Raw genomic sequence first — 61,056 nt, forward strand, 5'->3', positions numbered from 1 at the left:
TATACACAGCACAGGTACAGCGCGGGCAGCGACAGTGCCAGCCTCCCCCTCACACACACTACTACACCATGCCATGTATACACAGCACAGGTACAGCGCGGGCAGCGACAGTGCCAGCCTCCCCCTCACACACACTACTACACCATGCCATGTATACACAGCACAGGTACAGCGCGGGCAGCGGCAGTGCCAGCCTCCCCCTCACACACACTTCTACACCATGCCATGTATACACAGCACAGGTACAGCGCGGGCAGCGGCGGTGCCAGCCTCCCCCTCACACACACTACTACACCATGCCATGTATACACAGCACAGGTACAGCGTGGGCAGCGGCAGTGCCAGCCTCCCCCTCACACACACTACTACACCATGCCATGTATACACAGCACAGGTACAGCGCGGGCAGCGGCAGTGCCAGCCTCTCCCCTCACACACACACTACTACACCATGCCATATATACACAGCGCGGGCAGTGGCAGTGCCAGCCTCCCCCTCACACACACACTACTACACCATGCCATGTATACACAGCACAGGTACAGCGCGGGCAGCGGCAGTGCCACCTCCCCCTCACACACACTACTACACCATGCCATGTATACACAGCACAGGTACAGCGCGGGCAGCGGCAGTGCCACCTCCCCCTCACACACACTACTACACCATGACATGTATACACAGCACAGGTACAGCGCGGGCAGCGGCAGTGCCAGCCTCCCCTCTCTCACACACTACTACACCATGTCATGTATACACAGCACAGGTACAGCGCGTGCAGCGGCAGTGCCAGCCTCTCCCTCACACACACTACTACACCATGCCATGTATACACAGCACAGGTACAGCGCGGGCAGCGGCAGTGCCAGCCTCTCCCTCACACACACTACTACACCATGCCATGTATACACAGCGCGGGCAGCGGCAGTGCCAGCCTCTCCCTCACACACACTACTACACCATGTCATGTATACACAGCACAGGTACAGCACGGGCAGCGGCAGTGCCAGCCTCCCCCTCACACACACTAAAACACCATGCCATGTATACACAGCACAGGTACAGCGCGGGCAGCAGCAGTGCCAGCCTCCTCCTCACACACACACACTACTACACCATGCCATGTATACACAGCACAGGTACAGCGCGGGCAGCGGCAGTGCCAGCCTCCCCCTCACACACTACTACACCATGACATGTACACACAGCACAGGTACAGCGCGGGCAGCGGCAGTGCCAGCCTCCCCCTCACACACTACTACACCATGCCATGTATACACAGCACAGGTACAGCGCGGGCAGCGGCAGTGCCAGCCTCCCCCCTCACACACTACTACACCATGCCATGTATACACAGCACAGGTACAGCGCGGGCAGCGGCAGTGCCAGCCTCCCCCCTCACACACACACACACTGCTACACCATGCCATGTATACACAGCACAGGTACAGTGCGGGCAGCAGCAGTGCCAGCCTCCCTCACACACACTACTACACCATGCCATGTATACACAGCACAGGTACAGCGCGGGCAGCGGCAGTGCCAGCCTCCCCCTCACACACACTACTACACCATGCCATGTATACACAGCACAGGTACAGTGCGGGCAGCAGCAGTGCCAGCCTCCCTCACACACACACTACTACACCATGCCATGTATACACAGCACAGGTACAGCGCGGGCAGCGGCAGTGCCAGCCTCCCCCTAATACACACTACTACACTATGCCATGTATACACAGCACAGGTACAGCGCGGGCAGCGGCAGTGCCAGCCTCCCCCTCACACACACTACTACACCATGCCATGTATACACAGCACAGGTACAGCGCGGGCAGCGGCAGTGCCAGCCTCCCCCTCACATACACACACTACTACACCATGCCATGTATACACAGCACAGGTACAGCGCGGGCAGCGGCAGTGCCAGCCTCCCCCTCACACACTACTACACCATGCCATGTATACACAGCACAGGTACAGCGCGGGCAGCGGCAGTGCCAGCCTCCCTCACACACACTACTACACCATGCCATGTATACACAGCACAGGTACAGCGCGGGCAGCGGCAGTGCCAGCCTCCCCCTCACACACTACTACACCATGCCATGTATACACAGCACAGGTACAGCGCGGGCAGCGGCAGTGCCAGCCTCCCTCACACACACTACTACACCATGACATCAGGTACAGCGCGGGCAGCGGCAGTGCCAGCCTCCCCCTCACACACACTACTACACCATGCCATGTATACATAGCACAGGTACAGCGCGGGCAGCGGCAGTGCCAGCCTCCCCCTCACACACTACTACACCATGCCATGTATACACAGCACAGGTACAGCGCGGGCAGCAGCAGTGCCAGCCTCCCCCTCACACACACTACTACACCATGCCATGTATACACAGCACAGGTACAGCGCGGGCAGCGGCAGTGCCAGCGTCCCCCTCTCACACACTACTACACCATGCCATGTATACACAGCACAGGTACAGTGCGGGCAGCGGCAGTGCCAGCCTCCCCCTCACCACACACTACTACACCATGCCATGTATACACAGCACAGGTACAGCGCGGGCAGCGGCAGTGCCAGCCTCCCCCTCACACACACTACTACACCATGCCATGTATACACAGCACAGGTACAGCGCGGGCAGCGGCAGTGCCAGCCTCCCCCTCACACAGTGGGTATTACAGATGTACGTTACCCTGGTGCTGCGGGTGAAGGGGTCCCGCCTGGTGAAGCCCTCCCTGTGCCTCGCGCTCCTGGGCCCCTCCTGGCTCCTCTCCGTGCTGCGCGTGGCTGAGTATCGCAACCACTGGTCGGACGTCCTCGCGGGGACGGTCACCGGGGCGGCCATCGCTGTGTTCCTGGTGAGAGGGGGGGTGGGGGGGGGTTGGAGAGGAGGAGGGGGGGATTGGAGAGGAGGAGGGGGGGGATTGGAGAGGAGGAGGGGGGGATTGGAGAGGAGGAGGGGGGATTGGAGAGGAAGAGGGGGGATTGGAGAGGAGGAGGAGGGGAGGATTGGAGAGGAGGAGGAGGAGGGGGGGATTGGAGAGGATGAGGAGGGGGGGATTGGAGAGGAGGAGAAGGGGAGGATTGGAGAGGAGGAGGAGGAGGAGGGGGGGGATTGGAGAGGAGGGGAGGATTGGAGAGGAGGAGGAGGGGAGGATTGGAGAGGAGGAGGAGGGGAGGATTGGAGAGGAGGAGGAGGGGAGGATTGGAGAGGAGGAGGAGGGGGGATTGGAGAGGAGGAGGAGGGGAGGATTGGAGAGGAGGAGGAGGGGGGGATTGGAGAGGATGAGGAAGGGGGATTGGAGAGGATGAGGAAGGGGGATTGGAGAGGAGGAGGGGGTAGAGGAGGAGGAGTAGGGGGGGTTGGAGAGGAGGAGCAGTGGGGTTGGAGAGGAGGAGCAGGGGGGTTGGAGAGGTGGAGGAGTAGGGGGGTTGGAGAGGAGGAGGAGGAGTAGGGGGGTTGGAGAGGAGGAGGAGCAGGGGGGTTGGAGAGGAGGAGGGGGAATTGGAGAGGAGGAGGGGGAATTGGAGAGGAGGAGGAGGGGAGATTGGAGAGGAGGAGGGGGGATTGGAGATGAGGAGGAGGGGAGATTGGAGAGTAGGAGGAGGGGGGGATTGGTGAGGAGGACAGGGGGGATTGGAGAGGAGGACAGGGGGGGATTGGAGAGGAGGACAGGGGGGGATTGGAGAGGAGGGGGAGTGGGGGATTGGAGAGGAGGAGGGGAGTTGGAGAGGAGGAGGGGGGGTTGGAGAGGAGGAGGGGGGGGGTTGGGGAGGAGGAGGGGGGTTGAGGAAGAGGGGGGTTACAGAGGAGGAGGGGTTTACAGAGGAGGAGGAGGGGTGTAAAGGGGAGGAGGAGGGGGATTACAGAGGAGGAGGGAGTAGAGAGGAGGAGGGGGGGTAGAGAGAGGAGGAGGGGGGATTACAGAGGAGGGGGTAGGGCGGAGAAGGGAGGATTACAGAGGAGGAGGAGGGGGATTACAGAGGAGTAGGAGGGAGAGATGAGGGGGGATTACAGAGGAGGAGGGGGGAGAGATGAGGGGGGATTACAGAGGAGGAGGGGGGAGAGATGAGGGGGGATTACAGAGGAGGAGGGGGGAGAGATGAGGGGGGATTACAGAGGAGGAGGAGGGGGGATTACAGAGGAGTAGGAGGGAGAGATGAGGGGGATTACAGAGGAGGAGTAGGGGGGATTACAGAGGAGTAGGAGGGAGAGATGAGGGGGGATTACAGAGGAGGAGGAGGGGATTATAGAGGAGGAGGGGGGAGAGATGAGGGGGATTACAGAGGAGGAGGAGGGGGGATTACAGAGGAGGGGAGAAGGGAGGATTACAGAGGAGAGGGGGTAGAGAGGAGGGTGGGGATTACAGAGAAGGGGGGATTACAGAGGAGGAGGGGGATTACAGAGGAGGAGGAGGGGGGATTACAGAGGAGGAGGGGGATTACAGAGGAGGAGGAGGGGGGATTACAGAGGAGGAGGGGGATTACAGAGGAGGAGGAGGGGGGATTACAGAGGAGGAGGGGGATTACAGAGGAGGAGGAGGGGGGATTACAGAGGAGGAGGGGGATTACAGAGGAGGAGGAGGGGGGGATTACAGAGGAGGGGGGGGGAGAGATGAGGGGGGATTACAGAGGAGGAGGAGGGGGGATTACAGAGGAGGGGGGGGGAGAGATGAGTGGGGATTACAGAGGAGGAGGAGGGGGGATTACAGAGGAGGAGGAGGGGGGATTACAGAGGAGGAGGAGGGGATTACAGAGGAGGAGGAGGGGGGATTACAGAGGAGGAGGAGGGGGGATTACAGAGGAGGAGGAGGGGGGATTACAGAGGAGGAGGAGGGGGGAGGATTACAGAGGAGGAGGAGGGGGGATTACAGAGGAGGAGGAGGGGGGAGGATTACAGAGGAGGAGGAGGGGGGATTACAGAGGAGGAGGAGGGGGGATTACAGAGGAGGAGGAGGGGGATTACAGAGGAGGAGGAGGGGGGATTACAGAGGAGGAGGAGGGGGGATTACAGAGGAGGAGGAGGGGGATTACAGAGGAGGAGGAGGGGGGAGGATTACAGAGGAGGAGGAGGGGGATTACAGAGGAGGAGGAGGGGGGATTACAGAGGAGGAGGAGGGGGGATTACAGAGGAGGAGGGGGGTAGAGAGGAGGGAAGGAGAGGTTTAAAGAGAACATGGAGAGTGTGTTAGGACGGCAGTCTCTGATTGGCTGCTCCTGTGTCAGGTGACCTGCGTGCTGAATAATTTCGGGAGCTCAGGCGCACAACTGAGACGCCCCTTGAGGAGCCGGAGGGAGACCCCGTCACAGCACGGCCCGCACCCCATACACGTGAAAAGTCAGTGTGGTAACGAGGGGAAAACGGGAGTTAATGGGTTAAAGGGTCAGTCCCACGTATGGGGCAAAAGTGACCTAATGACAGGGACGTGTGTAATGGGTTAAAGGGTCAGTCCCACGTAGGGGCAAAGTGACCTAATGACAGGGACGTGTTTAATGGGTTAAAGGGACAGCCCAACGTAGGGGCAAAGTGACCTGATGACAGGGGCGTGTGTAATGGGTTAAAGGGTCAGTCCCACATAGGGGCAAAGTGACCTAATGACGGGGGGCGTGTGTAATGGGTTAAAGGGACAGTCCCACGTAGGGGAAAAGTGACCTAATGACGGGGGCGTGTGTAATGGGTTAAAGGGTCAGTCCCACGTAGGGGCAAAGTGACCTAATGACAGGGACTTGATTAATGGGTTAAAGTGTCAGTCCCACGTAGGGGCAAAGTGACCTAATGACAGGGACGTGGTTAATAGGTTAAAGGGTCAGTCCCACGTAGGGGCAAAGTGACCTAATGACAGGGGCGTGTGTAATGGGTTAAAGGGTCAGTCCCACGTAGGTTTAGGGACAGGATGATCTCTGTCTTGCTCTCTCTCCTTTTCACAGAGTTTCGGAGCTACTCCCCCATATGTACCGTGACCCCCCTCCCTGCCTCGTCCCCGTGACCCCAGATGTCCTGATTCCTTCCAACTGTCTGACCAGTCAAGTGTGATTGGCCCCATTACCCAGCAGAGAGTGGACAGAGTGCGGCACGTTGAGATTTCTCCACTTGCTGCCCAGACCCAACACGGAGACAGCCCTCAAACCCAACACAGAGACAGTCCTCAAACCCAACACGGAGACAGCCCTCAAACCCAACACAGAGACAGTCCTCAAACCCAACACGGAGACAGCCCTCAAACCCAACACAGAGACAGCCCTCAAACCCAACGCGGAGACAGCCCTCAAAGCCAACACGGAGACAGCCCTCAAACCCAACACGGAGACAGCTCTCAAACCCAACACAGAGACAGTCCTCAAACCCAACACGGAGACAGCCCTCAAACCCAACACAGAGACAGCCCTCAAACCCAACACGGAGACAGCCCTCAAACCCAACACAGAGACAGTCCTCAAACCCAACACGGAGACAGCCCTCAAAGCCAACACGGAGACAGCCCTCAAACCCAACACGGAGACAGCCCTCAAACCCAACACGGAGACAGCCCTCAAACCCAACACAGAGACAGCCCTCAAACCCAACACGGAGACAGCCCTCAAACCCAACACCGAGACAGCCCTCAAACCCAACACAGAGACAGTCCTCAAACCCAACACGGAGACAGCCCTCAAACCCAACACAGAGACAGTCCTCAAACCCAACACGGAGACAGCCCTCAAAGCCAACACGGAGACAGCCCTCAAACCCAACACGGAGACAGCCCCTCAAACCCAACACAGAGACAGCTCTCAAACCAACGCGGAGACAGCCCTCAAACCCAACGCGGAGACAGCCCTCAAACCCAACACGGAAACAGCCCTCAAACCCAACACGGAGACAGCCCTCAAACCCAACACGGAGACAGCCCTCAAACCCAACACGGAGACAGCCCTCAAACCCAACACGGAGACAGCCCTCAAACCCAACACGGAGACAGCCCTCAAACCCAACACGGAGACAGCCCTCAAACCCAACACAGAGCAAGCTCTCAAACCCACCACGGAGACAGCTCTCAAACCCAACACGGAGACAGCCCTCAAACCCAACATGGAGAAAGTGCTCAACCATATGACTCCTTTCCCGCCATCCGTAATGTCATTCCCATTGTATAGGGTGTTAAAAAGGGTTGCGAACCTGGCCCCATAATGCTGACCTCCACAACATTGGACTATACAGTACCACTCTCGTTAAGGGCTCAACCTGCAGAGGTTTCCAAAGCTGAGCAGAGTTGTAAGGTTTTTTTGTAATGGGATTCCTGATGGCGGCCATCTCTAAGAGGCCCGGCGCAACATGCTTCTCAATACATATTTCTCTGGCGTTGGAAACTGCAGCAGGTTTCGGATTTGGGAGGGGGGTAATATGGTAAGCTAAATGAATTTCTTATAGGGGAATATAGTTTGAGCCATTTGAGATGTGTATATATATCATCCCATCCTCTCCAGCCCGTGTCTCCCCACTGCTGGATGAAGCCTCCCCAGTGATCTCCCAGGTCCTGCGGTTACAGCCTCTCTTCTCCACGTCGCTCCCACACATTCCCTCATCCCATCCTCTCCAGCCCGTGTCTCCCCACTGCTGGATGAAGCCTCCCCTGTGATCTCCCAGGTCCTACGGTTACAGCCTCTTCTCCACGTCACTCCCACACATTCCCCCATCCTCTCCAGCCCGTGTCTCCCTGCTGCTGGATGAAGCCTCCCCAGTGATCTCCCAGGTACTGCGGTTACAGCCGCTTTTCTCCACGTTGCTCCCACACATTCCCTCATCCCATCCTCTCCAGCCAGTGTCTCCCCACTGCTGGATGAAGCCTCCCCAATGATCTCCCACGTCCTGCGGTTACAGCCTCTCTTCTCCACGTCGCTCCCACACATTCCCATCCCATCCTCTCCAGCCCGTGTCTCCCCACTGCTGGATGAAGCCTCCCCAGTGATCCCCCAGCCCCTGCGATTACAGCCTCTTCTCCACGTCGCTCCCACACACATTCCCTCATCCCATCCTCTCCAGCCTGTGTCTCCCCACTGCTGGATGAAGCCTCCCCAGTGATCTCCCAGGTCCTGCGGTTACAGCCTCTTCTCCACGTCGCCCCCACACATTCCCTCATCCCATCCTCTCCAGCCCGTGTCTCCCCACTGCTGGATGAAGCCTCCCCTGTGATCTCCCTGGTCCTGCGGTTACAGCCTCTCTTCCCCACGTCGCTCCCACACATTCCCATCCTCTCCAGCCCGGGTCTCCCCACTGCTGGATGAAGCCTCCCCAGTGATCCCCCAGCCCCTGCGATTACAGCCTCTCTTCTCCACGTTGCTCCCACACATTCCCTCATCCCATCCTCTCCAGCCCGTGTCTCCCCACTGCTGGATGAAGCCTCCCCAGTGATCTCCCAGGTCCTGTGGTTACAGCCTCTTCTCCACGTCGCTCCCACACACATTCCCATCTCCTCCTCCCATCTTACTTTGGGTCATCTTGGCCTTTTTATCTGTCTTGGAATCCAGTCGAGTTACATCTTTGCTCAACGATGGTCATTTCTTCTTGCGATATGTCCGGCCCATCGCCATTTTAATTCCTTCCCCCGCGTGATGATGTCACAGACTTGTGTTTGGTTTCGAACCCGTTTTATTCTTTTTCCCGTCTCTCCGGGTAATACCCAGCATGCATCTCTCTGTACTTCTTTACGTTGTCTGAAGATTCAGAATTATCTTCTCATTTAGGGTCCAAGTGTCACACCCATACGTGAGCGCGGGCAGGATACACGGGTCACACCCATACGTGAGCGTGGGCAGGATACATGGGTCACACCCATACGTGAACGCGGGCAGGATACACGGGTCACATCCATACGTGAGCGTGGGCAGGATACATGGGTCACACCCATACGTGAACGCGGGCAGGATACACGGGTCACATCCATACGTGTGCGCGGGCAGAATACACGGGTCACACCCATACATGAGCGCGGGCAGGATACACGGGTCACACCCATACGTGAACGCGGGCAGGATACACGGGTCACATCCATACGTGAGCGCGGGCAGGATACACGGGTCACATCCATACGTGAGCGCGGGCAGAATACATGGGTCACACCCATACGTGAGCGTGGGCAGGATACACGGGTCACACCCATACGTGAGCGCGGGCAGGATACACGGGTCACACCCATACGTGAGCGCGGGCAGGATACACGGGTCACATCCATACGTGAGCGCGGGCAGAATACACGGGTCACACACATACGTGAGCGCTGGCAGGATACACGGGTCACACCCATACGTGAGCATGGGCAGGATACACGGGTCACACCCATACGTGAGCACGGGCAGGATACAAGGGTGACATCCATCCATACGTGAACGCGGGCAGGATACACAAGTCATGCCCATAAGTGAGTGCGGGCAGGATACACAAGTCATGCCCATACGTGAGCGCGGGCAGGGTACACGGGTCACACACTTTCCTCTTGAGGCGCAGTGGGAGGTTCCCTTGTAAGATTGTCTGGTTTCTTCCTTCTCCTGGTGATTTAATTTGTAAGGTTCCCATCTTTTGTTACTCGCCGGCCGAGAGAGACACAGTCTTCAACTTCTCCTGGTCCTACCTCCAGGTCTTCGTACAGTTGACACCCTGGTTGAACAGCACTTTTATATGTCCGGCTCGCTGATACACTAAGCTACTCGCTGGCAACGTGCACACAGGGTGTTATATGATGAGTGACTGACGTTTTCTTACTTTAATGTGAAGCCGATATTTGTTTAAATGGGATTGGTGAGTGAACCACGGTTGCTGCAATACACACAAATACCACAGGGTGTCACCGTTGCCTTGTGTTACCCATCTGTGTTACCTTCTGTCTGTGTCACTGTCCCATAGCTCCCTCCTGTCTGTGTCACCCTGCGGGGGGAGGGACAGACTCCATGTCCCATAGCTCCCTCCTGTCTGTGTCACCCTGCGGGGGGAGGGACAGACTCCATGTCCCATAGCTCCCTCCTGTCTGTGTCACCCTGCGGGGGGAGGGACAGACTCCATGTCCCATAGCTCCCTCCTGTCTGTGTCACCCTGCGGGGGGAGGGACAGACTCCATGTCCCATAGCTCCCTCCTGTCTGTGTCACCCTGCGGGGGGAGGGACAGACTCCATGTCCCATAGCTCCCTCCTGTCTGTGTCACCCTGCGGGGGGAGGGACAGACTCCATGTCCCATAGCTCCCTCCTGTCTGTGTCACCCTGCGGGGGGAGGGACAGACTCCATGTCCCATAGCTCCCTCCTGTCTGTGTCACCCTGCGGGGGGAGGGACAGACTCCATGTCCCATAGCTCCCTCCTGTCTGTGTCACCCTGCGGGGGGAGGGACAGACTCCATGTCCCATAGCTCCCTCCTGTCTGTGTCACCCTGCGGGGGGAGGGACAGACTCCATGTCCCATAGCTCCCTCCTGTCTGTCACCCTGCGGGGGGAGGGACAGACTCCATGTCCCATAGCTCCCTCCTGTCTGTGTCACTGTGTCACCCTGCGGGGGGAGGGACAGACTCCATGTCCCATAGCTCCCTCCTGTCTGTGTCACTCTGCGGGGGGAAGGGACAGACTCCATGTCCCATAGCTCCCTCCTGTCTGTGTCACTGTGTCACCCTGCGGGGGGGAGGGACAGACTCCATGTCCCATAGCTCCCTCCTGTCTGTGTCACTGTGTCACCCTGCGGGGGGAGGGACAGACTTCATGTCCCATAGCTCCCTCCTGTCTGTGTCACTGTGTCACCCTGCGGGGGGAGGGACAGACTCCATGTCCCATAGCTCCCTCCTGTCGGTGTCACCCTGCGGGGGGAGGGACAGACTCCATGTCCCATAGCTCCCTCCTGTCTGTGTCACCCTGCGGGGGGAGGGACAGACTCCATGTCCCATAACTCCCTCCTGTCTGTGTCACTGTGTCACCCTGCGGGGGGAGGGACAGACTCCATGTCCCATAGCTCCCTCCTGTCTGTGTCACTCTGCGGGGGGAAGGGACAGACTCCATGTCCCATAGCTCCCTCCTGTCTGTGTCACTCTGCGGGGGGAAGGGACAGACTCCATGTCCCATAACTCCCTCCTGTCTGTGTCACTGTGTCACCCTGCGGGGGGAGGGACAGACTCCATGTCCCATAGCTCCCTCCTGTCTGTGTCACTGTGTCACCCTGCGGGGGGAGGGACAGACTCCATGTCCCATAGCTCCCTCCTGTCTGTGTCACTGTGTCACCCTGCGGGGGGAGGGACAGACTCCATGTCCCATAGCTCCCTCCTGTCGGTGTCACCCTGCGGGGGGAGGGACAGACTCCGTGTCCCATAGCTCCCTCCTGTCGGTGTCACCCTGCGGGGGGAGGGACAGACTCCATGTCCCATAGCTCCCTCATGTCTGTGTCACTGTGTCACCCTGCGGGGGGAGGGACAGACTCCATGTCCCATAGGTCCCTCCTGTCTGTGTCACTGTGTCACCCTGTGGGGGGAGGGACAAACCCCATGTCCCATAGCTCCCTTCTGTCTGTGTCACTGTGTCACCCTGCGGGGGAGGGACAGACTCCATGTCCCATAGCTCCCTCCTGTCTGTGTCACTGTGTCACCCTGCGGGGGAGGGACAGACTCCATGTCCCATAGCTCCCTTCTGTCTGTACACAATGAATCCAGGTAATTTAATGCATTGTTTTATATGGAGTCCTCTGGTCTGACTTTTACACATTGGAACAACTGTAATATTTGCTGAGTCGTATCACAAACTAATGTATTTAATTAAAATTGATATTATAAGAGAATCTCTTTTTTAATTTTTTATATTTTATTGTTTGGTGTTAGTGTGTGTCAGGGTATTAATGAGTTTGTATTAGTGTGTCTCGGTGTGTGTATATGTACGTATGGCTGTATCTCTGTGTGTATATGTGCATACGACTATCTCTGTGTGTGTATATCTGCGTTTGGCTGTATTTTTTATGCATGTCTTTATTTATATAGCGCCATTAGTGTACATAGTGCGTCACAGCAGTAATACACGTGGTAATCATATAAATAATAATACAAATAACACATAAAGGGGAGAAGTGCTTCAGACATAAAACATTTAGGTAAAGGAGACCCTGCTCCGAAGAGCTTACAATCTAATTGGTAGGTAGGTGAACGTACAGAGACAGTAGGAGGGCGTTCAGGTAAGTGCGTCTGCAGGGGCCAAGGTTAATGTATGAGGTTAATTATCAGCCACGGAGCTACTGTACTCATGTGCTTCTTTAAGCAGGTGTGTTTTGAGGTGGGTCTTAAAGGTGGAGAGAGGGTGTTAGTCGGATATTGAGGGGAAGGGCATTCCAGAGGTGCGGGGCTGTCAGTCTTTGTGTGTATGTGCTTATGGCTGTATCTCTCTGTATATGTGCTTATGGCTGTATCTGTGTATATGTGTGCATGGCTGTATCTGTGTGTATGTGTGCATGGCTGTATCTGTGTGTGTATATGTGTTTATATGAATGTACAGCTGTTTCTCTGTGTGTATATGTGTATGGCTGTGTCTGTGTCTGTGTGTACGTATGGCTGTATCTGTGTGTGTGTGTGTGTGTGTGTGTGTGTATGTGTTTATGAGTGTACAGCTGTTTGTGTGTATGTGTATGGCTGTATCTGTGTGTGTGTGTGTGTGTATGTGTGTGTGTATGTGCGTACGGCTGTATGTCTGTCTGTGTATATGTGCATATGACTGTATCTCTATGTGTGTGTATATGTGCGTACAGCTGTATCTCTATGTGCATATGGCTGTATCTCTGTGTGTGTGTGTGTGTGTGTATGTGCGTGTGACTTCTCCGTGTGTGTATATGTGCATAGAGCTGTATCTGTATGTATATGAACGTGTGGCTGTAGCTGTATATGTGAAAATGGCTGTATCCCCATGTATATATGGGTATGGTTGTATCTCTGTGTGTGTATATGAGCGTATGGCTGGATCTTCATATATGTGCTGTATCTGTGTGTATATGTGCTTTCTTTCAGGGGAGAGAGAGATGGGGGGGAGAGAGAGAGATGGGGGGGAGAGAGAGATTGGGGGGAGAGAGAGAGATGGGGGGGAGAGAGAGATGGGGGGGAGAGAGAGATGGGGGGAGAGAGTGATGGGGGGGAGAGAGTGATGGGGGGGAGAGAGAGATGGGGGGGGAGAGAGATATGGGGGGGGAGAGCGATGGGGGGGAGAGAAAGAGATGGGGAGGGGAGAGAGATGGGGAAGGGAGAGAGATGGGGAGAGAAAGGACGATGGGGAGACAGAGAGAATTAGAGAGGAAGAGCAGAGACATGCAGTGGAAGGGGTTGAATGGTAGAGAGAGACAGATGGCTACAGAGAGATAGGAGAAGGAGGAAGAAGAGAGGAAATGGGTGGAGGGAGAGAGGTGGGGAGGGAGAGAAATGATAGAGAAGGAGCGGCTCAGTGAGTAAAGACACTGACTGCCACTCAGTTTGGAGCAGGGGAACCTGGGAGAAGGAGCGGCTCAGCGAGTAAAGACACTGACTGACACTGAGTGTGAAGCAGGGGAACCTGGGAGAAGGAGCGGCTCAGTGAGTAAAGGCACTGACTGGCACTGAGTGTGAAGCAGGGGAGCCTGGGAGAAGGAGCGGCTCAGTGAGTAAAGACACTGACTGGCACTGAGTGTGAAGCAGGGGCACCTGGGAGAAGGAGCGGCTCAGTGAGTAAAGACACTGACTGGCACCGAGTGTGAAGCAGGGGATCCTGGGAGAAGGAGCGGCTCAGTGAGTAAAGACACTGACTGGCACCAAGTGTGAAGCAGGGGAACCTGGGAGAAGGAGCGGCTCAGTGAGTAAAGACACTGACTGGCACCGAGTGTGAAGCAGGGGAACCTGGGAGAAGGAGCGGCTCAGTGAGTAAAGACACTGACTGGCACCGAGTGTGAAGCAGGGGAACCTGGGAGAAGGAGCGGCTCAGTGAGTAAAGACACTGACTGGCACCGAGTGTGAAGCAGGGGAACCTGGGAGAAGGAGCGGCTCAGTGAGTAAAGACACTGACTGGCACTGAGTGTGAAGCAGGGGAACCTGGGAGAAGGAGCGGCTCAGTGAGTAAAGACACTGACTGGCACTGAGAGTGAAGCAGGGGAGCCTGGGAGAAGGAGCGGCTCAGTGAGTAAAGACACTGACTGGCACTGAGTGTGAAGCAGGGGATCCTGGGAGAAGGAGCGGCTCAGTGAGTAAAGACACTGACTGGCACTGAGTGTGAAGCAGGGGATCCTGGGAGAAGGAGCGGCTCAGTGAGTAAAGACACTGACTGGCACTGAGTGTGAAGCAGGGGAACCTGGGAGAAGGAGCGGCTCAGTGAGTAAAGACACTGACTGGCACTGAGTGTGAAGCAGGGGAACCTGGGAGAAGGAGCGGCTCAGTGAGTAAAGACACTGACTGGCACTGAGAGTGAAGCAGGGGAACCTGGGAGAAGGAGCGGCTCAGTGAGTAAAGACACTGACTGGCACTGAGTGTGAAGCAGGGGAACCTGGGAGAAGGAGCGGCTCAGTGAGTAAAGACACTGACTGGCACTGAGTGTGAAGCAGGGGATCCTGGGAGAAGGAGCGGCTCAGTGAGTAAAGACACTGACTGGCACTGAGTGTGAAACAGGGGAACCTGGGAGAAGGAGCGGCTCAGTGAGTAAAGACACTGACTGGCACTGAGTGTGAAGCAGGGGATCCTGGGAGAAGGAGCGGCTCAGTGAGTAAAGACACTGACTGGCACTGAGTGTGAAGCAGGGGCACCTGGGAGAAGGAGCGGCTCAGTGAGTAAAGACACTGACTGGCACCGAGTGTGAAGCAGGGGATCCTGGGAGAAGGAGCGGCTCAGTGAGTAAAGACACTGACTGGCACCGAGTGTGAAGCAGGGGAACCTGGGAGAAGGAGCGGCTCAGTGAGTAAAGACACTGACTGGCACTGAGTGTGAAGCAGGGGAACCTGGGAGAAGGAGCGGCTCAGTGAGTAAAGACACTGACTGGCACTGAGTGTGAAGCAGGGGAGCCTGGGAGAAGGAGCGGCTCAGCGAGTAAAGACACTGACTAGCACCGAGTGTGAAGCAGGGGAACCTGGGAGAAGGAGCGGCTCAGTGAGTAAAGACACTGACTGGCACCGAGTGTGAAGCAGTAGACCCTGGTTCAATTCCCGGTGTCGGCTCCTTGTGACCTTGGGTAAGTCACTTTATCTCCCTGTGCCTCAGGCACTAAAAACATAGATTGTAAGCTCCACGGGGCAGGGACCTGTGTCTGCAAAATGTCTCTGTAAAGCGCTACGTATAACTAGCTATACAAGAACCTGCAAAAGAAGTATCTGGGCGCTCTCTCACTGGATCTTATGAATATATAAAAGGATGGATACTACCTTCTCAAAGGGTAAATAAACCCCTTGAGTTGACGTCTCTCTTTGGTGCTCAAACCCCTTTGAGGACCTATCCGGGATCCTTAGTAGAGAGAAAACAAGAAAAGAATGGGGGAGCACAGGGTGAGAGGAAGACTATGACACTCTTCAATAGGTGCAAATAAATAGTCATGCAATGATGTCTGTGGAATAATAACACGCTTTCTAATGGGTGTGCAGGACTACGCACAGGATAGGGAATGGAAAATATATACAAATAAACACTCACACGGGCCTGTGTTAGCCCCCAAATTGTACTGGTGCCTTTATCCTCGTTGTAGTGATATCACTATCTCTTACTCCCTCTCCCTTACTCTCACTCTCTCCTGTTCTCTTCTCTCCATCTGCCCCTCCCTTTCATCCACTCGGCTTCTCTTCACTCTGCTGTTCCCCCATCCCTCTGCTGTCCCTCACTTACTCTCATTCTGTCTCCCTATTATTCACTCTGTTATTCACTCTCTGTATCTGTTCCTCCCTCTTTCTGTCCCTTACTCTCTCACACACTTTCTCTCTCACTCTCCCTTACTCATGCTCTCCCTTACTCTCTCTCCCTTACTCTCTGTCTCTCTCTCCCTTACTCATGCTTTCCCTTACTCTCTCTCGCTCACACTCTCCCTTACTCTCTCTCGCTCACACTCACCCTTACTCTAACACACTCTCTCCCTTACCCTCTCTCTCCCTTTCTCTCTCTCTCTTACACTCTCTCCCTTACCCTCCATTTCCCTTACTCACTCTCTCACACACTCTCTCTCTTACTCACTCTCTCCCTTACTCACTCTCTTACTCTCTCACACACTCTCCCTTACCCTCTCTCCCTTACTCACTCTCTCTTACTCTCTCTCACACTCTCTCCCTTACCCACTCTTTCACACACTCTCTCTCTTACTCACTCTCCCTTACTCTCTCTCTCTTATACTCTCTTCCTTACCCTCTCTCTCCCTTACTCACTCTTTCACACACTCTCTTACTCACTCTCCCTTACTCACTCTTACACTCTCTCACACACTCTCCCTTACTCTCTCTCTCTTACTCTCTCACACATACTCTCCTTTACCCTCTATCTCGCTTACTCACTCTCTCCCTTACTCTCTCTCCCTTACTCTCTCTCTCCCTTACACACTCTCTCTTACATTCTCTCTCGTGCTCACTCACTCTTAGTCCATGGCCGGCGAGACCGCACGGAGGAATGCGCGCGCGATCACAATGCCTTAAGGCAATTATCGTGGCCATAGACCGCGCGTGCGCGAGCACGAAGAATCCGTGTCATTTGATTCTGCGGCGAGATGGCCAGATCACATGACCGGTTCACCCAATGAGGGCGAACCAACTCCGTGACGTCACGGTCACGACCCTGACACGCCTCCCCGTCGCGTCTACGCCACAAATCACTGCAGCTAAAACGCGGGTGACATCACGAGCACGGTCGCGAGTGAGTGGACGCGGCCTTACACTCTATCTTAGACACTCTCTATCTTACACACTCTCTCTCTTAAACTCTATCTTACACTCTATCTTAGACACTCTCTATCTTACACACACTCTCTCTCTTAAACTCTCTCTTACACTCTATCTTAGACACTCTCTATCTTACACACACTCTCTCTCTTAAACTCTCTCTTACACTCTATCTTAGACACTCTCTATCTTACACATACTCTCTCTTAAACTCTCTCTTACACGCTCTCTCTCTTACACACTCTCTCTCTTACACTCTCTCTTAAACTCTATCTTACACACTCTCTCTCTCTCTTACACTCTCTCTCTTACACGCTCTCTCCTTACTCTCATCTTCCCTCCCTCCCATCTCTGCACAGCCCTCTCCCTCTTTCTCTCCTTCCCCTCTCTCTCCCATCCTCTTCCCTCACTTACTTACCCTATCACTGTCCCACCTCTCTCTGTTCCCCCCACTCCCATCCTTTCCCCTCCCTCTATCCCCCACTTCCCTCTCTCCATTCCTGGATAGGTTTATACTCGCTGTCCATGGTGCTGAATCTCCTGTGACTCAGCACAAGTGACCTCAGCGTGAATTAACTGCTCACACACGGATCAATTCCCTTCCCAGGGCATTGTGGGACATGCAGCTATATGCCTTAGCTGCAAAAGAGAGGACTGTAGTGCAACCAAGGGGTTAAACACAATGTGAAAGCAGCACAGGCAAACTCCCATAGCTCCCTCCTGTCTGTGTCACTGTGTCACTGTGTCACCCTGCGGTGGGAGGGACAGACTCCATGTCCCATAGCTCCCTCCTGTCTGTGTCACTCTGCGGGGGGGAGGGACAGACTCCATGTCCCATAGCTCCCTCCTGTCTATGTCACTGTGTCACCCTGCGGGGGGAGGGACTGACTCCATGTCCCATAGCTCCCTCCTGTCTGTGCCACTGTGTCACCCTGCGGTGGGAGGGACAGACTCCATGTCCCATAGCTTCCTCATGCCTGTGTTTACCCTGCGCTAGTAGGGACAGACTCCATGTCCCATAGCTCCCTCCTGTCTTTGTCACTGTGTCACCCTGCGGGGGGAGGGACAGACTCCATGTCCCATAGCTCCCTCCTGTCTGTGTCACTGTGTCACCCTGCAGTGGGAGGGACAGACTCCATGTCCCATAGCTCCCTCCTGTCTGTGTCACTGTGTCACCCTGCGGGGGGAGGGACAGACTCCATGTCCCATAGCTCCCTCCTGTCTGAGTCACTGTGTCACCCTGCGGGGGAGGGAAAGAATCCATGTCCCATAGCTCCCTCCTGTCTGAGTCACTGTGTCACCTTGCGGGAGAGGGAAAGACTCCATGTCCCATAGCTCCCTCCTGTCTGTGTCACCCTGTGGGGGGAGGGGCAGTCTCCATGTCCCATAGCTTCCTCCTGTCTGTGTCACTGGGTCACCCTGCGGGGGGAGAGACAGACTCTGTGTCCCATAGCTCCCTCCTGTCTGTGTCATGGGTAATCCTGCGGTGGGAGGGACAGACTCCATGTCCCATAGCTTTCCTGTATGTGTCACTGTGTCACCCTGTGGGGGGAGGGACAGACTCCATGTCCCATAGCTCCCTCCTGTCTGTGTCACTGTGTCACCCTGCGGGGGGAGGGACAGACTCCATATCCCATAGCTCCCTCCTGTCTGTGTCACTGTGTCACCCTGCGGTGGGAGGGACAGACTCCATGTCCCATAGCTCCCTCCTGTCTGTGTCACTGTGTCACCCTGCAGGGGGAGGGACAGACTCCATGTCCCATAGCTCCCTCCTGTCTGTGTCACTGGGTCACCCTGCGGTGGGAGGGACAGACTCCATGTCCCATAGCTCCCTCCTGCCTGTGTCACTGTGTCACCCTGCGGGGGGAGGGACAGACTCCATGTCCCATAGCTCCCTCCTGTCTGTGTCACCCTGCGGGGGGAGGGACAGACTCCATGTCCCATAGTTCCCTCCAGTCTGTGTCACTGTGTCACCCTGCAGGGGGGGGGGGACAGACTCCATGTCCCATAGCTCCCTCCTGCCTGTGTCACTGTGTCACCCTGCGGGGGGAGGGACAGACTCCATGTCCCATAGCTCCCTTTTGTCTGTGTCACTGGGTCACCCTGCGGTGGGAGGGACAGACTCCATGTCCCATAGCTCCCTCCGGTCTGTGTCACCCTGCGGGGGGAGGGTCAGACTCCATGTCCCATAGCTCCCTCCTGTCTGTGTCACTGTGTCACCCTGCGGGGGGAGGGACAGACTCCGTGTCCCATAGCTCCCTCCTGCCTGTGTCACTGTGTCACCCTGCGGGGGGAAGGACAGACTATGTCCCATAGCTCCCTCCTGTCTGTGTCACTGTGTCACCCTGCGGGGGGAGGGACAGACTCCGTGTCCCATAGCTCCCTCCTGTCTGTGTCACTGTGTCACCCTGCGGGGGGAGGGACAGACTCCGTGTCCCATAGCTCCCTCCTGTCTGTGTCACTGTGTCACCCTGCGGGGGGAGGGACAGACTCCATGTCCCATATCTCCCTCCTGTCTGTGTCACTGTGTCACCCTGCGGGGGGAGGGACAGACTCCGTGTCCCATAGCTCCCTCCTGCCTGTGTCACTGTGTCACCCTGCGGGGGGAAGGACAGACTATGTCCCATAGCTCCCTCCTGTCTGTGTCACTGTGTCACCCTGCGGGGGGAGGGACAGACTCCGTGTCCCATAGCTCCCTCCTGCCTGTGTCACTGTGTCACCCTGTGGGGGGAGGGACAGACTCCATGTCCCATAGCTCCCTCCTGTCTGTGTCACTGTGTCACCCTGCGGGGGGAGGGACAGACTCCGTGTCCCATAGCTCCCTCCTGCCTGTGTCACTGTGTCACCCTGCGGGGGGAAGGACAGACTATGTCCCATAGCTCCCTCCTGTCTGTGTCACTGTGTCACCCTGCGGGGGGAGGGACAGACTCCGTGTCCCATAGCTCCCTCCTGTCTCTGTCACTGTGTCACCCTGCGGGGGGAGGGACAGACTCCATGTCCCATAGCTCCCTCATGTCTGTGTCACTGTGTCACCCTGCGGGGGGAGGGACAGACTCCATGTCCCATAGCTCCCTCCTGCCTGTGTCACTGTGTCACCCTGCGGGGGGAGGGACAGACTCCATGTCCCATAGCTCCCTCCTGTCTGTGTCACTGTGTCACCCTGCGGGGGGAGGGACAGACTCCATGTCCCATATCTCCCTCCTGTCTGTGTCACTGTGTCACCCTGCGGTGGGAGGGACAGACTCCATGTCCCATAACTCCCTCCTGTCTGTGTCACATACACTTTTTCTGAGGTCCCACCCACTCATCACTCAACCAATGGGTGACCGTTTGCATCTCCAGAGCGAGGCTTGGTACGCAGGAGAGGGGAGGGGTGGGCGTGCCCATTGCTTCCTGACTCTCAGCCAATAGGCAGCGGTGGGCGTGGATGAACCTCACTCCACGTGGTCCCCCATGGCTGAGGCACTGCTCAGAGTCTTCCGGGAGCTGGGGGGCCCCCAGCAGGCGCGTGGCTTCCCTGGGTTAAGCCCTCAGCAACACCTCCCTATACCTGGTGGCCCCCAGGAGCCTCAGCAAGTCATTTGTGTCCCCCAAGAGCCTCATCACCAGACCTGTGGCTCCCAGGAACCCCTCTCCTCATGTTGTGACCCCCAAGAACCCCTCTCCATATCTTGTGGCTCCCAGATGCCTCATCACCAGACCTGTGGCCCGCAGGAACTCCTCTCTGTGTCCCCTAAATGTCGTGGCCCACAGGAGCCAGATCATGCACCCCTTACATTCTGTGGCCCCCAGGAGCCTAGTCTCGGGTTTCTCGCAAGTTGTGGCCCCCAGGGGCCTCCACTGCTGCTACTCGGCCCTGCAGGCTCTGGGAAGAGCAGTCTGCTGTTCCTGACTGCGGTGCTGGCAGCGGAGGAGGGCGCGGGGCCCGTGATCTTCCTGTCGCAGGATCCACTGAAGAGGCTGCCTGGGGGTGGGAGGGCGACACGGGACCCACTCACGCTGAAGGTGCCCGGGGAAGGGACAGAATTGGAGTTATTAGGGAGGGTAGTGGGGGAGAGAGCTGGAGTTAGTGGGGAGAGAGCTGGAGTGAGTGGGGGAGAGAGCAGGAGTTAGAAGGGAGTGAGGGAGAGAGCTGGGTTAGTGGGAAGGGGCAGAGCTGGAGTTAGAGGGGAGTGGGGGAGAGAGCTGGAGTGAGTGGGGGAGAGAGCTGGAGTTGGAAGGGAGTGAGAGAGAGAGCTGTGTTAGTGGGAAGGGGGAGAGCTGGAGTTAGAGGGGAGTGGGGGAGAGAGCTGGAGTTAGAGGGGAGTGGGGGAGAGAGCTGGAGTTATTGGGGAGGGTGGTGGGGAGCTGGAGTTATTGGGGAGGGTGGTGGGGAGCTGGAGTTAGTGGGGAGTGGGGGAGAGAGCTGGAGTTGGTGGGGAGTGGGGGAGAGAGCTGGAGTTATTGGGGAGGGGGGTGGGGAGCTGGAGTTATTGGGGAGGGGGGTGGTGTTAGAGGGAGGTATCTGGGGCTGCGGAGTATACCGGGGGGATTTGGGATAGGGGTGTCTAGGAAAGAGTGATAAATAGTGGGGAGGAGAGAGAATTGGGGGATAATAGAGAGCTGGGGCATATGAGTTAAGTTATATATAGGTATTGAGGGGGGTGGGTGGTTTCCAATTATTGCCCCCACCTAGGGCAATTACTGACCCCAACCTCTCTCTCCTTGCAGCAAATCCGCTTCTTGTATCCGCCCTCCTTGGGGCAGCTTCTGCGCATCCTCTCCTCCCTCCACCTCTCCTCCTCCCCCCCTCCCTCCCTCATCCTGGTGGACGGGGTGGAGCGCTACCTATCCCCCGGCTCCTGCCCCAACGATGGCGCCCTCCTCTCCGCCCTCCTGCTGGACTCCGCCGCTCACTTCCGCTGCGGGCTCCTGGCGTCCGCCACCCCACCCTCCGACGGGGCAGACGTGGCATTTTCAGCCGTGGAGAGGTACTTCCCGACCAGGTGTCATTTATACCCCGACGGGGCATCAGGAGAGGTGGAGGGGGCATATCGGGTCAGCTTTCTGCCCCACCACCCACAGTGGACCCTGCATACGGAGCACGACGGCACGGTGAGAATTTGCCCCGTGGGCAAGGAGGGTGTGGAAAGAGACGCATAATTGCCCCAGCTGAGACTTCACTGCCCTTTCCCAGGGCAGTTACAGGGAAGATAAGCAGACTGGCGCTGTTTATAAATGTGAGTTTATGTTATATACATTTTATATGGTTAAAAATGACATTTGCAATAAAATAAAAAAAAATCCAAGACCCGAAATAATAAATTTAATTGGATCCTTATTGAGCAGGTCCTGGACGCTGGGTGGATCTCTTGTGAGCCACGGGATATTATGGGGGGGGGAGGTCAATGACTATTATAGGGCCTTGTATGATGGCAAGAGGGCTGCTCTGCATACAGAGACCTCCATTGGATTAACCCAGCGCGGCGCAAACGTTTTTCATCTGCGGCCCCCTTCCTGGGAGCCGCAGCGTTCGCGCCCCCCCCCTCTCCCGATGGCTCGGCGTCAAATGATGTTGCGGGTCATGTGACCCCGCGGTGTCGTTTGACGCGTGTTGCCATGGCGCCGCGTGACGTCACATGACCCTGCGGCGTCATTTGACGACACGTCGCAGAAGACCTGGCTGGCAGCAGGTAAGTGAGTTTAGAGGCCTCCCCCAGGCATTTAATTTAAGTAATCGCCCGTGCCCCCCTTACAAATTCTCCCGCCCCTCCCTCCCCCCCAGTTGGCGCGCTGCTGGATTAACCGACCGCCTTTAAAGCTGCTATTTAAAGGGGGGGTGGGTAGGGAGTTTTCTTCCATTCGATATGCGCATCAATACAATCTGCACACTGACACATGATTGGCTAAGCTGCCGATCAATCCGTTCTCCTGAAATCAATCGCCGAATTGGGGGGGGGGGGGGCTATTTAATGCGCAAGAGTACCCAGGATGCAAAGTGCTGCGTGGAAGGTCATGTGACCAGGCAGGCACTAGATACAATTGGTGCACTGCTAGAGAGAGGGCGGAGGCTCAAGAACCAGAGCCTGTCTCAGAAGGGGAAGGGGATGTGACTTTGTAAATGTTTTTTTTTTTTTTTTAAATGCTACAAGTATTTTCTCATAGTACAGAAATTATTTATTTAATAATAAAAAAACACGTGTAGGATATTGCTCGAACGGCAGTTTTTAAAGTATGTTATCGCCCCCCGAGGGAGTATCTTGGAAAATAAAAAAAAACTGAATTGACAGATCTCTCACGAGGAGGTAGAATTTGTCATGTAATCCCTAATCTGAAAACGCCTGGTCCTGGCGGTTTATTACAACAACAAAAAAAAGTCCGCGAGCTGCTATTCCCACAATTAACTGCGGTAAGAATTCCAGTTCAGTTCCATTATTATATTTGTAATTCGGTTTGAATTCGGGGTATAAAGACAGGCTCCCACGCATGATATTATTGTTCTGGTTTTCAGCTACTCTTTCTTTAATACATATATCGCACATACGATAAGTAATGGGAGATAATTGATTTCTTCTGATGGATGCCATTACATTGGGAGAGTATTTGAAGTTATAATGGGTTTGCAGCTGTGTTGGATTGTCTGGGGGCGGGGGGGGGGTTCTGTTGGGGACATTTGAGTGACCATAGACAACTAGAGTTAAAGCTGCTGCGCTTGTAAGAAGCTATGGCATCAGCTTTCCAGAAGACATGCCATATTTGGATATTCGCTTGTATGGAGGGTGGGTAGTTCCTTATCAGATATGACCGCAGCCTTCTCAGGGGTACCCTAGGGGCGCCAAGAACTGCAGACGGGTTTGGTGAGTATCAAGGAATCTTTTATTGCGAGTGCACAAGGAGATGACACATTAACAAGCGGCTTCAGCGTGATCTGGGGTGGGGTAATACAAATCCCAGTATGTATAGCCTTGGGTACAGAAGATAAGGCCCTATTACAATCTAACAACTCTACATATGCTTTATTTGAGCTTGGGTAGCATAAAATACCTCCCTCCCATTATAGTTGTTTTTACCAAAGTTAAGTTTCAATTTCTTTAGGAAGCACAGGATGTCCTGAAATAGTCTCAGAGCAAACCTTGCCCACTCATATATTCTGTCACACAGAAATGGTACAATAACAAAGTGCGTCAGGGTAAATTGTATCGCTATAATTCTGGGCGTTGAGTCACAGGCACAGCCTTGGAACTTCTATTGTCAGCGAAACTCATCCGTACCCACAAACACATATCACACGTCCACAATTGTATTGTATTGTATGTCTTTATATAGCGCCATTAATGTACATAGCGCTTCACAGTACTAATACATGTGGTAATCAAATAAATAACAGATAATATAAATAACAGATCATGGGAATAAGTGCTTTAGACATAAACATAACATTAAGGAAGGAGTCCCTGCTCCGAGGAGCTTACAGTCTAATTGGTAGGTAGGGAGAACGTACAGAGACAGTAGGAGGGAGTTCTGGTAAGTGTGTCTGCAGGGGGCCAAGCTTTATGTATCATTTGTTCAGAATATCCACAGTGCTATTCATATGCTTCTTTAAGCAAATGTGTCTTAAGGTGGGTCTTAAAGGTGGGTACTGAGGGGAAGGGCATTCCAGAGGTGTGGGGCAGTCAGTGAAAAAGGTTTAAGGCGGGAGAGGGCTTTAGATACAAAGGAGGTAGAAAGAAGACATCCTTGAGAAGAACGCAAGAGTCGGGATGGTGCATAGCGAGAAATTAGGGCTGAGATGTAAGGAGGGGCAGAAGTGTGTAAAGCTTTAAAAGTGAGGAGAAGAAGGGAGTGTGAGATGCGGGATTTGATTGGAAGCCACGAGAGGGATTTCATGAGGGGAGACGCTGAGACAGATCTAGGAAAGAGTAGAGCGATTCTGGCAGTAAAACAGAAGAGACAAAACGGATGGCCAGTAACCCCAGACCCTCTTCTGTATAGTCCTCCTGTCCATAATTCTATCAAAGATATGACATCAGTTATGAGCTGTAGTACCTCATCAGGAGAGAGAAGGAACCAGGTTTAACATCATGTTACCCAGATCATACAAGGATTCCACTCAGGAACAGAATAATATGCAACCATCTTTGAAGGTGGTATAACTTATTTGAACGTCACCACCATTTTGTACTTATTTTTGGATGTGAGCATTTATCTTCAGAATAAATGTTTCTTTTTGTGTGTTAAACCCGAATGCTGAGTATTGTTATGCTGGAGTAATCTATAAAGAGACACAAAGGACATTTTACAGCTGCATTCTTCAATATCTTATTAAATAAAAAGGCAATGCCGAATGAAATGCTTGTTGCTCCTATCTGGCTTATTCCCAAATCAGGTCAAGACTCGACAGATTGCAAAAACATATTGCAATTCCCCTGATAAATACAGACATTCAAATTCTTGTGAAAGTCTTAGCAATTAGGGATTTACTCCCAAAATGATTGAAATCTCAAACAATGCTATTAACACTAGATGTTGGAAAGGGTTCACTGTATTTATATCTTTAAAACTCCCAGAGCTTTTGTTCTATCTGGAAATGTTAGTTGGATTAGACTGCCTTACTGTTCTCCCATGGCGTATCTTGTGAACTCTGTTCACATTTCAGGTCCCACTTTTATATGGTCTGTATAGGTGACTGGTGACCTCCCCTCTCCTTTACAGCTGAGCCCCGCCACGCGCTAAACACATGAGGAGACTCTAGTGTTACACCAGCATTACTATTGACAGTGTATCAGGCGATGGGCTAAGACTGCAGCCAGGCTGGGAGCGGGCGCGCTGGACTTTTATAGGGTCCGTGTCTCTGTTTATATTGCAGAGCCTCCATGGTATATCCCGTTTATACAATAGGACTTTTATAGGGTCTGAGTCTCCGTTTATATTGCAGAGCCTCCATGGTATATCCCGTTTATACAATAGGACTTTTATAGGGTCCGTGTCTCCGTTTATATTGCAGAGCCTCCATGGTATATCCCGTTTATACAATAGGACTTTTATAAGGTCTGAGTCTCCGTTTATATTGCAGAGCCTCCATGGTATATCCCGTTTATACAATAGGACTTTTATAGGGTCCGTGTCTCCGTTTATATTGCAGAGCCTCCATGGTATATCCCGTTTATACAATAGGACTTTTATAGGGTCTGAGTCTCCGTTTATATTGCAGAGCCTCCATGGTATATCCCGTTTATACAATAGGACTTTTATAGGGTCCGTGTCTCCGTTTATATTGCAGAGCCTCCATGGTATATCCCGTTTATACAATAGGACTTTTATAGGGTCCGTGTCTCCGTTTATATTGCAGAGCCTCCATGGTATATCCCGTTTATACAATAGGACTTTTATAGGGTCTGAGTCTCCGTTTATATTGCAGAGCCTCCAGGGTACAATAGGACTTTTATAGGGTCTGAGTCTCCGTTTATATTGCAGAGCCTACATGGTATATCCCGTTTATACAATAGGACTTTTATAGGGTCCGTGTCTCCGTTTATATTGCAGAGCCTCCATGGTATATCCCGTTTATACAATAGGACTTTTATTATAGGGTCTGAGTCTCCGTTTATATTGCAGAGCCTCCATGGTATATCCCGTTTATACAATAGGACTTTTATAGGGTCCGTGTCTCCGTTTATATTGCAGAGCCTCCATGGTATATCCCGTTTATACAATAGGACTTTTATAGGGTCTGAGTCTCCGTTTATATTGCAGAGCCTCCATGGTATATCCCGTTTATACAATAGGACTTTTATAGGGTCCGTGTCTCCGTTTATATTGCAGAGCCTCCATGGTACATCCCGTTTATACAATAGGACTTTTATAAGGTCTGAGTCTCCGTTTATATTGCAGAGCCTACATGGTATATCCCGTTTTATACATGTTGGACCTGAAACACCCCTGGACTTTACACCCCAGAGGATTCTGGGTAAGCAGCGAGACTGTGCTTGTTCATAAGAAGAAAGACTGTTTTAAGACTTGTCCGGTGGGATCCAGCGAGTAATGAGTTAATGTCTCCGAGAGACAAGGCAACACGAAGAAGCCAGCCTTGGAATTCCTGACACAGGACAGCGGGAGACTTACACCATGTGTCCCACACAGCCAGGCCCAGCAACAGATAACCCGAAACACAGGAGATAGGTTATGGAAGAAGGGAGGTACTTGGAGCAGGCGCAGAGAGAATGCCGGCAGTAAGAATGATTAGTGTGACAGTTTTTCTAAGATATAAGTACAAGCCCTGAATAAGATCCCTTTGTCCTGACCAGAGAAGAGTCCTCTTCGTTGCTTGGTCCTGCACGCAGAGGAGAGAGCGGGCTATGTTACTCGTATTGATGCTGGGCTCATAATAAATCATTTCTACTCTTTGAACGCACCTCCGTGTCGGCCTCACCTTTTTACACTGTGAACCCCCCCAACGCGATCTCGGAAAGGCGACCTCCAGGAACACCCGAGGGACCGGTGGCGTGAAGAAGGCGTTGGACTTGGTGGGTAGAGGACAGAAGGAGCCCCTGCATCAAGGCAGCTGATTGTTTCACAGCAGACGGGGCTGAGCGGTCACCTAGGAAGCCGGACACCCCAGTGAACCGACGTGTAAAGACCCGGTGGTGAGTAGTCAATAGCGTGATGTAGGATTTGAGTGTGTGACTGGTCCTATGTGGTATTTGTTTTTGGGGAACTGATCATTCCCAGGAATCAAATACAACATGAAACTTTTTGAGAAGTACAGCTCAACCCCGTTATAGCGCGATCCGTTACAGCGCGGATCCGCGTATAGCGCGATGTGAGCGTGGCTCCCAATTTTTGTTTTTATGAATACTTTACAACACGATTATTGGCGTCTTAAATACTTTACTGTACAATGCATACAATCGTACATTATTTCTAACGCGATCCGCTTATAACGCAGTGTCATTCTTTGGACCCCAAGCACCGCGTTATAAGGGGGTTGAGCTGTATGTTCAAAAGTGCAGTGCCTGCCAATTCACAGTGGATTCTGCATCCCCCTGGGGTCAATCAATTTTTTTTATTCTGGCAAGGATGTAATAAAAATAAAAAAGGATAAGATGACATCAGGAAAATATTCTGCCAGTATTTTCAACGATGCGTTCCATAGCCGAAGAGGCGAGAATAAAGTGGGCTGAACAGCCGCTCGCCCTCGGGGGGGGGGGGGGGGAAGAAAGAAAGATCAGAATGAACGGTGCCCGGAGAAAGTAATCGCAACATTTGGCTCAAGAGCTAGCACTCCAAAAGGAGCTTGCCGAGCAGCAAACAAAAGTGCGTGTCCCCACAGAGAACAGACGTAATCCTATTGAACAAAGGCAGCATGTCAACTCTAATTGTGACAAGACGAAACGTGTAGATATTTGTGTAAGTGGAATTGTGTTTTAAAAGATTATTCCAAGTCTCAATTGCCCCTTGGAGGGATCTTTTGAAAGGGGGGCGGGGGGTGGGGGGGGGAGGAGGGGAGAGGGGTAGTGTCTATATTTAAAAAAAAAAATCATTAAAAACATTTTTTTAATTACGAGTAGGTTTATCTAAATTGGGAGCAAAGATTCCTGCGCAGCGAATTTTTTTTTTTTCACTTGGTATGCGGAAACGGTGAAAAGACACAGGGATAGTCATGTAAAAAAGTTGGGGGAAATACCGCCCTTAAAATGTAAGGGACCCCGACCCAATCCTATTCCTCAAACTATATCCTAGTCTCCCAGTTGCCACATCAGGAGCAGATGTTTAACTGCAATTGACCCGGCACAATCCTATACGAGTGTGTGTGAGTGTGTGTGAGTGTGTGTGAGTGTGTGTGAGTGTGTGTGTGTGTGTGTGTGTGTGTGTGTGTGAGTGTGTGTGTGAGTGTGTGTGTGAGTGTGTGTGTGAGTGTGTGTGAGTGTGTGTGAGTGTGTGTGAGTGTGTGTGAGTGTGTGTGTGTGAGTGTGTGTGTGAGTGTGTGTGTGAGTGTGTGTGTGAGTGTGTGTGTGAGTGTGTGTGTGAGTGTGTGTGTGAGTGTGTGTGTGAGTGTGTGTGTGAGTGTGTGTGTGAGTGTGTGTGTGAGTGTGTGTGTGAGTGTGTGTGTGAGTGTGTGTGTGAGTGTGTGTGTGAGTGTGTGTGTGAGTGTGTGTGTGAGTGTGTGTGTGAGTGTGTGTGTGAGTGTGTGTGTGAGTGTGTGTGTGAGTGTGTGTGTGTGAGTGTGTGTGTGTGAGTGTGTGTGTGAGTGTGTGTGTGAGTGTGTGTGTGAGTGTGTGTGTGTGAGTGTGTGTGTGTGAGTGTGTGTGTGTGAGTGTGTGTGTGTGAGTGTGTGTGTGTGAGTGTGTGTGTGTGAGTGTGTGTGTGTGAGTGTGTGTGTGTGAGTGTGTGTGTGTGAGTGTGTGTGTGTGAGTGTGTGTGTGTGAGTGTGTGTGTGTGAGTGTGTGTGTGTGAGTGTGTGTGTGTGAGTGTGTGTGTGTGAGTGTGTGTGTGTGAGTGTGTGTGTGTGAGTGTGTGTGTGTGAGTGTGTGTGTGTGAGTGTGTGTGTGTGAGTGTGTGTGTGTGAGTGTGTGTGTGTGAGTGTGTGTGTGTGAGTGTGTGTGTGTGAGTGTGTGTGTGTGAGTGTGTGTGTGTGAGTGTGTGTGTGTGAGTGTGTGTGTGTGAGTGTGTGTGTGTGAGTGTGTGTGTGTGAGTGTGTGTGTGTGAGTGTGTGTGTGTGAGTGTGTGTGTGTGAGTGTGTGTGTGTGAGTGTGTGTGTGTGAGTGTGTGTGTGTGAGTGTGTGTGTGTGAGTGTGTGTGTGTGAGTGTGTGTGTGTGAGTGTGTGTGTGTGAGTGTGTGTGTGTGAGTGTGTGTGTGTGAGTGTGTGTGTGTGAGTGTGTGTGTGTGAGTGTGTGTGTGTGAGTGTGTGTGTGTGAGTGTGTGTGTGTGAGTGTGTGTGTGTGAGTGTGTGTGTGTGTGTGTGTGTGTGTGTGTGTGTGTGTGTGTGTGTGTGTGTGAGTGTGTGTGTGTGTGAGTGTGTGTGTGTGTGTGTGAGTGTGTGTGTGTGTGAGTGTGTGTGTGTGTGAGTGTGTGTGTGTGTGTGTGAGTGTGTGTGTGTGTGTGAGTGTGTGTGTGTGTGAGTGTGTGTGTGTGAGTGATATACAGGAATCTTTCTTAATGGGTAGGATTGGGGTGTTACAGGCTAATGGCACATTGAAGCTGTATTTATATTGTTTCGTGTTATTCAAAAACTAATAAAAAGATTTAAAAATAAATAAATAAAAAGCTTAAAATTGCTAAAATTACACAGGAGTCGGGGTTGAAGTGGCCTGATGCCTTTACCCTTAGCTCTCACGAGTACGAGAATCCCTCCTGCAAGAAAGCACAGGTTGTCCCCAACATGAGATATTAACAGGAAGACCAACGAGGGCAGGAGTCAATAAGGACTTTGTTAGTTAAGGATCTGATAACGGATGATGAGACTAAGAGGGCGATATTGTCAGGAGTTAACGTCTTTCCACTCTCAGGTCAAAGCAGTACCGCCAACGGGGTCCAATCAGAACTGCCCAGCGCTCGGAACCAGCTGACCGGGTCGTCATCAGGACAACAGCTCTACAACCAAAGGTGGAAAGGCCCAATTCCAAGTGCGGTGGGTCCACACTACGCGCTGCAAAGTGGTACCAGCCCCCAGAATAAATGGGCTTTGATTGGAAGATATCAGGCCTGGAAAGAGTGGGAAAGACATTTTATTAATCCTGTTCTTTCTTTTTTGGAATAAGTTTGTTTGTGTTTATACAGGAATATACATTTTTTTTTTTTCGTATTCGGCCAAAATGAAAAGAATCATTTTACTATGGTTCATTACGGGGGCTCATATGTTAGCGAACGGTTCATACATTTATCTGGTGGAAAACTACAGCAAGATAACCCAAGTCCAAGAGTGTTTTGGTTGTGCCCATATACCAGTGAGTTCTAATGAGGGATTACCGTTCACTCCCTTTCCACTTAATATGACCGAGTTTTGTATTTCTCTGAATGCAGCCAAATTATGGGATCTAGCCACAGCTCGAGAGGGAATTAAGCTGTTCAGCTGGGCGTGTTGTAGACATGTGGCTTGGCTAAGGCAGTTACATTGCCGGCTGCTGTACGTTAACACGGCCAGTTATCCCGGTCCGTATAATTTCTCTACGCCATTAGCGGACAAGGCTCCGTTTCTAATCGCAAGTCCTGTAAAGGGGGATTTGTGTTTGAGCCGTATACAGGTCCCCCAGGGCGTATATGTAGGCGACAGCGAGTGTACGCATACCTTGGTGTGTAATGCTTCGGGGGACGGAGATACAATATGGGGAGTGAATATGGGCGAGTGGGGGAACTGGACTTGGAGGTTGTGTCTCAACACTTCTTTGTTGCCCGTGATGAATGGAACCTATTGGGTGTGTGGATATAGAGCGTACCCCAGATTACCAGAGAGATGGGAAGGGACCTGTTATCTGGCTTACCTGATCCCCGCTATTGGAGACCAAACTGACCGCCCTGGAATGAATAGATCTAGAAGGAGCAGTGAGTGGACTGACACATTGGTTGAGGAACCCTATCCCGGGATAGACATATATGATAAGAAGGAAAGGATCTAAGCTTTACATCGTTACATGAGGTTGAAAAAAGACGTAGGTCCATCAAGTTCAGCCTGTGCTAAATTTAGACAACAGATACTTTATCCTATACCTACTTATTGATCCAGAGGAAGGCAAACAAAAAAACTCCAGAGTCATATCATCCAATGATATCTCGTAAGGGGAAAAATAAATTCCTTCCTGACTCTAGTATTGGCAATCGGATTACTCCCTGGATCAACATCCTTCTAATGTTTACTTATTTGGTATATCCCTGTATACCTTTCCTATCTAAAAAGATGTCCAACCTTTTTTTGAACATATCTACTGTATCTGCCATCACAGTCTCCGTGGGTAATGAATCTCACACTGTAACTGCCCTTACTGTAAAGAACCCTTTCCTTTGTGGCTGGTGAAATCTCCTTTCCTCCAACCTTAAGGGATGCCCCCCGAGTCCTTTGTACTGCCCGTGGGATGAATAGTTTGTTAGTGAAAGGATTTGTCTGACCCTTTAAGAGGGAGTACAAAAATCTCCAGTTTTGCAGCTTCTTTCTTCGTCGTCGTTTAATTCTTGGGCGTTACTTCCATATCTGCCCCCGGACTTGGCGTCAAAAGTGACGTTCACAGTATATCTCCATAGGTGACCGTCACTTACCTCCTTCGGCCGATCAAACACGAATAATATTACTATTATTTCTATTACAAGATGTGGATTCTAAGCTCCTATCAGACGCTAGCACGCGTCACCGGTGTGTGACCCAATCCGATGTTAGCGATGCTTATTCTACGCCCCTGTAAGATGGTAATATGTATCGTTTTGCCATGTCTTCGTTGTGTCACGCGAGTCTACTTCTGGTACGGCTCGCGTCTGCTAACTAGTAAAACCAGCTTGGGAACGACTCCTTCATGTGTGTGTTTCAACTTATTCCTAAACGCATTCTTTATCATTGGCAGGAATAACGGACGGAGTTAAGAAAATGGGGGGTTCCCCGCCTTGAGGATGGGGTGTAGGACATTGGTTGGGGGGACAGAGGGGGTAACGTTGTACAGGTAGTCCTCGTTATCCAACGTTTCACTTTACAACGAAGGGCATATCCAACGCTTTGCAATGCAACCCTACGGGCCGTTTTTCCGACGGCGGAATGCGTTATCCGACGGCGGAATGCGTTATCCGACGGCGGAATGCGTTATCCGACGGCGGAATGCGATATCCGACGGCGGAATGCGTTATCCAACGCTCACCGCCACTGATTAACATGGGACTCACTTTACAGCGGTTTCACTATCCAACGCTACTTCCAGAACGGGTTCCCTTGGATAACCGAGGACAGCCTGTACTGGGCTCCTCATGGTCGCGTTGGTTGTAGTCGGACTTGTAAATTCTGGTGTCTCTTGGTAAGATGCTACTCTCCACGTGTCTGGACACGGTAATACCTCTGCGTCCAGTGATGGTTGGGCATAACACGTACCATCCCAATGACCCGTTTGCCGTCAGAAAGCGTATCGCACAGCAGATGCTAATGCCAATTATTGACTATGGAGACATAGTATATGGCTCGGCACCTCAAACCCACCTTAGCAAACTTGACACCCTCTACAATTCAATTTGTCGTTTTGTTCTCCAATGCAACTACAACACACATCACTGCGAAATGCTCAAAGAACTAGAGATTGGTCATCACTTGAGTCAAGGCGCAAAGTTCACCTTTCCTGTCTTGCCTTTAAATTCTTCATGGGCAAGCTACCCAGCTACCTGAACAAGCTCCTCACCCCTACCACTTGCAGCACTTATCACCTGAGATCTGACTCCAAAAGACTGTTCATGGTCCCAAGGTTCAGCAAAGTATCCGGCCGTTCCTCCTTCTCCTTCCGTGCACCCCAAAACTGGAACAACCTACCAGCGACTCTCACATCCACCACCAGTCTAAGTTCTTTCATAACTAAGGCTGTCTCACATTTTAATCTGGTCTGTAACTGTTACATACGCCTACAATATACATCTTCTCTAACTGTGCATGCAATGTATTGTATATAATGTATACCCTGTTCATTTATGTAACTGTATTTGTAACCATGTATTATTTGTCATATTAACTATGTCCGGGACATACGTGAAAACGAGAGGTAACTCTCAATGTATTACTTCCTGGTAAAACATTTTATAAATAAATAAATTCTTCTTAAGGTGCGGGAACAAGAGAAGGGCTGAGAGAAAAAGGCTAGCTCCGTTTATAGGGCCGAGCCTGCCTCGTATATTTCACATATAGAATTTGAAAAGATGCAGAAACACCACAAGATGAAAAAAAAAAATATCCTAATTCTTTTATTACAAAATGTATATTAAAAAAAAGGCGCTTTGTATAACCCCCGTCGGTGGGTGTCACACGCGTGTGGTCCTAGCGGTATATAAAAAGCAGCGTTGCTGAGTGTTGAAGGGGCAGATCTATTAACAGGGGGAGGGGGAAACCCCACAAAGTCCTTCCTTTTGTACATAGGTGGGTTTCAGCTCTATACAGGGGGACGGTGTGGTAGTAAGAAGTACTAGAGTGTCAGCTCTTGGGTTTCACTGTGTTTTCTATGGGAGGGAGGCAGTGACTTTACCCCAGTACTGGAGGGGAGGGAGGTGTTAAGGGGGCCTTTTTAAGGCAATGAATAAAAAGCAGTGGTGCCGAGTATCACACCTTGACCACAGTGTGTATATACAGATATATACATGGCAGTATACAGCTCTCTTGCATTATTACAGTGTCTAGAAAACAATATTCTTATTTAAATTGTCCCCAAATGCCCCTAAATCTCTTATGTGCCCCGGCACCCCTCCTTTCCTTCTCTCACTCCCCCTCTTACGCTCTACCGCCCTCTCTTTCTGCGCCCCCCACTCTCTCATTCCCTTGGTCTCCCCTCTCTCTACCCCACCTCCCTCCCTCTTTCCCCATCCTTCGCTCTCTCTTCCCCACCACGCTCTCTCTTCCCCACCTCGCTCTCTCTTTCTCACACTCTCTCTCCCCCTCTATTCCTTCTCCCCCCTTTCCCCATCCCTCTCTCTCTCTTACCCACCACGCTCTCTCTTTCTCACACTCTCTCCCCCTCTCTTCCTTCTCCCCCCTTTCCCCATCCCTCTCTCTCTTCCCCACCACGCTCTCTCTTCCCCACCTTGCTCTCTCTCTCTCACTCCCCCTCTTTCTTCCTTCTCCCCCCCTCTCTTTCTCTCCGATCTCCCTCCCCATCTTTCTCTCCACCTCCATCTGTCTCTCTCCCCTCCCCTCTTTATCCCCCTCCTCCCCCTTTCAGCCCTCCCCCCCCCCCCCCCCCCCGGCGGTCAGCACTGGGAGTAGACGGGGGGTGGAAGGTGAGGGTTGAGGCTGTTCTGGTAGAGGTTGGGGGGCGGCGGGAGAATGTACCCCTCGGAGTCAGACATGGGGAGGTAGGCGTACTTCAGGGCGGACCTGGGGGGAGGGGGGCGAGGTTTGGGGGAGAGGAGCCCCTCAACGTTCTCCAGGATCGTGTACTCGAAGCTGGAGGTCGGACTTTCCTTCCCCTCCTGGGACGTTTGGTAATCGTCTCTGGGAACCTCCACCCTGGGAGCCTCCCCCAAGGGGGACTCTTCCCTTGGTGCGTCTATCTGCCCGTTTTCCCACCTCCCTGCCTCCCCCTGGCCGGACTCCCCACTGGGAACCTCCAACGGGCGGTCCTCCCCCCTGGTAACCTCCATCCATTGCAGGAAGCCACCCCCCAGCCCCGGGGCGCGGGGCAACAGATTCTCATCCAGATCCACGTAGCCATCCTTGGGGGGCAAGTGGGGGGAGGAGCGGGGCAACGCCGGGAGCTCCGACAGGACCTCCAGGGTAGAGGAGGCGTCTTCGTGGAAGAGGTGCCTGGAGATCCAGATGAGGTAGGAGTCCGCCTGGCCGAGCCACAGCTGCGGGTGAAGAAGAAACACGAGTGGATGAGCAGGAGGAGGAAGGTGGGGGGCGGGAGGGGGAGGTAACGGGGGAGGGGGAGGTAACGGGGGGGGCAGGTAGGGCAATTACTTTACCTTGAAGTTGCCTTTGTGGATTGTGAAGAGACCATGGAAGTGACTATCCGGGGTGGGAACCTCAGGCCAGACCTTGTGTTTTAGGAACCTACAGAGAAAAATGGGGCGGGGGGTGTGATCTTATAAGGGGGGGTTTGTTGCAACAGGTTCCTCCAATAATAAAGGGCAGGTCGGGGCTGTGAGGAGATGTTCTTTGAAGGGGGGGGGTGTTCTTATAACGGGGTCCCACCATAAGGGGCAGGTCGGGGCTGTGAGGAGATGTTTTTATAAGTGGAAGAGGTGGTGGTGGGGGGGGGGGGGGGGTGTTCCTATAACAGGGGTTCCCCCTCCATAGGAACGGGCAGGTCGGGGCTGTGTGGAGATGTTCTATTAAGGTGGGTGTTCTTATAACGGGGAGGAGGGGGCAGGTCCGGGATGTGAGGAGGGGGAGGTGTTCCTATAACAAGGGTCCCCCCCCCATAGGAAGGGGCAGGTCGGGGCTGTGTGGAGATGTTCTATTAAGGGGGGTGTTCTTATAACAGGGGGACCCCCCCCCCATAGGGGACAGGTCGGGGATGTGAGGAGGGGAAGAGGGGGAGGTGTTCCTATAACAAGGGTCCCGTTCTCCCCCCCCCCCTTAGGAACGGGCAGGTCGGGGCTGTGAGGAGATGTTCTTATAAGAGGGGGGCTGTGGTTACTGGGGTTCCTTACCTGCGGTGGCTCAGGGTGAGTATTAAGATGGCCGTCACAGGGATCAGACCCGCGAGAATAAATAACAGGAGGTGCAGCGGGTCCAGGTCTAGCAAAGAGGGGGAGAGCGCTCAGTGACTGCCCTCTACCCTCTCCCCCACCTCTCTTTCTACTGCACTCCCCCCACCTCTCTTCCTACTGCACTCCACTACCTCTTCCTACTGCACTCCCCCACCTCTCTTCCTACTGCACTCCCCCACCTCTCTTCCTACTGCACTCCCCCACCTCTCTTCCTACTGCACTCCCCCCACCTCTCTTCCTACTGCACTCCCCCCCCACCTCTCTTCCTACTGCACTCCCCCACCTCTCTTCCTACTGCACCCCCACCTCTTCCTACTGCACCCCCACCTCTTCCTACTGCACTCCCCCGCCTCTCTTCCTACTGCACTCCCCCCGCCTCCCTTCCTACTGCACTCCCCCACCTCTCTTCCTACTGCACTCCCCCACCTCTCTTCCTACTGCACCCCCACCTCTTCCTACTGCACTCCCCCACCTCTCTTCCTACTGCACTCCCCCCGCCTCCCTTCCTACTGCACTCCCCCACCTCTCTTCCTACTGCACTCCCCGTCTCTCTTCCTACTGCACTCCCCCCGCCTCTCTTCCTACTGCACTCCCCCCGCCTCTCTTCCTACTGCACTCCCCCCCACCTCTCTTCCTACTGCACTCCCCGTCTCTCTTCCTACTGCACTCCCCCGCCTCTCTTCCTACTGCACTCCCCCCGCCTCCCTTCCTACTGCACTCCCCCTGTCTCTCTTCCTACTGCACCCCCACCTCTTCCTACTGCACCCCCACCTCTTCCTACTGCACTCCCCCACCTCTCTTCCTACTGCACTCCCCCACCTCTCTTCCTACTGCACTCCCCCACCTCTCTTCCTACTGCACTCCCCCCGCCTCTCTTCCTACTGCACTCCCCCACCTCTCTTCCTACTGCACTCCCCCCACCTCTCTTCCTACTGCACTCCCCCACCTCTCTTCCTACTGCACTCCCCCGCCTCTCTTCCTACTGCACTCCCCCACCTCTCTTCCTACTGCACTCCCCCACCTCTCTTCCTACTGCACTCCCCCACCTCTCTTCCTACTGCACTCCCCCACCTCTCTTCCTACTGCACTCCCCCCGCCTCTCTTCCTACTGCACTCCCCCGCCTCTCTTCCTACTGCACTCCCCCACCTCTCTTCCTACTGCACTCCCCCACCTCTCTTCCTACTGCACTCCCCCCGCCTCTCTTCCTACTGCACTCCCCCACCTCTCTTCCTACTGCACTCCCCCCGCCTCTCTTCCTACTGCACTCCCCCCCACCTCTCTTCCTACTGCACTCCCCGTCTCTCTTCCTACTGCACTCCCCCTGTCTCTCTTCCTACTGCACTCCCCCGCCTCTCTTCCTACTGCACTCCCCCCGCCTCCCTTCCTACTGCACTCCCCCACCTCTCTTCCTACTGCACTCCCCCACCTCTCTTCCTACTGCACTCCCCCCACCTCTCTTCCTACTGCACTCCCCCCACCTCTCTTCCTACTGCACTCCCCCACCTCTCTTCCTACTGCACTCCCCCACCTCTCTTCCTACTGCACTCCCCCACCTCTCTTCCTACTGCACTCCCCCTGTCTCTCTTCCTACTGCACTCCCCCACCTCTTCCTACTGCACTCCCCCCACCTCTTCCTACTGCTCTCCCCCGCCTCTCTTCCTACTGCACTCCCCCCGCCTCCCTTCCTACTGCACTCCCCCACCTCTCTTCCTACTGCACTCCCCCACCTCTCTTCCTACTGCACTCCCCCGACCTCTCTTCCTACTGCACTCCCCCCGCCTCCCTTCCTACTGCACTCCCCCACCTCTCTTCCTACTGCACTCCCCCACCTCTCTTCCTACTGCACTCCCCCCACCTCTCTTCCTACTGCACACCCCCACCTCTCTTCCTACTGCACTCCCCCCGCCTCTCTTCCTACTGCACTCCCCCCGCCTCTCTTCCTACTGCACTCCCCCCGCCTCCCTTCCTACTGCACTCCCCCACCTCTCTTCCTACTGCACTCTCCCCACCTCTCTTCCTATTGCACTCCCCCACCTCTCTTCCTACTGCACTCCCCCACCTCTCTTCCTACTGCACTCCCCCCACCTCTCTTCCTACTGCACTCCCCCCACCTCTCTTCCTACTGCACTCCCCCACCTCTCTTCCTACTGCACTCCCCCACCTCTCTTCCTACTGCACTCCCCCACCTCTCTTCCTACTGCACTCCCCCCACCTCTCTTCCTACTGCACTCCCCCCACCTCTCTTCCTACTGCACTCCCCCCGCCTCTCTTCCTACTGCACTCCCCCCGCCTCTCTTCCTACTGCACTCCCCCTGTCTCTCTTCCTACTGCACTCCCCCACCTCTCTTCCTACTGCACTCCCCCACCTCTCTTCCTACTGCACTCCCCCACCTCTCTTCCTACTGCACTCCCCCCGCCTCTCTTCCTACTGCACTCCCCCCGCCTCTCTTCCTACTGCACTCCCCCCCACCTCTCTTCCTACTGCACTCCCCGTCTCTCTTCCTACTGCACTCCCCCTGTCTCTCTTCCTACTGCACTCCCCCACCTCTCTTCCTACTGCACTCCCCCACCTCTCTTCCTACTGCACTCCCCCACCTCTCTTCCTACTGCACTCCCCCTGTCTCTCTTCCTACTGCACACCCCCACCTCTCTTCCTACTGCACTCCCCCACCTCTCTTCCTACTGCACTCCCCCCACCTCTCTTCCTACTGCACTCCCCCACCTCTCTTCCTACTGCACTCCCCCCGCCTCTCTTCCTACTGCACTCCCCCACCTCTCTTCCTACTGCACTCCCCCCACCTCTCTTCCTACTGCACTCCCCCACCTCTCTTCCTACTGCACTCCCCCCGCCTCTCTTCCTACTGCACTCCCCCACCTCTCTTCCTACTGCACTCCCCCCACCTCTCTTCCTACTGCACTCCCCCCACCTCTCTTCCTACTGCACTCCCCCCACCTCTCTTCCTACTGCACTCCCCCACCTCTCTTCCTACTGCACTCCCCCACCTCTCTTCCTACTGCACTCCCCCTGCCTCTCTTCCTACTGCACTCCCCCGACCTCTCTTCCTACTGCACTCCCCCGACCTCTCTTCCTACTGCACTCCCCCACCTCTCTTCCTACTGCACTCCCCCGCCTCTCTTCCTACTGCACTCCCCCACCTCTCTTCCTACTGCACTCCCCCACCTCTCTTCCTACTGCACTCCCCCCGCCTCTCTTCCTACTGCACTCCCCCCGCCTCTCTTCCTACTGCACCCCCACCTCTTCCTACTGCACTCCCCCACCTCTCTTCCTACTGCACTCCCCCCACCTCTCTTCCTACTGCACCCCCACCTCTTCCTACTGCACTCCCCCACCTCTCTTCCTACTGCACTCCCCCACCTCTCTTCCTACTGCACTCCCCCCACCTCTCTTCCTACTGCACTCCCCCCACCTCTCTTCCTACTGCACTCCCCCGCCTCTCTTCCTACTGCACTCCCCCACCTCTCTTCCTACTGCACTCCCCCACCTCTCTTCCTACTGCACTCCCCCCGCCTCTCTTCCTACTGCACTCCCCCACCTCTCTTCCTACTGCACTCCCCCACCTCTCTTCCTACTGCACTCCCCCACCTCTCTTCCTACTGCACTCCCCCACCTCTCTTCCTACTGCACTCCCCCCACCTCTCTTCCTACTGCACTCCCCCCGCCTCTCTTCCTACTGCACTCCCCCCCACCTCTCTTCCTACTGCACTCCCCCCCACCTCTCTTCCTACTGCACTCCCCCACCTCTCTTCCTACTGCACCCCCACCTCTTCCTACTGCACTCCCCCACCTCTCTTCCTACTGCACTCCCCCTGTCTCTCTTCCTACTGCACTCCCCCACCTCTTCCTACTGCACTCCCCCCACCTCTTCCTACTGCACTCCCCCGCCTCTCTTCCTACTGCACTCCCCCCGCCTCCCTTCCTACTGCACTCCCCCACCTCTCTTCCTACTGCACTCCCCCACCTCTCTTCCTACTGCACTCCCCCACCTCTCTTCCTACTGCACTCCCCCACCTCTCTTCCTACTGCACTCCCCCACCTCTCTTCCTACTGCACTCCCCCACCTCTCTTCCTACTGCACTCCCCCACCTCTCTTCCTACTGCACCCCCACCTCTTCCTACTGCACTCCCCCACCTCTCTTCCTACTGCACTCCCCCACCTCTCTTCCTACTGCACTCCCCCACCTCTCTTCCTACTGCACCCCCACCTCTTCCTACTGCACTCCCCCCGCCTCCCTTCCTACTGCACTCCCCCACCTCTCTTCCTACTGCACTCCCCCACCTCTCTTCCTACTGCACTCCCCCGACCTCTCTTCCTACTGCACTCCCCCCGCCTCCCTTCCTACTGCACTCCCCCCACCTCTCTTCCTACTGCACTCCCCCCGCCTCCCTTCCTACTGCACTCCCCCACCTCTCTTCCTACTGCACTCCCCCACCTCTCTTCCTACTGCACTCCCCCACCTCTCTTCCTACTGCACTCCCCCACCTCTCTTCCTACTGCACTCCCCCGACCTCTCTTCCTACTGCACTCCCCCCGCCTCCCTTCCTACTGCACTCCCCCCGCCTCTCTTCCTACTGCACTCCCCCCGCCTCCCTTCCTACTGCACTCCCCCCGCCTCCCTTCCTATTGCACTCCCCCGCCTCTCTTCCTACTGCACTCCCCCACCTCTCTTCCTACTGCACTCCCCCCACCTCTCTTCCTACTGCACTCTCCCCACCTCTCTTCCTACTGCACTCCCCCCGCCTCTCTTCCTACTGCACCCCCACCTCTTCCTACTGCACTCCCCCACCTCTCTTCCTACTGCACCCCCACCTCTTCCTACTGCACCCCCACCTCTTCCTACTGCACTCCCCCCGCCTCCCTTCCTACTGCACTCCCCCACCTCTCTTCCTACTGCACTCCCCCACCTCTCTTCCTACTGCACTCCCCCACCTCTCTTCCTACTGCACTCCCCGTCTCTCTTCCTACTGCACTCCCCCCGCCTCTCTTCCTACTGCACTCCCCCCGCCTCTCTTCCTACTGCACTCCCCCGACCTCTCTTCCTACTGCACTCCCCCCGCCTCCCTTCCTACTGCACTCCCCCGCCTCTCTTCCTACTGCACTCTCCCCACCTCTCTTCCTATTGCACTCCCCCACCTCTCTTCCTACTGCACTCCCCCCGCCTCTCTTCCTACTGCACTCCCCCACCTCTCTTCCTACTGCACTCCCCCCACCTCTCTTCCTACTGCACTCTCCCCACCTCTCTTCCTACTGCACTCCCCCCGCCTCTCTTCCTACTGCACCCCCCCACCTCTCTTCCTACTGCACTCCCCCGACCTCCCTTCCTACTGCACTCCCCCCGCCTCTCTTCCTACTGCACTCCCCCACCTCTCTTCCTACTGCACTCCCCCCACCTCTCTTCCTACTGCACTCCCCCCACCTCTCTTCCTACTGCACTCCCCCACCTCTCTTCCTACTGCACTCCCCCACCTCTCTTCCTACTGCACTCCCCCACCTCTCTTCCTACTGCACTCCCCCACCTCTCTTCCTACTGCACTCCCCCACCTCTCTTCCTACTGCACTCCCCCACCTCTTCCTACTGCACTCCCCCCACCTCTTCCTACTGCACTCCCCCGCCTCTCTTCCTACTGCACTCCCCCCGCCTCCCTTCCTACTGCACTCCCCCACCTCTCTTCCTACTGCACTCCCCCACCTCTCTTCCTACTGCACTCCCCCGACCTCTCTTCCTACTGCACTCCCCCCGCCTCCCTTCCTACTGCACTCCCCCAACTCTCTTCCTACTGCACTCCCCCACCTCTCTTCCTACTGCACTCCCCCAACTCTCTTCCTACTGCACTCCCCCCGCCTCTCTTCCTACTGCACTCCCCCTGTCTCTCTTCCTACTGCACTCCCCCGCCTCTCTTCCTACTGCACTCCCCCCGCCTCCCTTCCTACTGCACTCCCCCACCTCTCTTCCTACTGCACTCCCCCCACCTCTCTTCCTACTGCACTCCCCCCACCTCTCTTCCTACTGCACTCCCCCACCTCTCTTCCTACTGCACTCCCCCTGTCTCTCTTCCTACTGCACTCCCCCACCTCTTCCTACTGCACTCCCCCACCTCTTCCTACTGCACTCCCCCCGCCTCTCTTCCTACTGCACTCCCCCCGCCTCTCTTCCTACTGCACTCCCCCACCTCTCTTCCTATTGCACTCCCCCTGTCTCTCTTCCTACTGCACTCCCCCACCTCTCTTCCTACTGCACTCCCCCGCCTCTCTTCCTACTGCACTCCCCCCGCCTCCCTTCCTACTGCACTCCCCCCGCCTCTCTTCCTACTGCACTCCCCCCGCCTCTCTTCCTACTGCACTCCCCCCACCTCTCTTCCTACTGCACTCCCCCACCTCTCTTCCTACTGCACTCCCCCACCTCTCTTCCTACTGCACTCCCCCGCCTCTCTTCCTACTGCACTCCCCCCGCCTCCCTTCCTACTGCACTCCCCCCGCCTCTCTTCCTACTGCACTCCCCCCGCCTCCCTTCCTACTGCACTCCCCCCACCTCTCTTCCTACTGCACTCCCCCACCTCTCTTCCTACTGCACTCCCCCACCTCTCTTCCTACTGCACTCCCCCACCTCTCTTCCTACTGCACTCCCCCACCTCTCTTCCTACTGCACTCCCCCCACCTCTCTTCCTACTGCACCCCCACCTCTTCCTACTGCACTCCCCCACCTCTCTTCCTACTGCACTCCCCCACCTCTCTTCCTACTGCACTCCCCCCACCTCTCTTCCTACTGCACTCCCCCACCTCTCTTCCTACTGCACTCCCCCCACCTCTTCCTACTGCACTCCCCCCGCCTCTCTTCCTACTGCACTCCCCCCGCCTCTCTTCCTACTGCACTCCCCCCGCCTCTCTTCCTACTGCACTCCCCCACCTCTCTTCCTACTGCACTCCCCCCACCTCTCTTCCTACTGCACTCCCCCCGCCTCTCTTCCTACTGCACTCCCCCACCTCTCTTCCTACTGCACTCCCCCACCTCTCTTCCTACTGCACCCCCACCTCTTCCTACTGCACCCCCACCTCTTCCTACTGCACCCCCACCTCTCTTCCTACTGCACCCCCACCTCTTCCTACTGCACTCCCCCCGCCTCTCTTCCTACTGCACTCCCCCCGCCTCTCTTCCTACTGCACTCCCCCCCGCCTCTCTTCCTACTGCACTCCCCCACCTCTCTTCCTACTGCACTCCCCCCACCTCTCTTCCTACTGCACTCCCCCCACCTCTCTTCCTACTGCACTCCCCCACCTCTCTTCCTACTGCACTCCCCCACCTCTCTTCCTACTGCACCCCCACCTCTTCCTACTGCACTCCCCCCGCCTCTCTTCCTACTGCACTCCCCCCGCCTCTCTTCCTACTGCACTCCCCCCGCCTCTCTTCCTACTGCACTCCCCCACCTCTCTTCCTACTGCACTCCCCCACCTCTCTTCCTACTGCACTCCCCCCGCCTCTCTTCCTACTGCACTCCCCCACCTCTCTTCCTACTGCACTCCCCCCACCTCTCTTCCTACTGCACTCCCCCCACCTCTCTTCCTACTGCACTCCCCCCGCCTCTCTTCCTACTGCACTCCCCCACCTCTCTTCCTACTGCACACCCCCACCTCTCTTCCTACTGCACTCCCCCCGCCTCTCTTCCTACTGCACCCCCACCTCTCTTCCTACTGCACTCCCCCTGTCTCTCTTCCTACTGCACTCCCCCACCTCTCTTCCTACTGCACTCCCCCACCTCTCTTCCTATTGCACTCCTCCACCTCTCTTCCTACTGCACTCCCCCACCTCTCTTCCTACTGCACTCCCCCCACCTCTCTTCCTACTGCACTCCCCCCACCTCTCTTCCTACTGCACTCCCCCCACCTCTCTTCCTACTGCACTCCCCCCGCCTCTCTTCCTACTGCACTCCCCCACCTCTCTTCCTACTGCACTCCCCCACCTCTCTTCCTACTGCACTCCCCCCACCTCTCTTCCTACTGCACTCCCCCACCTTTCTTCCTACTGCACACCCCAACCTCTCTTCCTACTGCACTCCTCCACCTCTCTTCCTACTGCACTCCCCCACCTTTCTTCCTACTGCACTCCCCGTCTCTCTTCCTACTGCACTCCCCCACCTCTCTTCCTACTGCACTCCCCCACCTCTCTTCCTACTGCACTCCCCCCGCCTCTCTTCCTACTGCACTCCCCCACCTCTCTTCCTACTGCACTCCCCCGCCTCTCTTCCTACTGCACTCCCCCACCTCTTCCTACTGCACTCCCCCCGCCTCTCTTCCTACTGCACTCCCCCACCTCTCTTCCTACTGCACTCCCCCCACCTCCCTTCCTTCTCTCTTTCTCCTTCACTCCCCCATCTCTCTTGCCTCTCTCTCCTGCACTCCCCACCTCACTTCCCTCTCTCTTTCTTCTTCACCTCTCTTCCCCCTCCTTCACTTCCCCACCTCTCTTCCTTCTCTCTCTCCTTTATTCCCCCACCTCTCTCCTTCACTCCCCCACCTCTCTTCCCTCTCTCCTTCACTCCCCCACCTCTTCCCTCTCTCCTTCACTCCTCCACCTCTCTCCTTCACTCCCCCACCTCTCTTCTCTCCCTCTCTCTCTCCTTCACTCCCCCACCTCTCTTCTCTCCCTCTCTCTCTCCTTCACTCCCCCACCTCTCTTCCCTCTCTTTCTCTCCTTCACTCCCCCACCTCTCCTTCACTCCCCGACCTCTCCTTCACTCCCCCAACTCTCCTTTACTCCCCCAACTCTCCTTCACTCCCCCAACTCTCTTCCCTCCCTCTCCCCCCCCCCAACCTCTCTTCCCTCTCGCTTTCTCCTTCACTCCACCTCATTCTTTGTCTCTCCCCATCCTCTTTCCTGCTCCCCCCTTTTCTCTTCCCCATCCCTCCCCCCGTTTCTCTTCTCCCTGCTTCCCCTCGTTCCCTGACGCTTCCCTCTGCCCCCTCCCCTCTTTCCCTCTGCCCCCCCCTCTTTCCCACCTTTCTCTCCCTCTCTTCTCCCCCCCCTTCTCCGCTGGTCTCTTCCCTTTTTTCTCCCTCCCTTCTTTCTCTACTTATCTCAACCTCTCTTCTCTTCACCCCCAGACTCTTCCCTTCTCTCCCCCCCCCATTTTTCTCACTACTTTTCTCCCCCTCCCTCTTCTGTCCCCACCCAGAATCTTCCCTTCTCTCCCCCCCATCCCTCTCTCACCCCCCCATCCCTCTCTCACCCCCCCCCCATCCCTCTCTCACCCCCCCCATCCCTCTCTCACCCCCCCTATACCTCTCTCCCCCCCTATACGTCTCTCCCCCTCCTATCTCTCCCCCCCCAGCCCTCTCTCCCCCCCACCCCTCTCACCATTAGACGTCTCTATGGTAACGGGCAAACTCCATTCACTCCAGTAACTCTTGTAACTCACTCCGTCTGCCCTCGCTCTCACTGTGAGTGAGTACTGAGTGTGAGCGCTGAGCCCAGTGAGGAGGAACTCAGCCTTCCCCGCCTCAACCTCTGCCTGCAACAAGAGCAGTGATGCTGAGTATCTTTATACACTGATAATAAACACGCTGCGCTGTATAATGATGCTGAGTATCTATACACTGATAATGAGCACGCTGCGCTGTATAATGATGCTGAGTATCTATACACTGATAATGAGCACGCTGCGCTGTATAATGATGCTGAGTATCTCTATACACTGATAATGATCACGCCGCGCTGTATAATGATGATGAGTATCTCTATACACTGATAATGAACACGCCGCGCTGTATAATGATGCTGAGTATCTCCATACACTGATAATGAACACGTTGCGCTGTATAATGATACCGAGTATCTCTATACACTGATAATGAACACGCTGCGCTGTATAATAATGCCGAGTATCTCTATACACTGATAATGAACACGTCGCGCTGTATAATGATGCCGAGTATCTCTATACACTGATAATGAGCACGTCGCGCTGTATAATGATGCCGAGTAGCTTACAGTCTGGACGCCGGACTCTGCGGTTGAGTAGTTGATCTGATACAGGATCTCTTTGTCCAGGAGCTCCATGTAGGGGGGGATCCAGGAGACCCGCACCCCCCACGGCTTCTTCCTCTCCTCAACTGACACATTGGTGGGGGGCTCCAGGAAAACTGAGGGGGGAGAGGGGGCAATATACATATATACACTGGTTCCCCCTCTCCCTGAATTGTATCTGTGTCCCTCTGTATATTAGAGTGTAAGCTCTGCGGGGCAGGATTCCCTTCTCCCAATGGTTCCTCCTCTCCCTGTATTGTATCTGTGTGCCTCTGTATATTAGAGTGTAAGCTCTGCGGGGCAGGATACCCTTCTCCCAATGGTCCCTCCTCTCCCTGTATTGTATCTGTATCCCTCTGTATAATAGAGTGTAAGCTCTGCGGGGCAGGATTCCTTTCTCCCAATGGTTTCTCCTCTCCCTGTATTGTATCTGTGTACCTCTGTATATTAGAGTGTAAGCTCTGTGGGGCAGGATTCCCTTCTCCCAATGGTCCCCCTCTCCCTGTATTGTATCTGTGTCCCTCTGTATATTAGAGTGTAAGCTCTGCGGGGCAGGATTCCCTTCTCCCAATGGTCCCTCTTCTCCCTGTATTGTATCTGTGTCCCTCTGTATATTAGAGTGTAAGCTCTGCGGGGCAGGATTCCCTTCTCCCAATGGTTCCTCTTCTCCCTGTATTGTATCTGTGTCCCTCTGTATATTAGAGTGTAAGCTCTGCGGGGCAGGATTCCCTTCTCCCAATGCTTCCTCTTCTCCCTGTATTGTATCTGTGTCCCTCTGTATATTAAAGTGTAAGCTCTGCGGGGCAGGATCCCCCTCTCCCTGTATTGTACCTGTGTCCCTCTGTATATTAGAGTGTAAGCTCTGCGGGGCAGGATTCCCTTCTCCCAATGGTCCCTCCTCTCCCTGTATTGTATCTGTGTCCCTCTATATATTAGAGTGTAAGCTCTGTGGGGCAGGATTCCCTTCTCCCAATGGTCCCTCCTCTCCCTGTATTGTACCTGTGTCCCTCTGTATATTAGAGTGTAAGCTCTGCGGGGCAGGATTCCCTTCTCCCAATGGTTCCTCCTCTCCCTGTATTGTACCTGTGTCCCTCTGTATATTAGAGTGTAAGCTCTGCGGGACAGGATTCCCTTCTCCCAATGGTTCCCCCTCTCCCTGTATTGTACCTGTGTCCCTCTGTATATTAGAGTGTAAGCTCTGCGGGGCACTGTGTGACACGGTCACTGGTCCTGATGGCGGGGTGAGGGACAGGAGGGGACGTGTGTAACTTACCCACATGATCCATGAAGAATTGCCGCTCGTAAACCTTGGTATTGTGACTCTCACACACCCGGACTGTGATGAGAGTGAATAAGGCGATGTCAATGATTGGGAAGTCACACACGTGCCACACGGTGTCACCAGTCACTGTCCTCAGGTCACAGGACTTGTTATGATCCCCACTACAGAAAGAGAGCAGACTGTCACCCTGCGGGGGGAGGGACAGACTCCATGTCCCATAGCTCCCTCCTGTCTGTGTCACTGTGTCACCCTGCGGGGGGAGGGACAGACTCCATGTCCCATAGCTCCCTCCTGTCTGTCACTGTGTCACCCTGTGGAGGGAGGGACAGACTCCATGTCCCATAGCTCCCTCCTGTCTGTGTCACTGTGTCACCCTGCGGGGGGAGGGTCAGACTCCGTGTCCCATAGCTCCCTCCTGTCTGTGTCACTGTGTCACCCTGCGGGGGGAGGGGCAGACTCCATGTCCCATAGCTCCCTCCTGTCTGTGTCACTGTGTCACCCTGCGGGGGGAGGGACAGACTCCGTGTCCCATAGCTCCCTCCTGTCTGTGTCACTGTGTCACCCTGCGGGGGGAGGGACAGACTCCATGTCCCATAGCTCCCTCCTGTCTGTGTCACTGCGTCACCCTGCGGGGGGAGGGACAGACTCCATGTCCCATAGCTCCCTCCTGTCTGTGTCACTTTGTCACCCTGCGGGGGGAGGGACAGACTCCGTGTCCCATAGCTCCCTCCTGTCTGTGTCACTGTGTCACCCTGCGGGGGGAGGGACAGACTCCATGTCCCATAGCTCCCTCCTGTCTGTGTCACCCTGCGGGGGGAGGGACAGACTCCATGTCCCATAGCTCCCTCCTGTCTGTGTCACTGTGTCACCCTGCGGTGGGAGGGACAGACTCCATGTCCCATAGCTCCCTCCTGTCTGTGTCACCCTGCGGTGGGAGGGACAGACTCCGTGTCCCATAGCTCCCTCCTGTCTGTGTCACTGTATCACCCTGCGGGGGGAGGGACAGACTCCATGTCCCATAGCTCCCTCCTGTCTGTGTCACTGTGTCACCCTGCGGGGGGAGGGACAGACTCCGTGTCCCATAGCTCCCTCCTGTCTGTGTCACTGTGTCACCCTGCGGGGGGAGGGACAGACTCCGTGTCCCATAGCTCCCTCCTGTCTGTGTCACCCTGCGGGGGGAGGGACAGACTCCATGTCCCATAGCTCCCTCCTGTCTGTGTCACCCTGCGGGGGGAGGGACAGACTCCATGTCCCATAGCTCCCTCCTGTCTGTGTCACTGTCTCACCCTGCGGGGGGGGGGACAGACTCCGTGTCCCATAGCTCCCTCCTGTTTGTGTCACTGTCTCACCCTGCGGGGGGAGGGACAGACTCCGTGTCCCATAGCTCCCTCCTGTCTGTGTCACTGTCTCACCCTGCGGGGGGAGGGACAGACTCCGTGTCCCATAGCGCCCTCCTGTCTGTGTCACTGTGTCACCCTGCGGGGGGCGTACTCACTCTAGCTGGTAATAGAAGGTGTACATTGCGTTTTCTGCTCTGCTGCTCTCCCAAAAGCAGACGAGATTCAGCAGATTCCATGTGAAGCAGAACGGTTTCTCTGAGTCTGCCTGGATCAGCTCAGACACTGAAGGGAAACAAAAAAAAACGAGGTGCCTTATTGCCCCTGTAATATGTTATTGCAGTAACCCGCCTCCTGAGTGCCTTATTGCCCCTGTAACATGTTATTGCAGTAACCCGCCTCCTGAGTGCCTTATTGCCCCTGTAACATGTTATCGCAGTAACCCGCCTCCTGAGTGCCTTATTGCCCCTGTAACATGTTATCGCAGTAACCCGCCTCCTGAGTGCCTTATTGCCCCTGTAACATGTTACTGCAGTAACCCGCCTCCTGAGTGCCTTATTGCCCCTGTAACATGTTATCACAGTAACCCGCCTCCTGAGTGCCTTATTGCCCCTGTAACATGGTACTGCAGTAACCCGCCTCCTGAGTGCCTTATTGCCCCTGTAACATGTTATTGCAGTAACCCGCCTCCTGAGTGCCTTATTGCCCCTGTAACATGTTATTGCAGTAACCCGCCTCCTGAGTGCCTTATTGCCCCTGTAACATGTTACTGCAGTAACCCGCCTCCTGACTGCCTTATTGCCCCTGTAACATGTTATCGCAGTAACCCGCCTCCTGAGTGCCTTATTGCCCCTGTAACATGTTATTGCAGTAACCCGCCTCCTGAGTGCCTTATTGCCCCTGTAACATGTTATTGCAGTAACCCGCCTCCTGAGTGCCTTATTGCCCCTGTAACATGTTACTGCAGTAACCCGCCTCCTGAGTGCCTTATTGCGACTGTAACATCATAATAGTAATTACAGCAACACACGTGCAATGCTCACACCCACCATTCTACACATAATATATACTATATAAACAACACACAAGTTACACACGCCCCCCCCCCCCCCCGCCCTCTGTGCGTCTGGCGTTGTAGATAAGAGAGTTATGACATAAGCATGTCCCGGTCACACTGTGTTACATGCTTTCTCGGGACTGGGCCACATGTTCTGTAAACATCGAGACAAACAGAATTACAAACAGATCGATGTGTATATCCCCCCCCCCCCGTACTTATAACGGTTATTAGTGAAATAGTGAGTTGTTGTCTTAAGTACAATAGCCGCAGCGCGCCGATAATGCACAAGGTGGGCTGTCCCGTTTCCTTGCGGGATCACATAATTCAATCCGCTGCTTCTGTATCTGGGTCTGACTAACGGCGGTCCGAGAATGACCGCTTCTACGTGGGACTGACCCTTTAACCCATTACACACGTCCCTGTCATTAGGTCACTTTGCTTCTACGTGGGATTGACCCTTTAACCCATTACACACGTCCCTGTCATTAGGTCACTTTGCCCCTACGTGAGACTGACCCTTTAACCCATTACACACGTCCCTGTCATTAGGTCACTTTGCCCCTACGTGGGACTGACCCTTTAACCCATTACACACGTCCCTGTCATTAGGTCACTTTGCCCTTATGTGGGACTGACCCTTTAACCCATTACACACGTCCCTGTCATTAGGTCACTTTGCTTCTACGTGGGACTGACCCTTTAACCCATTACACACGTCCCTGTCATTAGGTCACTTTGTCCCTATGTGGGACTGACCCTTTAACCCATTACACACGTCCCTGTCATTAGGTCACTTTGCCCCTACGTGGGACTGACCCTTTAACCCATTACACACGTCCCTGTCATTAGGTCACTTTGCCCCTACGTGAGACTGTCCCTTTAACCCATTAAACACGTCCCTGTTATTAGGTCACTTTGCCCCTACGTGAGACTGACCCTTTAACCCATTAAACATGTCCCTGTCATTAGGTCACTTTGCCCCTACTGTACGTGGGACTGTCCCTTTAACCCATTACACACGTCCCTGTCATTAGGTCACTTTGCCCCTACGTGGGACTGACCCTTTAACCCATCACACACGTCCCCGTCATTAGGTCACTTTGCCCCTACGTGAGACTGTCCCTTTAACCCATTAAACACGTCCCTGTTATTAGGTCACTTTGCCCCTACGTGAGACTGACCCTTTAACCCATTAAACATGTCCCTGTCATTAGGTCACTTTGCCCCTACTGTACGTGGGACTGTCCCTTTAACCCATTACACACGTCCCTGTCATTAGGTCACTTTGCCCCTACGTGGGACTGACCCTTTAACCCATTACACACGTCCCTGTCATTAGGTCACTTTGCCCCTACATGGGACTGACCCTTTAACCCATTACACACGTCCCTGTCATTAGGTCACTTTGCTCCTACGTGGGACTGACCCTTTAACCCAATACACACGTCCCTGTCATTAGGTCACTTTGCCCCTACATGGGACTGACCCTTTAACCCATTACACACGTCCCTGTCATTAGGTCACTTTGCTCCTACGTGGGACTGACCCTTTAACCCATTAAACACGTCCCTGTCATTAGGTCACTTTGCTCCTACGTGGGACTGACCCTTTAACCCATTAAACACGTCCCTGTCATTGGGTCACTTTGCTCCTACGTGGGACTGACCCTTTAACCCATTACACACGTCCCTGTCATTAGGTCACTTTGCCCCTACGTGGGACTGACCCTTTAACTCATTACACATGTCCCTGTCATTAGGTCACTTTGCCCCTACGTGGGACTGCCCCTTTAACCCATTAAACACGTCCCTGTCATTAGGTCACTTTGCCCCTACGTGGGACTGACCCTTTAACTCATTACACACGTCCCTGTCATTAAGTCACTTTGCCCCTACGTGGGACTGACCCTTTAACCCATTAAACACGTCCCTGTCATTAGGTCACTTTGCCCCTACGTGGGACTGACCCTTTAACCCATTAAACACGTCCCTGTCATTAGGTCACTTTGCCCCTACGTGGGACTGACCCTTTAACCCATTACACACGTCCCTGTCATTAGGTCACTTTGCCCCCTACGTGGGACTGACCCTTTAACCCATTACACACGTCCCTGTCATTAGGTCACTTTGCCCCTACGTGGGACTGACCCTTTAACCCATTAAACACGTCCCTGTCATTAGGTCACTTTGCCCCTACGTGGGACTGACCCTTTAACCCATTAAACACGTCCCTGTCATTAGGTCACTTTGCCCCTACATGGGACTGACCCTTTAACCCATTACACACGTCCCTGTCATTAGGTCACTTTGCCCCTACGTGGGACTGACCCTTTAACCCATTACACACGAGAGAGAACACAGAAAGACGGGTCAACGTCACTTGAGGGGGTAGGTTACCATCCCACACGCCTGCACTCACCTGTGCGGAGGAGTTGGGCGGTTATATTTGGGGTTGACGTTCCTCTGGACAGAGGCCCCCATTGGACCAGCAGGAGTACGAGGGTCCCCCAGGTCCCGAGCCTGTAGGAGTGGGAACAGCGGATATCCATGGTGGGGTCCCCACAATATCTGCCTGGCGGTCTATACACAACGTGTCTACACTCTCTTTCTTTACACTCTGTCTGCTCTCTCCTATCTCCCTCTCTCTCTGTCTCCTATCTCATTCCCTCCCTCTCTCTCTCTCTTTCCTCTCTCCCCCCTGTCTCTGTCTATACACACTGTGCCTGATCTCTCTTTCTTTACACTCTGTCTGCTCTCTCCTATCTCTCTCTCTCTGCCTGTCTCCCTCTCTTTCTCTCCCTCTCTCTCCTTTTCTCTCTCCCCCCTGTCTCTTTTTCTTCTCTTGTTTTGTCCTTCTCTCCCTAGGCAGCGTGTCTCTTATCTGCTGTTACTTTATCTCCTCTCTCTCTGTCCCCCTCTCTCTCTCTGTCTGTCTGTCTCTGTCCCCCCCTCTCTCTCTGACTGTCTCTCTCTCACTCATATTCTCTCTCTTGTTACTTTGGCTTCCTTGTTCTCTAACCATTGTCCTGTCCCCATGTCCCTCTCTCTGATCTTTCCATGCATTGTCCTGCCCCACTCTCTCACTGTCCCCTCTCTCCTGCCCTCTCTCACTGTCCCCTCTCTCACTGTCCCCTCTCTCCCGCCCTCTCTCACTGTCCCCTCTCTCCCGCCCTCTCTCCCGCCCTCTCTCACTGTCCCCTCTCTCACTGTCCCCTCTCTCCCGCCCTCTCTCCCGCCCTCTCTCACTGTCCCCTCTCTCCCACCCTCTCTCCCGCCCTCTCTCACTGTCCCCTCTCTCCCACCCTCTCTCCCGCCCTCTCTCACTGTCCCCTCTCTCCCGCCCTCTCTCACTGTCCCCTCTCTCCCGCCCTCTCTCACTGTCCCCTCTCTCCCGCCCTCTCTCACTGTCCCTCTCTCCCGCCCTCTCTCACTGTCCCCTCTCTCCCGTCCTCTCTCACTGTCCCCTCTCTCACTGCCCCACTCTCTCACTGTCCCCTCTCTCACTGTCCCCTCTCTCACTGTCCCCTCTCTCCCACCCTCTCTCACTGTCCCCTCTCTCACTGCCCCACTCTCTCACTGTCCCCTCTCTCACTGTCCCCTCTCTCACTGTCCCCTCTCTCACTGTCCCCTCTCTCCCGCCCTCTCTCACTGTCCCCTCTCTCCCGCCCTCTCTCACTGTCCCCTCTCTCACTGCCCCCTCTCTCACTGTCCCCTCTCTCACTGTCCCCTCTCTCCCGCCCTCCTCACTGCCCCACTCTCTCCCACCCTCTCTCACTGTCCCCTCTCTCACTGTCCCCTCTCTCACTGTCCCCTCTCTCACTGTCCCCTCTCTCACTGTCCCCTCTCTCCCGCCCTCCTCACTGCCTCACTCTCTCCCACCCTCTCTCACTGTCCCCTCTCTCACTGTCCTCTCTCTCACTGTCCCCTCTCTCACTGTCCCCTCTCTCCCGCCCTCTCACTGTCCCCTCTCTTCCGCCTTCTCACTGTCCCGTCTCCCACCCTTTCTCACTCTCTCCCTCCCTCTCTCACTGTTCCCTCTCTCCCACCCTTTCTCACTGTCCCGTCTCCCACCCTTTCTCACTCTCTCTCCCCCCTCTCTCTCCCACTATCCCGCCCTCTCTTTCCCCCCTCTCACACTATCCCCCCTCTCTCCCTCCCCTCTCTCTCACACTATCCCCCCTCTTTCCCGCACTCTCACACTATCCCCCCTCTCTCTTCTCTCACACTATCCCACCCTCTCTCACTACCCCCCCTTCTCACTATCCCCCCTCTCTGCCGCCCTCCTTTCCTTCCCTCACACTCTCCCCCTTTCTCTCCCTTCTCTATCCCTCTCTCACTCTTTTCCCTCCTCTTCTTCCCTCCCCCCTTCTCTGGCTCTTCCCCCTCTCGCGCTCTCTCCCCCCTCTCGCGCTCTCTCCCCTCTCTCTCTCCCTCCCCACGTCTCTCCCTATCCCCCCTCTCTCCCCCCACTGTCCCTCCTCCGTCTCCCTTTCTCCCCCCTCTCTGTCTCTCCCTATCCCTCCCACCCTCCCCCCAATGCCTCTGTCTCTCCCTCTCCCCCTTCTATCTGTCCCTCTCCCCCCCTCTCTGTCTTCCTCTCTCCACTCTCTGTCTCCCCCTCTCTCCCCGCAGGAATAGCAGAGGCTGGGTAACGACACACTAGAATCAGCCTCTCCCCACCCCCCCCCATCCCTTATCTCTCCTTGCAGGCGCTGTCCCTCCCAAACCTCACAGCCAACCCGTTGCCGGCATCCATTTTCTGTTCCCGCCACTAAGACAGCTTGCCGTTAACCCCTGCCGTGCTGGGGGGAGGGAGGGCTTTCCTCCTAGGGACAGATCTGGGGGTGAGAGATAAGGGGTCCAGGGGGGGGGGGGGGGCAGTTGTTTTGAGAAGAATAATCACGTCGGATCTATTTACAAATTTGGACACGCAGAGTGAGAACGTAACCCCTGTATAGTGCAGCCCGTATCCCCTGTATAGTGCACCCTGTATAGTGCACCCCGTATCCCCTGTATAGTGCGCCCCCGTATCCCCTGTATAGTGCACCCCGTATCCCCTGTATAGTGCGCCCCCGTACCCCCTGTATAGTGCGCCCCCGTATCCCCTGTATAGTGCACCCCGTATCCCCTGTATAGTGCACCCCGTATCCCCTGTATAGTGCGCCCCCGTACCCCCTGTATAGTGCACCCCGTATCCCCTGTATAGTGCGCCCCCGTATCCCCTGTATAGTGCGTCCCCGTATCCCCTGTATAGTGCGTCCCCGTATCTCCTGTATAGTGCGTCCCCGTATCTCCTGTATAGTGCGTCCCCGTATCTCCTGTATAGTGCGTCCCCGTATCTCCTGTATAGTGCGTCCCCGTATCTCCCTGTATAGTGCGTCCCCGTATCCCCTGTATAGTGCGTCCCGTATCCCCTGTATAGTGCGTCCCCGTATCCCCTGTATAGTGCGTCCCGTATCCCCTGTATAGTGCGTCCCCGTATCCCCTGTATAGTGCGTCCCCGTATCCCCTGTATAGTGCGTCCCCGTATCCCCTGTATAGTGCGTCCCCGTATCTCCTGTATAGTGCGTCCCCGTATCCCTGTATAGTGCGTCCCCGTATCTCCTGTATAGTGCGTCCCCGTATCCCCTGTATAGTGCGTCCCGTATCCCCTGTATAGTGCGTCCCCGTATCCCTGTATAGTGCATCCCCGTATCTCCTGTATAGTGCGTCCCCGTATCCCCTGTATAGTGCGTCCCCGTATCTCCTGTATAGTGCGCCCCCGTACCCCCTGTATAGTGCGCCCCCGTATCTCCTGTATAGTGCGCCCCCGTATCTCCTGTATAGTGCGCCCCGTATCCCCTGTATAGTGCGTCCCCGTATCTCCTGTATAGTGCGTCCCGTATCCCCTGTATAGTGCGTCCCCGTATCCCCTGTATAGTGCGTCCCCGTATCCCCTGTATAGTGCGTCCCCGTATCCACTGTATAGTGCGTCCCCGTATCCCCTGTATAGTGCGTCCCCGTATCCCCTGTATAGTGCGCCCCCGTATCTCCTGTATAGTGCGCCCCGTATCTCCTGTATAGTGCGTCCCCGTATCCCCTGTATAGTGCGTCCCCGTATCCCCTGTATAGTGCGTCCCCGTATTTCCTGTATAGTGCGCCCCCGTATCTCCTGTATAGTGCGTCCCCGTATCCCCTGTATAGTGCGTCCCCGTATCCCCTGTATAGTGCGTCCCCGTATCTCCTGTATAGTGCGTCCCTGTATCTCCTGTATAGTGCGCCCCCGTATCTCCTGTATAGTGTGTCCCGTATCCCCTGTATAGTGCGTCCCCGTATCCCCTGTATAGTGCGCCCCCGTATCCCCTGTATAGTGCGTCCCCGTATCTCCTGTATAGTGCGCCCCGTATCCCCTGTATAGTGCGCCCCCGTATCCCCTGTATAGTGCGTCCCCGTATCCCCTGTATAGTGCGCCCCCGTATCTCCTGTATAGTGCGCCCCCGTATCTCCAGTATAGTGCGTCCCTGTATCTCCTGTATAGTGCACCCCGTATCCCCTGTATAGTGCGCCCCCGTATCCCCTGTATAGTGCGTCCCCGTATCTCCTGTATAGTGCGCCCCCGTATCCCCTGTATAGTGCGTCCCCGTATCCCCTGTATAGTGCGTCCCTGTATCTCCTGTATAGTGCGCCCCCGTATCCCCTGTATAGTGCGCCCCCGTATCCCCTGTATAGTGCGTGCCCGTATCTCCTGTATAGTGCGTCGCCGTATCCCCTGTATAGTGCGCCCCCGTATCCCCTGTATAGTGCGTCCCCGTATCCCCTGTATAGTGCGTCCCCGTATCTCCTGTATAGTGCGCCCCCGTATCTCCTGTATAGTGCGTCCCCGTATCTCCTGTATAGTGCGTCCCCGTATCCCCTGTATAGTGCGTCCCTGTATCTCCTGTATAGTGCGCCCCCGTATCCCCTGTATAGTGCGCCCCCGTATCCCCTGTATAGTGCGTCCCCCGTATCCCCTGTATAGTGCGTCCCCGTATCTCCTGTATAGTGCGCCCCGTATCCCCTGTATAGTGCGTCCCCGTATCCCCTGTATAGTGCGTCCCGTATCCCCTGTATAGTGCGTCCCCGTATCCCCTGTATAGTGCGCCCCCGTATCCCCTGTATAGTGCGTCCCCGTATCCCCTGTATAGTGCGTCCCCGTATCTCCTGTATAGTGCGCCCCCGTATCCCCTGTATAGTGCGCCCCCGTATCCCCTGTATAGTGCGTCCCCGTATCCCCTGTATAGTGCGTCCCGTATCCCTGTATAGTGCGTCCCCGTATCCCCTGTATAGTGCGTCCCCGTATCCCCTGTATAGTGCGCCCACGTATCTCCTGTATAGTGCGTCCCCGTATCCCCTGTATAGTGCGTCCCCGTATCCCCTGTATAGTGCGCCCCCGTATCTCCTGTATAGTGCGTCCCCGTATCTCCTGTATAGTGCGTCCCCGTATCCCCTGTATTGTGCGTCCCCGTATCCCCTGTATAGTGCGTCCCCCGTATCCCCTGTATAGTGCGTCCCCGTATCTCCTGTATAGTGCGCCCCCGTATCTCCTGTATAGTGCGTCCCCGTATCCCCTGTATAGTGCGTCCCGTATCCCCTGTATAGTGCGTCCCCGTATCTCCTGTATAGTGCGCCCCCGTATCCCCTGTATAGTGCGTCCCCGTATCCCCTGTATAGTGCGTCCCCGTATCCCCTGTATAGTGCGTCCCCGTATCCCCTGTATAGTGCGTCCCCGTATCTCCTGTATAGTGCGTCCCCGTATCCCCTGTATAGTGCGTCCCCGTATCCCCTGTATAGTGCGTCCCCGTATCTCCTGTATAGTGCGCCCCCGTATCCCCTGTATAGTGCGCCCCCGTATCCCCTGTATAGTGCGTCCCCGTATCTCCTGTATAGTGCGTCCCCGTATCTCCTGTATAGTGCGCCCCCGTATCCCCTGTATAGTGCGTCCCCGTATCTCCTGTATAGTGCGCCCCCGTATCCCCTGTATAGTGCGCCCCCGTATCCCCTGTATAGTGCGTCCCCGTATCCCCTGTATAGTGCGTCCCCGTATCCCCTGTATAGTGCGCCCCCGTATCCCCTGTATAGTGCGTCCCCGTATCCCCTGTATAGTGCGTCCCCGTATCCCCTGTATAGTGCGTCCCCGTATCTCCTGTATAGTGCGCCCCCGTATCCCCTGTATAGTGCGCCCCCGTATCCCCTGTATAGTGCGTCCCCGTATCCCCTGTATAGTGCGTCCCCGTATCCCCTGTATAGTGCGCCCCCGTATCCCTGTATAGTGCGTCCCCGTATCCCCTGTATAGTGCGCCCCCGTATCCCCTGTATAGTGCGTCCCCGTATCCCCTGTATAGTGCGTCCCCGTATCCCCTGTATAGTGCGCCCCCGTATCCCCTGTATAGTGCGCCCCCGTATCCCCTGTATAGTGCGCCCCCGTATCCCCTCTATAGTGCGTCCCCGTATCCCCTGTATAGTGCGCCCCCGTATCTCCTGTATAGTGCTGGCCCCCGTATCTCCTGTATAGTGCGTCCCCGTATCCCCTGTATAGTGCGCCCCCTTATCTCCTGTATAGTGCGCCCCCGTATCTCCTGTATAGTGCGCCCCCGTATCCCCTGTATAGTGCGCCCCCGTATCCCTGTATAGTGCGTCCCCGTATCCCTGTATAGTGCGCCCCCGTATCCCCTGTATAGTGCGTCCCCGTATCCCCTGTATAGTGCGCCCCGTATCCCCTGTATAGTGCGTCCCCGTATCCCCTGTATAGTGCGCCCCCGTATCCCCTGTATAGTGCGCCCCCGTATCCCCTGTATAGTGCGTCCCCGTATCCCCTGTATAGTGCGTCCCCGTATCCCCTGTATAGTGCGCCCCCGTATCCCCTGTATAGTGCGTCCCCGTATCCCCTGTATAGTGCGCCCCCGTATCTCCTGTATAGTGCGCCCCCGTATCTCCTGTATAGTGCGCCCCCGTATCTCCTGTATAGTGCGCCCCCGTATCTCCTGTATAGTGCGCCCTCGTATCTCCTGTATAGTGCGTCCCCGTATCCCCTGTATAGTGCGTCCCCGTATCCCCTGTATAGTGCGCCCCCGTATCCCCTGTATAGTGCGCCCCCGTATCCCCTGTATAGTGCGCCCCCGTATCCCCTGTATAGTGCGCCCCCGTATCCCCTGTATAGTGCGTCCCCGTATCTCCTGTATAGTGCGCCCCCGTATCCCCTGTATAGTGCGCCCCCGTATCTCCTGTATAGTGCGCCCCCGTATCTCCTGTATAGTGCGCCCCCGTATCTCCTGTATAGTGCGCCCCCGTATCTCCTGTATAGTGCGCCCCCGTATCTCCTGTATAGTGCGTCCCCGTATCCCCTGTATAGTGCGTCCCCGTATCCCCTGTATAGTGCGCCCCCGTATCCCCTGTATAGTGCGCCCCCGTATCCCCTGTATAGTGCGCCCCCGTATCCCCTGTATAGTGCGCCCCCGTATCCCCTGTATAGTGCGTCCCCGTATCTCCTGTATAGTGCGCCCCCGTATCCCCTGTATAGTGCGACCCCGTATCTCCTGTATAGTGCGCCCCGTATCTCCTGTATAGTGCGCCCCCGTATCTCCTGTATAGTGCGCCCCCGTATCTCCTGTATAGTGCGCCCCCGTATCCCCTGTATAGTGCGCCCCGTATCTCCTGTATAGTGCGCCCCCGTATCTCCTGTATAGTGCGTCCCCGTATCTCCTGTATAGTGCGCCCCCGTTTCTCCTGTATAGTGCGCCCCCGTATCTCCTGTATAGTGCGTCCCCGTATCTCCTGTATAGTGCGCCCCGTATCCCCTGTATAGTGCGTCCCCGTATCCCCTGTATAGTGCGTCCCCGTATCTCCTGTATAGTGCGTCCCCGTATCTCCTGTATAGTGCATCCCCGTATCTCCTGTATAGTGCGCCCCGTATCCCCTGTATAGTGCGTCCCCGTATCCCCTGTATAGTGCGCCCCCGTATCCCCTGTATAGTGCGTCCCCGTATCCCCTGTATAGTGCGCCCCCGTATCTCCTGTATAGTGTGTCCTGTATAGTGCGTCCCCGTATCCCCTGTATAGTGCGCCCCCGTATCTCCTGTATAGTGCGCCCCCGTATCTCCTGTATAGTGCGCCCCCGTATCCCCTGTATAGTGCGTCCCGTATCCCCTGTATAGTGCGTCCCCGTATCTCCTGTATAGTGCGTCCCCGTATCTCCTGTATAGTGCGCCCCCGTATCTCCTGTATAGTGCGTCCCCGTATCTCCTGTATAGTGCGCCCCCGTATCCCCTGTATAGTGCGTCCCCGTATCTCCTGTATAGTGCCTCCCCGTATCTCCTGTATAGTGCCTCCCCGTATCTCCTGTATAGTGCGCCCCCGTATCTCCTGTATAGTGCGTCCCCGTATCTCCTGTATAGTACGCCCCGTATCCCTGTATAGTGCGCCCCCGTATCTCCTGTATAGTGCGTCCCCGTATCCCCTGTATAAGTGCGCCCCCGTATCTCCTGTATAGTGCGCCCCCGTATCCCCTGTATAGTGCGTCCCCGTATCCCCTGTATAGTGCGCCCCCGTATCTCCTGTATAGTGCGCCCCCGTATCTCCTGTATAGTGCGTCCCCGTATCTCCTGTATAGTGCGCCCCCGTATCTCCTGTATAGTGCGCCCCCGTATCTCCTGTATAGTGCGTCCCCGTATCTCCTGTATAGTGCGTCCCCGTATCTCCTGTATAGTGCGCCCCGTATCCCCTGTATAGTGCGTCCCCGTATCCCCTGTTTAGTGCGTCCCCGTATCCCCTGTACAGTGCGTCCCCGTATCTCCTGTATAGTGCGTCCCCGTATCCCCTGTATAGTGCGCCCCCGTATCTCCTGTATAGTGCGTCCCCGTATCCCCTGTATAGTGCGTCCCGTATCCCCTGTATAGTGCGTCCCCGTATCTCTGTATAGTGCGTCCCCGTATCCCCTGTATAGTGCGTCCCGTATCCCCTGATAGTGCGTCCCGTATCCCTGTATAGTGCGTCCCCGTATCTCCTGTATAGTGCGTCCCCGTATCCCTGTATAGTGCGTCCCCGTATCCCCTGTATAGTGCGTCCCCGTATCTCCTGTATAGTGCGTCCCCGTATCTCCTGTATAGTGCG

At 55.0% G+C, this 61,056-nt stretch overlaps 3 protein-coding genes across 9 annotated transcripts; 2 read left to right on the plus strand and 1 right to left on the minus strand.

Moving 5' to 3' along the window:
* Window positions 1–2,664: 2,664 nt before the first annotated feature.
* PLPPR2 (phospholipid phosphatase related 2) lies at window positions 2,665–6,086 on the plus strand. Of its 3 annotated transcripts, none has more exons than XM_075577536.1 (3): window positions 2,665–2,875; window positions 5,244–5,355; window positions 5,946–6,086. In XM_075577536.1, the coding sequence occupies exons 1-3, from the start codon at window positions 2,699–2,701 to the stop codon at window positions 6,002–6,004; spliced, it is 348 nt and encodes a 115-aa protein (XP_075433651.1). In that variant the 5' UTR covers window positions 2,665–2,698; the 3' UTR covers window positions 6,005–6,086. The 3 variants fall into 3 exon arrangements, with proteins under 3 accessions (XP_075433651.1, XP_075433650.1, XP_075433649.1); XM_075577535.1 differs by having other exon boundaries at window positions 5,244–5,364; window positions 5,946–6,069; XM_075577534.1 differs by having other exon boundaries at window positions 5,244–5,400; window positions 5,946–6,052.
* A 14,023-nt stretch (window positions 6,087–20,109) lies between these two features.
* Window positions 20,110–32,330, plus strand: SWSAP1 (SWIM-type zinc finger 7 associated protein 1). Of its 5 annotated transcripts, XM_075577539.1 has the most exons (5): window positions 20,110–20,864; window positions 21,570–21,953; window positions 26,730–27,481; window positions 28,168–28,244; window positions 30,345–32,330. In XM_075577539.1, the coding sequence occupies exons 1-3, from the start codon at window positions 20,313–20,315 to the stop codon at window positions 26,832–26,834; spliced, it is 1,041 nt and encodes a 346-aa protein (XP_075433654.1). In that variant the 5' UTR covers window positions 20,110–20,312; the 3' UTR covers window positions 26,835–27,481; window positions 28,168–28,244; window positions 30,345–32,330. The 5 variants fall into 5 exon arrangements, with proteins under 5 accessions (XP_075433654.1, XP_075433655.1, XP_075433653.1 ...); XM_075577540.1 differs by lacking the exon at window positions 28,168–28,244 and having other exon boundaries at window positions 21,570–22,078; XM_075577538.1 differs by lacking the exon at window positions 28,168–28,244.
* Window positions 32,331–33,737: 1,407 nt separating this feature from the next.
* EPOR (erythropoietin receptor) lies at window positions 33,738–53,067 on the minus strand. Its single transcript, XM_075577537.1, has 8 exons — window positions 52,353–53,067; window positions 49,033–49,159; window positions 47,529–47,698; window positions 46,220–46,371; window positions 45,587–45,740; window positions 36,157–36,244; window positions 35,467–35,554; window positions 33,738–35,349 (listed from the first exon to the last, which is right to left on the minus strand). Exons 1-8 carry the CDS (start codon window positions 52,480–52,482, stop codon window positions 34,750–34,752), a joined length of 1,509 nt encoding a protein of 502 aa, XP_075433652.1. The 5' UTR covers window positions 52,483–53,067; the 3' UTR covers window positions 33,738–34,749.
* Window positions 53,068–61,056: the final 7,989 nt, after the last annotated feature.

The sequence above is a fragment of the Ascaphus truei genome, chromosome 20 (assembly GCF_040206685.1).
Source record: "Ascaphus truei isolate aAscTru1 chromosome 20, aAscTru1.hap1, whole genome shotgun sequence".
Classification (NCBI taxonomy): domain Eukaryota; kingdom Metazoa; phylum Chordata; class Amphibia; order Anura; family Ascaphidae; genus Ascaphus; species Ascaphus truei.

Coding starts and splice junctions, on each gene's coding strand:
- PLPPR2 (XM_075577534.1), top strand. CDS start 2,699: ATGTACGTTACCCTGGTGCTGCGGGTGAAGGGGTCCCGCCTGGTGAAG. Junction 2,876..5,243: donor CGGCCATCGCTGTGTTCCTG/GTGAGAGGGGGG, acceptor CTCCTGTGTCAG/GTGACCTGCGTGCTGAATAA. Junction 5,401..5,945: donor GGGAGTTAATGGGTTAAAGG/GTCAGTCCCACG, acceptor TCCTTTTCACAG/AGTTTCGGAGCTACTCCCCC.
- SWSAP1 (XM_075577539.1), top strand. CDS start 20,313: ATGGCTGAGGCACTGCTCAGAGTCTTCCGGGAGCTGGGGGGCCCCCAG. Junction 20,865..21,569: donor GGGACCCACTCACGCTGAAG/GTGCCCGGGGAA, acceptor CTCTCCTTGCAG/CAAATCCGCTTCTTGTATCC. Junction 21,954..26,729: donor ATACGGAGCACGACGGCACG/GTGAGAATTTGC, acceptor TTTATATTGCAG/AGCCTACATGGTATATCCCG.
- EPOR (XM_075577537.1), bottom strand. CDS start 52,482: ATGGATATCCGCTGTTCCCACTCCTACAGGCTCGGGACCTGGGGGACC. Junction 46,372..47,528: donor ATTCTTCATGGATCATGTGG/GTAAGTTACACA, acceptor CTCCCCCCTCAG/TTTTCCTGGAGCCCCCCACC. Junction 45,741..46,219: donor CAGAGTCCGGCGTCCAGACT/GTAAGCTACTCG, acceptor CTCTTGTTGCAG/GCAGAGGTTGAGGCGGGGAA.